Here is a 72,089-nt window from a genome sequence, read left to right as displayed (position 1 = left end):
AACGGGGGTCCCTAGACTTGCCTTCCTGCGGCACGCGGTGTGGCTAAGCCAGCAGGCCGTACGACCCATCTTCACCAACAAAGCGCCCAAGACCCTCGCGAGGCGGACGACGCAAGACCTCCTATGGAGTGGCCTAGCTAGGCAGGCTCATGAGGAGCGGAGATATCAACGTGAGGCGAACCTCACGAGGCTCTCGTGACGTGAGCTGTGACGATCGACACTAGGCGGGCGCCAGCGCGCACAACTTCCTTGTTTCCTCTTTGGTGCAAAGGGGGCAAGCGCAGCTGCGGAGTACCGAGGCCTCAGGCAAAGGTTGCCATTTCGGTGCAACAAGGCCAAGACCATGGACTGCAAGACGGAGGTCATTGTGGAGCCCAGAATAGTGTCACCACTAGAACTTTGTGCAGGCGAAGACTACTTTTCTCAGGATAGCTTGTACTAGCTGCCCCCCTTCAAATTAGCCCGCCATTGTTGGCTCCCTTCCCGCTCGATATTTGGGAAGAGGACCAGGGCCTCTATAAATAGGACTAGCCACCACCATAGAAGGGAGACATCATCTTGGCTAGAGAGACCACCCCCACACACAAGCTCACCGAGCTCAAGGACGCCTCGACCTCAGGAGGCCGTTCTTCCCTTGTATTGTTCATCATCAGCCCAAGAGGCAATCCACCACCACCACACTAGAGTAGGGTATTACACCACAATGGTGGCCCGAACTAGTATAAACCCCATGTCCTTCTGTGTTGTGAGTTCGTCGAGTACGTCCGCGGGATCTTAGCGAGCTAGAGAGTAGATCAGTTGGACGGAAAGACTTCGCACGCACCCCAGTGTTTGAACCTTAAGGGTTTGCCGGAACCCCATACGCCGACATTTGGCGCACCAGGTAGGGGTGCGCTGTAGCTTCCCTTCCATCAGTTCGTCGCTCCGTCGTCTCCTTGTCGGACGTTCGCCGCGCTCGAGCTGAGTGTCGGGCCGCCCTCACCGCCCGCGTCGCTCAGACGGCTACCATCGGCGGGCCGCCTCGTTGTTCTCCGTCCCCCGCCGCCAACTCCGCCACCGGCCCGATGGGAAACGAGCAGCATGCGTTCTTGCAACATCCTTCGGCGCGGCAGGACGGCCGCACCACTACTCCATCACTCACTCCTGCTGGCTCTTCGTCTCACGCGCACCGCGCTCCCATGGAAGCACGGGCCGCGCTCATCCTGGCAAACGAGCTCCTACATTGCCGCCCCGTCGATGACATCTATGAGGAGTGGCTCGATCGCGTCGCCGAGCTCGTCCGTGCCACGGGGGGCTCTCTGGCGCCGTCCCACTCTCTGCCTCCCCCCAGCAGGGCGCGGGCGACAGGGCTCGTGGTGTACCTCCACCACCTCGACCCCAAGACGGTGCATTGGCTCCAAGGCACGCGCCTCCGCGGTGTGATCCGCCGCGCTTGCGCGTGAAGAAAGGAGCTTCCAAGAAATCCCGCGGCCGCGAGAAGCTGCACCAGCGCTCCCCGCGCCACCTCGTCAAGACCGCGCGTTGCTTGCAGTGGCACAGCGCGGACCTCGCCAAGACCAAGCTCCGCCCCCGAAGCGGGCCTCGCCAACCACAGCAGGCTGCCGCGCCTTTACCCCTGAGCTACACAGCGTTGCCTGGCCAGGCAAGTTCAAGCCAGATCTGCCTCCTTGGTACGACGACACCGCCGACCCCGCGGAGTTCCTGCAGCTCTATGAGTTGAGCATCGAAGCAGCCAACGGCGACAAAAAAGTCATGGCGAACTAGTTTCCCATGGCTCTCAAGGATGGGGCCCGCTCCTGGCTCTTGAACCTGCAGCACGGCTCGATCTCCTCTTGGGACGAGATGCGCGACCGCTTCGTCGCCAACTTCCAGGGCACTCGTGACCGCCCACCAGTCGCGGGCGACCTACGCCGCATCAAGCAACAGCCAGGAGAGACCCTCTAGAAGTACATCCAGCGCTTCAACAGCACCCGCCTCAAGATCCCCAAGGTCACGGACGAGGCCATCATCACCGCGTTTTCCAACAGTGTCCGCGACGTCAAGATGAAGGAAGAGCTGGCAATCCATGAGGAGCTTTGCACATCTCAGGAGCTGATCAACCTGGCGACCAGGTGCGCGAGAGCTGAGGAGGGGCGCCTCTCTCTTCTTGAGCTGCCAGTTGCAGGAGTGGAGGAAAAGAAGGCCAAGGCCAAGGACATGAAGCACAAAGAGGCAGTAGTGCTCGTAGCAGAGCCCGACACCAAGCAAGGCAGAGATCAGCCCGAGTCATCCAAGAACGGTCGCCCATTCTGTGCCTTCCACAACCTGAACACCCACAACACCAGCGACTGTCAAGAGCTCAGAGCCATTCAGGAAGGACGCTTCGGCCGACGCCCCGAGCGCAACGACCGGGGCAACTACCGCAGAGGAGGACGCGGAGGCGGACGCTGGGACGACCGTGGCCTGCGCCAGGAGTGGTGTGACCGGCCTCGTGAGGACCGCTGGCAGGACCAACCTCGCGAGGGCGCTTGGAGGGACCCGCCTCGTGAGGATTGCCCCCAGGGCAACGCTGGTCTTCCCCCGTTGCCGCCGCCATGGAGAAACGACGACCAACACCAGGAGGAGGGGGCTGGGGGCTTCCAGGAGCCGCGCGCGGTCGCTTGCATCTTGGGTAGTGCTCAGGCCCCAGCCTCTCAGCGCATCTTCAAACAGTTCGCTCGAGAGGTGAACGCGGCGCTCCCCAAGCTCGAGGCCACACGCCCGCTCCGGTGGTCCCAATGCGCCATCACCTTCAGCTCGGCTGACCAGCTCAAATGCACAGCCACCGCTGGCACACTCCCTATGTTGTGCTCCCCAGTCACCAGCAATGTGCAAGTCACCAAGACTCTCATCGACGGCGGCGCAGGGCTCAACATCCTATCCGCCGACACGTTCGACAACCTCCAAGTGCCCTATGAGCAGCTCCAGCCAACCAAGCCTTTCTCAGGAGTGACTGACGGTTCCACCACACCAATAGGGTAAGTACGCCTGCCTATCACCTTCGGGGAGCGCAAGAATTACCGCACCGAGCTCATCGACTTTGACGTCAATGCCATCCTCAGGTATCCAGCCCTGGCCAAGTTCATGGCAGTCACTCACCACGGCTACAACATTCTCAAGATGCTAGGAAGCGGGGGGATCATCATGGTCCCATGTGAAGAAAGGGATGTGGTGTGCTCCCTTGAGCGTGCCTTCCAAGCCGCGGCAATTGACAACCCCAATAGAAGAAGTGAAGACCCTCCGGAGACCATCCCCAAGAAGAAGCTACCGCGCCGTGCAGAACCCAAGAAGATAGCGTCGCATTAGGAGCCTCGTCAGGATCGGCGCCCGCTCCAGGGGCGCCTCCCTCCACCGCATAGGAAAGTGCGCCCAGCGCCCTCCTCAGGCAAGGCTCGGGGGCTCTCTTCTGGAGGGCCTCAGACCTTGCCAATCTCATGAGGGAGGCGCTTGGGCACCACTTGGAAGTGTGCTTCATGGCACGTGTTCCTCAGGAGAGCATGGGGCAAGGAATGCCCACCACCCAGGAGTTCATCACCAAGACCGCCCAAGAGCTACAAGACGCAAGAGCCATGCGTGGCGACGGCCGCTCACAGAGTGTGGCTCACCACCCAGGCAAGGGGGCTGAGCTGCGTGCCTGCGTCGACATCCCAGGGCTCAATTGGGCCGCATCTCAGGAACGCTTCCGGCCATCACGCGCGGGCCGCTGTGAGGGTCCACCACACAGCTTCGTTCGCATGCCCTTCGGCTTGCCGAGCGTGGCGTCGGCCCATCGGCGCAATGTGTCGCAAGTCCAGGCGGCTCCAGAGGCCAGGTTCCACGCCGTTTTGGAGGATATGGCGACGGCCTTCAGGGAACCTCCTGAGCCCCCAGAGCCTCCCGAGGCTCAGGGCCCCAGTGGCTCATGAGGAGTCATCCCTTCAACGCGTGGCTTCAGCTGCACCAGCTCTACTTCGTCTACAGACCCAGGTGACATCTTCCAAGTTCATTTAAGCTGGGAGCGCCCCTCGGGCTGCAATATTCCCAGGCCACGTGGGTCCATCCCTGTGGCATGTATCCCTTTTTCTTATGTTTCTAAGCTTACCTTGCTGGGGGCACCCCTCGGGCTGCATCATCCCCACGCCGCTCGGGCCAGACCCAGCGGCATGTACCTTCCTGCATTTATCTCAGATAATCTTCTCTTCATGCTTAACCTGCCAACTGCTATCACCTTCCCGATCATCACCTCCCTTGGGGCCCCTACACAGGCACGACGCTGGTGCATGGGTCCGTCCCTGCCATGACCTACAAATCTGAGTGGTCGAGCTCTGGCACGCGGCATGCGCCGTGCACATCACCTCACCAGATCCTCAGTGCCTTCATTTCATCCGGACCAACCAGCGGCAGGCAAGCGGCAGTAAAGGCAAGCCATGTTTCTTCTTAGCCTGTTCACAAGAACCCGCGGGAAGGATAGTAGGCGGCACCGCGAGTTTCCTTTCCTCTCGCGCGACTCTCTTGCGCATTGGAAGGGGGGCTCCTGAGCATCGCCACTCATGAGCTCTTACTGGCTCTCCAGCCCTCACCCCCTGGCCTTGACCACGGCATCGCGACCTGGCATACCAGCGGCGGCTGAGCTCGCTCGAGGGCCGGGACCTGAGGACGTAGAGCATTAAGAGGAGCTCATGAGAAGGAAAACTCGCATGGGCCGGCCTAGCTATGCCACGTAAGTTGGCGCGCAGCCCTAGTGCAACATCAGGAATCACCGCGAAGTCATCAAGATAAGTCTCGCCCTCGGATCAGCATAATATTTGGGCATAATAGTCGCTCACGCCATGCCGCAACCCCATTGCGGCCAAGTCATCTTCCTTTCTTTCCTTGCCATGGCCGCTTGGGCGCTAAGGGGGACCTCCTGAGCATCGCGCCTCAGGGGCTCTTACTGGACCTCGGGCCGAGCACCTCCTGGCCTTGACCATGGCATCGCGACCTGGCATACCAGCGACGGCTGTAGCCGCCTTGGGACCGGGACCCATCAGCGTAGAGCAATAAGCTATCGCGAGGAAAGAAAGGGGAGGCCGAGCCTTAACGGGACGCGCGTTCGTCAAATCTTCATAACAAGGAAAATAGGTACAAAGGCATCACGGATCCTTACATGCCCCCACGGGGTGGTTCATGATTCTTCACAGGAAACAAAAGCTGATGCTAAGAGGGATCCTATCTACATCCTCCCGTGGCGGATGCCATCATCAACAGTGGGCCACGGGAGGCCGGCGCCAACACCATCCATATCAACGGCGGCAGCCGGACGCCGCAGCCTTGCCCCGGGTACGGCGAGAGCTCGGGGGGACGTAGCTGTCGTCGCTCGTCTCCGGGGTCTCATAGAGCTCATGAGAACTGCTAGACTCCCAAGGGCTGCTGCTGCTGGAGTAGTCGCGGGCGGAGCGCGCATCAGCCACACGCTCTTCTCCAGAGCAGCACTCCAGGCGGCGGCCCTCGGTGTCGAAGACCTTGAAGAGAAGCATGGAGGCGCCGTCGTACTCTAAGTGGATCGCGATGGCACCCCTCATGCGACAGATCCGTGCAATCTCGCCCCAGCCACGAGTCATGAAGATTTTGCCAATGGGGACCGCTTTGATCTTCGCTCTGATCGCCGAACCGCCACAATCGGCGTGCTGCAGCCAGAACTCGAGAGGCCTCCTCGGCGGCATCACGTCGGAGAAGAACCGTGGGAAGCGGATCCAGGAGTTCGGAGGCATCGGCGCCCACAGCACCAGCTCGCGCGAGGAGTCCGCGGCATGGACGGCTCGCTTCACCATGGCGCTGCGACCCCGGGTGCGGCGTGGGTGACGCTGCTCGCCACTTCGTCCTCCCGAGCCTACAGCGTGGGCGTACAGGGGTAGTGGGTACCCCGGTGGAGGCCGCTCGCACAAAGGCCTCGCCACCACCTGCAACGCCGCCTCATCACGGCGATGGATCGCCCTCTTCTTCGGCGGGAGTGGCTCCGGGGCATCCCGGGGGGCTTTCCCCTTCTCCTCGGTGGAGAACCTCCTGATGGGCGGCATTGGAGCAAGCAGTGGAGCAAGAAGGAGGAAGCAAGCAAGGAAGAGATGGGCAATGGGGGCTCCGCCCCCTCCCCATTTATAGCAAGAGAAGGCCAACCGGTGTCCCCCACGATGGCAGGTAATGATGGTTTCCCTTGCATGTCGCATGGACTTGTCAGGTTAAGCAGTTGCCGAAACAACATGGGGAAGCGGAGACGCCCATGTCCAATCAACTGCCATGCGTCAACCGAGACCGCAGGCTTTTGGGGCCCGCGGCGCTTCAAACTTGACCCTTGAATTCACCGCGAAGCCAAGCTCGAGCGCATCTTGGGCCCGGGGGCTACTGTCGGCATCCTGGGAACGGGGATCCCCAGACTTGCCTGCCTGCGGCCCGCGGCGTGGCTAAGCCAGCAGGCCGTACGGCCCATCCTCACCAACAAAGCGCCCAAGACCCTAGCGAGGGGCCAAGCCTCGCGAGGCGAACGACGCAAGACCTCCTCTGGAGTGGCCTAGCAAGGCAGGCTCGCAAGGAGCGGAGATATCAAGGTGAGGTGAACCTCACGAGGCTCTCGTGACGTGCGCCATGACGATCGACACCAAGCGGGCGCCAGCGCGCACAGTGTCCTTGTTTCCACTTTGGTGCAAAGGGGGCAAGCGCAGCCGCGGAGTACCGAGGCCTCAGGCAAAGGTTGCCATTTCGGTGCAACAAGACCAGGACCATGGACTACAAGACAGAGGTCATTGTGGAGTCCAAAACAGCGTCACCACCAGAACTTTGTGCAGGCGAAGACTACTTTTGTCAGGATAGCTTGTACTAGCTGTCCCCCTTCAAATTAGCCCGGCATTGTTGGCTCCCTTCCCGCTCGATATTTGGGAAGAGGACCAGGGCCTCTATAAATAGGACTGGCCACCATCATAGAAGGGAGACATCATCTTGGCTAGAGAGACCACCCCCACACACAAGCTCACCGAGCTCAAGGATGCCTCGACCTCAGGAGGCCGTCCTTCCCTTGTATTGTTCATCATCAGCCCAAGAGGCAATCCACCACCACCACACTAGAGTAGGGTATTACACCACAATGGTGGCCCGAACCAGTATAAACCCCGTGTCCTTCTGTGTTGTGAGTTCGTCGAGTTCGTCCGTGGGATCTTAGCGAGCTAGAGCGTAGATCAGTTGGAGGGAAAGACTTCGCGCGCACCCCAGTGTTCAAACCTTAAGGGTTTGCCGGAACCCCATACCCCGACATCGTCGCCACCCCCTCGCCCCTGTGCTCGTCTCCGCTTGCCCAGAGTACCCGCGTGAGCTGTGTCGCCTTCTCCCTTGCTCACTAACACCGTTCGTCGCCGGGCGCCATGTCCAAGTGTCCTCCGGCGAAGCCCGAACCCCCCTCGTCGCTCGACTATAAGTAGAGCCCCTCCCCAGCCTCCTCGAGCATCGTCCACTCCTCACACACACTCCACGATCTCGTAGAAAGCCGTAGCCCTGCCAGGCAGGCCGCGAGCCGCTGTCCCCGAGCTCGAGCTCGCCGACGATCCCCTCGGGTCGTCTCCGTGGCTCCAGCCCCTCCCAGGCTCGGGCCTCCCTTCCAGGGCCTCCGTCGTACCTCGGTGGTGCCGTCCCGCCCGGTTGGAGCCCCTGGTGTCGCCTCGAGTCGCCGTCGTCTTCAACTCCGGTGACCTCTGTGTTCTGTCGCTGCTAGAGAGGCCATTTCCGACGCCGTCCGACCACCCCTTGCTAATCTACGAGTACGGGCAGGTGCGCCTTCATCTTCTCTTTCGATCCCTCCCTCTGGTTCTGGCCAAGGAGCTCTCCTCGCCGGCGCGTGCTCCGGCGGATCTGCGCTGCTCCCTGTTTCCCTCCTCCTCTCCCTCTGACCTGACTAGCGGGGCCCGCTAGTCAATCACTATGTACGCGCCTGAAGCGGTACGAGTGGTGGCGCCCGCGAGGTTTTACGCCTTCGACGTCACCCCCCCCCAGTTCTGTTTATTTAAATTCAAAATCTGGAGAGCTTCAAACAGCCAAAACTTTTTAACCATAAGTCCAAATGAATTGATTCTTTTTGCATTGTGTTCTTTATGAAGAAATCTAGTAGCTCACCAAAAATGAGAATTTTCTCTGCTGCCTAGATTTTCTCGTGAATTTTAGAAGGGTCCTTGATGTTTTCTTTTGTGTTTATATTTGCTTTTGATACGTCATTTTGCATCATGTTTTTATATCGATATTTATTGCATTATGGGATGTTATTACACATTATGTCACAATACTTATGCCTATTCTCTCTTATTTTATAAGGTTTACATGAAGAGGGAGAATGCCAGCAGCTGGGATTCTGTGCTGGAAAAGGAGCAAATATTAGAGACCTATTCTGCACAGCTCCAAAAGTACTGAAACTTCATGGAAGACGTTTTTAGAATATATAAAAAATAGTCAGTGAAAGAGATTCACCAGGGGGCCACACCCTGCCCACGAGGGTGGGGGGCGCGCCCTACCCCCTGGGCATGCCCCCCTACCTCGTGGGCCCCGTGGTGGCCCAACAATGGCCATCTTCTGCTATATGAAGTCTTTCGATGGAAAATAATAATAAGCCATCTTCTCGGACGAAACTCCGCCGCCACAAGGCGGAACCTTGGCGGAACCAATATAGGGCTCTGGCGGAGCTGTTCTGCCGGGGAAACTTCCCTCCCGGAGGGGGAAGTCATCACCATCATCATCATCAACGCTCCTCTCATCGGGAGAGGGAAATCTCCATCAACATCTTCATCGGCACCATCTCCTCTCAAAACCCTACTTCATCTCTTGTATCCAATTCTAGTCTCCAAGTCTAGGATTGGTGCTAGTAGGTTGCTAGTAGTGTTAATTACTCCTTGTAGTTGATGCTAGTTGGTTTAATTGGTGGAAGATCATATGTTCAGATCCTATATGTATATTAATACCCCTCTGAATATGAACATGTCTATGCTTTGTGAGTAGTTACGTTTGTTCCTGAGGACATGGGAGAAGTCTTGCTATTAGTAGTTATGTGAATTTGGTATTCGTTCGATATTTTGATGAGATGTATGTTGTCTCTCCTCTAGTGGTGTTATGGGAACATCGACTACATGACACTTCACCATTATTTGGGCCTAGAGGAAGGCTTTGGGAAATAATAAGTAGATGATGGCTTGCTAGAGTGATAGAAACTTAAACCCTAGTTTATGCGTTGCTTTGTAAGGGGCTGATTTGGATCCATATGTTTCATTCTATGGTTAGGTTTACCTTAATACTTTTTTTGTAGTTGCGGATGCTTGCAATAGAGGTTAATAATAAGTGGGATGCTTGTCCAAGTAAGGGTAGTACCCAAGCACCGGTCCACCCACATACAAATTATCAAAGTACCAAACGCGAATCATATGTGCGTGATGAAAACTAGGTTGATGATATTCCCATGTGTCCTCGGGAGCGCTTTTCTCTATATAAGAGTTTGTCCAGGCTTGTCCTTTGCTACAAAAAGGATTGGGCCACCTTGCTGCACTTTATTTACTTTTGTTACTTGTTGCTCGTTACAAATTATCCTATCACAAAACTATTTGTTACCACTTATGTCAGTACTTGCAGAGAATACCTTGCTGGAAACCTCTTATCATTTCCTTCTGCTCCTCATTGGGTTAGACACTCTTACTTATCGAAAGGACTACGATAGATCCCCTATACTTGTGGGTCATGAAGACTCTTTTATGGCGCCGTTGCTGGGGAGTGAAGCGCCTTTGGTAGGTGGAATTTGGTAAGGAAAAATTTATATAGTGTGCTGAAATTTACTGTCACTTGTTACTATGGAAAGTAATCCTCTGAGGGGCTTGTTCGGGGTATCTTCACCCCGACCAGTAGAGCAAATAGTTGCTCCTCAACCTACTGAACCTACTGAAAATGAAAATGTCTCTTTGAAATTCCTTCGGGTATGATAGAAAAACTGCTAGCTAATCCTTTTTTAGGAGATGGAACAAAACATCCTGATGAGCATCTAATATATGTGGATGAAGTTTGTGGATTATTTAAGCTTGCAGGTGTACCCGGAGATGTTGTTAAGAAGAAGGTCTTCCCTTTATCTTTGAAGGGAGATGCATCGACATGGTATAGGCTATGTGATGATATGGGATCTTGGAATTACAAACGATTGAAATTGCAATTTCATCAGAAGTTTTATCCTATGCATCTTGTTCATCGTGATCGCAATTATATATATAATTTTTGGCCTCGCGAAGGAGAAAGCATCGCTCAAGCTTGGGGGAGGCTTAAATCAATGTTATATTCATGACCCAATCATGAGCTCTCAAGAAAAATGATTATTCAAAATTTTTATGCTCAGCTTTCTGATAACAATCGCACCATGCTTGATACTTCTTGTGCTGGCTCTTTTATGATGAAGACTATTGAATTCAAATGGGATTTATTGGAAAGAATTAAACGCAACTCTGATGATTGGGACCTCGACAAAGGTAAGGAGTCAGGTATGACACCTAGGTTTGATTGTGTGTGGATACCGATGTTTTCCGTAAATTTAGCACTAAATATGGACTTGACTCTGAGATAGTAGCTTCTTTTTGTGAATCTTTTGCTACTTATGTTGATCTCCCCAAGGAGACGTGGTTTAAATATCATCCTCTCATAGAAGTAAAAGTAGTTGCACTTATTAAAGTTGAAGAAAAGATTGTCACTTATAATGATCCTATTGTTCCTACTTCTTATGTTGAGAAACCACCTTTTCCTGTTAGGATAAAGGATCATGCTAAAGCTTCAACTGTGGTTCGTAGAAGCAATATTAAAACTTATACACCTCATGAGCAAATTAAAGTTGAACCTGATATTGCTATTGTTAAAGATCTCTTGTCTGATAATATTGATGGGCATGCTATTCATTTTCCTTCATGAGACTGCTAGAATTGCTAAACCTTGTGCTAAAGATAAAAACAGACCTGTGGTAGGCATGCCTGGTATTTCTGTTAAAATAGGAGATCATTGTTATCATGGCTTATGTGATATGGGTGCCAGTGCTAGAGCAATACCTTATTCCTTATACAAAGAAATTATGCATGATATTGCACCTACTGAGGTAGAAGATATTGATGTCACAATTAAACTTGCCAATAGAGATACTATTTCACCAATGGGAATTGTTAGAGATGTTGAATTGTGTGGGAAAACTAAATATCCTGCTGATTTTCTTGTTATTGGTTCGCCACAAGATAGCTTTTGTCCCATTATATTTGGTAGACCCTTCTTAAACACTGTTAATGCAACCATAGATTGCAAAAGGGATGTTTTTACTATCGGTTTAGATGATATGACTCATGAATTTAATTTCTCTAAATTTAGTAGACAACACCGTGAAGAAGAATTACCTAGTAAGGATGTTATTATTGGTCTTGCTTCTATTGCTGTACTTCCTAGTGATCCTTTAGAACAATATTTGCTAGACCATGAAAATGACATGTTTATGAATGAAAGAAGGGAAATAGATGAAGTATTCTTTAAACAGGAACCTATTCTGAAAAACAATTTGCCAATTGAAATACTAGGGGATCCTCCTCCACCCAAGGGTGATCCCGTGTTTGAGCTTAAACCGTTACCTGATACTCTTAAATATGCTTATCTTGATGAGAAAAAGATATATCTTGTTATTATTAGTGCTAACCTTTTAGAGCATGAGGAAGAGAGATTATTGAAAACTCTGAAGAAGCACCGTGCTGCTATAGGGTATACTCTTGATGATCTTAAGGGCTTTAGTCCCACTCTATGTCAACATAAAATTAATTTGGAAGAAGATGCCAAACCAGTTCGTGATCATCAACGACGGCTGAATCCTAAAATGAAAGAAGTGGTAAGAAAAGAAATACTAAAGCTCCTAGAGGTAGGTATAATTTATCCCGTTGCTGATAGTCAGTGGGTAAGTCCTGTCTATTGTGTCCCTAAGAAGGGAGGTATTACTGTCGTTCCTAATGATAAAGATGAATTGATTCCTCAAAGAATTATTACAGGTTATAGGATGGTAATTGATTTCCGCAAATTAAATAAGGCCACTAAAAAGGATCATTACCCCTTACCTTTTATCGATCAAATGCTAGAAAGATTATCCAAACATACACATTTTTGCTTTCTAGATGGTTATTCTGGTTTCCCTCAAATACCCGTGTCAGCCAAAGATCAATCAAAGACTACTTTTACTTGTCCTCTTGGTACTTTTTCTTATATACGTATGCCTTTTGGTTTATGTAATGCACTTGCTACCTTTCAAAGATGCATGATGGCTATATTCTCTGACTTCTGTGAAAAGATTTGCGAGGTTTTCATGGACGATTTCTCCGTCTATGGATCTTCTTTTGATGATTGCTTGAGCAACCTTGATCAAGTTTTGCAGAGATGTGAAGAAACTAATCTTGTCTTGAATTGGGAAAAGTACCACTTTATGGTAAATGAAGGTATTGCATTGGGGCACAAAGTTTCTGAAAGAGGTATTGAGGTTGATAAAGCCAAGGTTGATGCTATTGAAAAGATGCCATGTCCCAAGGACATCAAAGGTATAAGAAGTTTCCTTGGTCATGCCGGATTTTATAGGAGGTTCATTAAGGACTTCTCGAAAATTTCCCAGCCTCTGACTAATTTATTACAAAAAGATATACCATTTGTCTTCGATGATGATTGTGTAGAAGCATTTGAAATACTTAAGAAAGCATTGATCTCTGCACCTATTGTTCAGCCACCTGATTGGAATTTACCCTTTGAAATTATGTGTGATGCTAGTGATTATGCTGTATGTGCTGTTCTAGGGAAAAGAGTTGATAAGAAATGAAATGTTATTCAATATGCTAGTAAAACCCTAGACAATGCTCAAAGAAATTATGCTACTACTGAAACAGAATTCTTAGCAGTTGTATTTGCTTGTGATAAGTTCAGACCTTATATTGTTGATTCTAAAGTAACTATTCACACTGATCATGCTGCTATTAAATATCTTATGGAAAAGAAAGATGCTAAACCTAGACTTATTAGATGGGTTCTCTTGCTACAAGAATTTGACTTACATATTGTTGATAGAAAGGGAGCTGAGAACCCCGTTGCAGACAACTTGTCTAGGTTAGAAAATGTGCTTGATGACCCACTTCCTATTAATGATAGCTTTCCTGATGAGCAATTAAATGTCATAAATGCTTCTCATACTGCTCCATGGTATGCTGATTTTGCTAATTACATTGTTGCTAAGTTTATACCACCTAGTTTCACACACCAGCAAAAGAAAAAGTTCTTGTATGATTTGAGGCATTACTTTTGGGATGACCCACATCTTTATACAGAAGGAGTAGATGGTGTTATTAGACGTTGTGTACTTGAGCATGAACATGAACAAACCCTACGCAAGTGTCAGTCCGAAGCTTATGGAGGACACCATGCTGGAGATAGAACTGCACATAAGGTATTGCAATCCGGTTTTTATTGGCCTACTCTCTTCAAGGATGCCTGTAAGTTTGTCTTATCTTGTGATGAATGTCAAAGAATTTGTAATATTAGTAGACATCAAGAAATGCCTATGAATTATTCACTTGTTATTGAACCATCTGATGTTTGCGGCTTTGACTATATGGGACCCTTTCCTTCCTCTAATGCATATACACATATTTTAGTTGTTGTTGATTACGTTACTAAGTGGGTAGAAGCAATTCCAACTAGTAGTGCTGATCATAACACTTCTATTAAAATGCTTAAAGAAGTTATTTTTCCAAGATTTGGAGTCCCTAGATATTTAATGACTAATGGTGGTTCACATTTTATTCATGGTGCTTTCCGTAAAATGCTTGCTAAATCTGATGTTAATCATAGAATTGCATCTCCTTATCATCCTCAGTCTAGTGGTCAAGTAGAATTGAGTAATAGAGAGGTCAAATTAATTTTGCAAAATACTTTCAATAGGTCTAGAAAGAATTGGCCCAAGAAACTTGATGATGCATTATGAGCCTATAGAACTGCATATAAAAATCCTATGGGTATGTCTCCGTATAAAATGGTTTATGGAAAAGCATGTCACTTACCTCTCAAACTAGAACAAAAGGCATATTGGGCTATTAAAGAACTCAATTATGATTTCAAACTTGCCGGTGAGAAGAGGTTATTTGATATGAGCTCACTTGATGAATGGAGAACCCAAGCCTATGAAAATGCCAAGTTGTTTAAAGAAAAAGTTAAAAGATGGCGTGATAAAAGGATACAAAAGCGTGAGTTTAATGTAGATGACTATGTATTGCTATACAACTCTCATTTAAGATTTTTTGCAGGGAAATTTCTCTCTAAATGGGAAGGTCCTTATGTTATCAAGGAGGTCTATCGTTCCGGTGCCATAAAAATCAACAACTTCGAAGGCACGAATCCGAAGGTGGTGAACGGTCAAAGAATCAAACATTATATCTCAGGTAATCCCATAAATGTTGAAACCAATGTTATTGAAACCATAACCCCGGAGAAATACATAAGGGACACTTTCCAGAACGTTTCAGACTCCAAAAAGGAATAGGTATGTGGTACGGTAAGTAAACCGACTCCAAAACAGCTTTTAAGGCAATATTTCTCCATTTTGGAATATTTAAAAAAAATAGAAAAATAAGAAGCAGTCTGAGAAGGAAACGAGAGCTCCACGAGGGTGGAGGGCGCGCCCTACCCCCTGGGAGCGCCCCCCTACCTCATGGGCACCTCGTGTGCTCTCCGGACTCCGTTTTCGTACATGACACGTATTTTGGTCGGTAAAAATTCATTATATATTCTCCCAAAGGTTTTGACTCCTGTATCACGCAAAAATCTCCTGTCTTTGTTTCGAGTTGTTTTCTGTCAGGGTTGTCAAGGCCAGGCACTATGTCGTCTCCCTCCTCCTCCAACCATGAGGGCAACAATGCTTGGCTAATGAAGATGGAGCTGAAGAGAGAAGAACCCATGGGGATCAACAAGGATGAAGGGATCAAGAAGGCCATGGAGGACCATGTTCCGGCAACAGAAGACACCCTTCAACTTGATCACAATCTTCTTACCCCAACAAAGATCGAAGCTTTCAAGATGATTGAGTTAGCTCGTATACAAAATAAGTATCTCACACATGAAAATATTTTGTTGAAGGAGCATATCATCGCACTCAAGGGCATTATCCGCAAGTTAGAAGACCTCCTACGCTCGATGTGCGACTATCCATCATCAACAACTCCACCTTCTTCACCAACAAAAAAGAATTGAGTATCTGGTATGGGCACTCCCCTTGGCAACTGACAAGCTTTGGGGAGTGCCCCGGTATCGTATCACCATCACTTTTATCTTTACCGTTTTTCTTAGTTCGATCCTTTTGGTAATATCTTGATCTAGTAGAATAAAAAGTTCTTAGTATGATCTAGCTGTGAGTTTTGCTTTATGATCCTTGTATGTAATTGAGTCCATGAGTTATATAATAAAGATTAGTGTTGAGTCAAGGGCTTGATTATTTTTCCATGATTCTAAGGGAATAAAAGAAAAGAGAAAGAAATAAAAAGAAACAAGAGATCATGTGAGTCTTATGGAGAGTAATGAGCTCACACAGAAAAGGTATGATGAATAAAAGTTGTTGAGGGTTGACAAACATAGTTTTGGTCGTCGTTGCAATTAATAGGAAGTAATAAAGAAAGGGAGGTCTTCACATATAGATATACTATCTTGGCCATCTTTTATGATTGTGAGAACTCATTAAAATATGATATGCTAAAGAGTTGACGTTGGACAAGGAAGACAACGTAATGGGTTATGTTTTCTTACATCTGAGATAAATTATATTGTCATGGATCCTCCAACATGTTGAGCTTGCCTTTCTCCCTCATGCTAGCCAAATTCATCACACCAAGTAGAGATACTACTTGTGCTTCCAAATACCCTTAAACCAATTTTGCCATGAGAGTCCACCATACCTACCTACGGATTGAGTAAGATACTCCAAGTAAGTTGTCATCAGTGCAAGCAATAAAAATTGCTCCCTAAATATGTATGACTTATTAGTGTGGGAGAAATAAGATTTATATGATTGTGTGATACAGAAGAAATAAAAGCGACAGACTGCATAATAAAGGTCCATATCACAAGTGGCAATATAAAGTGACATTCTTTCGCATTAAGATTTGTGCATCCAACTTCAAAAGCGCATGACAACCTCTGCTTCCCTCTGCGAAGGGCCTATCTTTTACTTTTACCTCCTACCTTGCATAAGAGTCATGGTGATTTTCACCCTTCCTTTTTTACATTTTATCCTTTGGCAAGCACAATATGTTGGAAAGATCCTGGTATATATGGCTAATTGGATGTGAGTTTTCATGAACTATTATTGTTGACATTAGGTAAAACATTGGGAAGAAAAATTATAAGCCCCTATCTTTCTCCGTGTCCGATTAAAACTCCATACCCATAAGTATTGCATGAGTGTCAGCAATTGTGAAAGACTATATGATAGCTGAGTATGTGGACTTGCTGAAAAGCTCTTATACATTGACTCTTTCCTATGTTATGATAAATTGCAATTGCTCCAATGACTGAGATTATAGTTTGTTAGTTTTCAATGAAGTTTACGATTCATACTTGAAATTGTGATTGAATTATTACTCTAGCATAAGAAATCATATGACAGGAATTATATAAGTTGTTGTTCTAAGAATGATCATGATGCCCTCATGTCTGTATTTTATTTTTATCGACACCTCTATCTCTGAACATGTGGACATATTTTTCGATTTCATCTTTTCGCTTGAGGACAAGCGAGGTCTAAGCTTGGGGGAGTTGATACGTCCATTTTGCATCATGTTTTTATATCAATATTTATTGCATTATGGGCTGTTATTACACATTATGTCACAATACTTATGCCTATTCTCTCTTATTTTATAAGGTTTACATGAAGGGGGAGAATGCCGACAGCTGGGATTCTGGGTTCGAAAAGGACCAAATATTAGAGACCTATTCTGCACAGCTCCAAAAGTCTTGAAACTTCACAGAAGACGTTTCAGAATATATATAAAATACTCAACGAAAGAGATTCACCATGGGGGCCACACCCTGCCCACGAGGGTGGGGGGCGCACCCTACCCCCCTGGGCACGCCCCTACCTCGTGGGCCCCCTGGTGGCCCTTCGGTGGCCATCTTCTGCTATATGAAGTCTTTCGATGGAAAAAATAATAATCCATCTTCTCGGACGAAACTCCGCCGCCACGAGGCGGAACCTTGGCGGAACCAATCTAGGGCTCTGGCGGAGCTGTTCTGCCAGGGAAACTTCCCTCCCGGAGGGGGAAATCATCGCCAACATCATCACCAACGCTCCTCTCATCGGGAGAGGGCAATCTCCATCAACATCTTCATCAGCACCATCTCCTCTCAAAACCCTAGTTCATCTCTTGTATCCAATTCTTGTCTCCATGTCCGGGATTGGTGCTAGTAGGTTGCTAGTAGTGTTAATTACTCCTTGTAGTTGATGCTAGTTGGTATAATTGGTGGAAGATCATATGTTCAGATCCTATAAGCATATTAATACCCCTCTGATTATGAACATGTTTATGCTTTGTGAGTAGTTATGTTTGTTCCTGAGGACATGGGAGAAGTCTTGCTATTAGTAGTCATGTGAATTTGGTATTCGTTCGATATTTTGATGAGATGTATGTTGTGTCTCCTCTAGTGGTATTATGTGAACGTCGACTACATGACACTTCACCATTATTTGGGCCTAGAGGAAGGCATTGGGAAGTAATAAGTAGATGATGGGTTGCTAGAGTGACAGAAGCTTAAAGCCTAGTTTATGCGTTGCTTCGTAAGGGGCTGATTTGGATCCATATGTTTCATGCTATGGTTAGGTTTTCCTTAATACTTTTGTTGTAGTTGCGGATGCTTGCAATAGAGGTTAATCATAAGTGGGATGCTTGTCCAAGTAAGGGCAGTACCCAACGGTCCACCCACATACCAAATTATCAAAGTACCGAACGCGAATTATATGAGCGTGATGAAAACTAGCTTGATGATATTCCCATGTGTCCTCGGGAGCGCTTTTCTCTATATAAGAGTTTGTCCTGGCTTATCCTTTGCTACAAAAAGGATTGGGCCACCTTGCTGCACTTTATTTACTTTTGTTACTTGCTGCTCGTTACAAATTATCCTATCACAAAACTATCTGTTACCACTTATTTCAGTACTTGCAGAGAATACCTTGCTGGAAACCGCTTATCATTTCCTTCTGCTCCTCATTGGGTTCGACACTCTTACTTATCAAAAGGACTATGATAGATCCCCTATACTTGTGGGTCATCAGCTTTCAGAAAGTGAAGCTTGTCTTGAGGATCACCAGGAGGATTGTGAACCTCCTCTGCACTAAGGCAAGCCATAGCAACATTTTCATGGTGCCATTACAATATTTGTGATTTTTCAACTTGAATTAAAGGTTTAATCCATGCATTTAAATCACTAGAATATTATATATATTCTATTGGTTGTTTGTTTAAGTTGATATGCTTAATTTACAGAAGTTAGAAGCTAACTAAGATTGGTTAAGTAACTAGAAGTAATACTGGTTATGAAGAGGTAATATGGTTATGGATATAAGTAATTATTTTGAGTATTTTCTTGGATGATAAAAACGATAAATTTGTTAGTAAAGATTCTGTTTAAAGTGAGGATTAATCATAACTAGAGGAGTGTTATGAGTTGTTGATGATTATGCTTAGTGTGGATATAGTTGACCCAGTTATTTCTGTTGAGATATGATATGCATGTTAGTGCTGCATTTCATGGAATATTATGACACCGGTTACTTTCACTTTAAGTTGAACCTAATAATAACTCAACTTGAATATATCATTGACTGGGTCATGGTGCCACTAAATCGAGTTTTTCCTAGTGCAACCACATTTGCCTTTATGGGAAGGCCTTTATTCGGTCTGTTGTCATGCCTCTGGTCGGTGCCTCCAACGAGGGAAGGTTATGGGCGTGCGGTACCCTGGCCCGGTAAGCAAACATAACCTTGTGTGACCGTTGTTGTTATGGTACCTTGTCCCCCTTTGGGACCGTTTATGTTTTGCCACGACGGTGGCCGTTGGTGTCTTTGGTAGACATGGGGCCACCCAGGACTAGCCTAGTGGGGAGTGAGTCAGAGTGGCCGGGAGAGTGTCATGGAAATGGAGGGGTTTCGTCGGAACACCATTGGTCCACCTGAATGGGAGTGCGAGGCCATGGGTTCCATGGTGTGGGTACAATGCGCTACCTCTTCAGAGTGTATTCAATCTATCGATAGCCGAGTCCATAGTTACAAACACGCTCGAAAGTAGGTCACACCATGGGTCAACATTTAATTAATTTTGCACACTAAGTTATGAACTTGGCACTGTTGAGAGGATGATGGTGGGTAAATCATCTTGATGTTGGAGACCAAGTGTTGGTCATGGTTGTGATCGCCAGAAAGATCACCGTTTGGTTACGAGGTAACCCGATCAAAGACTACAAGGTTGGTCTGTTTGTGATCCGAGAACGATCACCATTGGTAAGCAAGTCCGAGGGATTTATTTCACAAGAGTATGATCATGGCATGTATGATATGATGTTGCATTAGTAAATCAATCGGTTAAATATCATGATATTGTCTGTCATTATGTTTATGTTTGTTGTGAGCTTGCAAGTACATTCAATGTACTGACCTGGCGTGTCATGCCAGCTTTCAGGAAAGTCTTGTCGGAAAGGAGGGGTGTCCGAGTCTAGATCGTGTCCACATCGGTGTCCCTGTGCTATGGAGTTCCGCTAAGACGTTGTTCCACTGCTTTGTAGTTGCTATGATCGAGGCCCCTTTATGTTCACTAAATAATGTACATATTGTTCGGCCGCACCGTGTGTGCCGCTTGGCCTCGTCACCTGTTGTAATATGAACTATGATCCGCTAACATTAATAAAGCGGTTGTTTTCTGTACCAAGATGTTATGTGTTGCCAGAAGACATGGTCTCTGGGCTGGCAATGCATGGTAAACCGGTGCTCTAAGCCGGGGTGCCACAGACGAGCTTCCTTGCCTTCCCCGATTGTAACGCCCCATATGTAACCTACCATATTTGTATTCCAACTCTTGCCTTTTCCGACACTAAGTTATGAGATTCCTCGTTCTTGGGTTTTGTCTCCGTGTGGCTTTTGTCTTTGTCATGCATATCATATCATGTCATCATGTGCATCGCATTTGCATACGTGTTCGTCTCATGCATCCGAGCATTTTCCCAGTTGTCCGTTTTGCATTCCGGCGCTCCTATGTCCTCCGGTGTCCCCTTTTGCCTCTTTTCGTGTGCGGATGTTAAACATTCTCAGACTGGACCGAGGCTTGCCAAGCGGACTTGGTTTACTACCGGTAGACCGCCTGTCAAGTTTCGTGCCATTTGGACTTCGTTTGATACTCCAACGGTTAACCGAGGAACCGAAAAGGCCTCGTGTGTGTTGCAACCCAACACCTCTCCAAAGTGGCCCAAAACCCACCAAAACCCCCTCCATCATCTTGGTCGTTCGATCACGATCGCGTGTCTGCAAACCGTGCTCAATTTGGAGCCTCCTAGCTCCCTCTACCTATAAATATGGACCCCCTCCGAAATTTCGGGCGAAACCCTAACCTCTCCCCCTTCTCGCGCCGCCGGACAAAAATCAGCCGGACAGACGTGTCCGACCCGCGCCGCCGCCGCCACGTGGCACCTCCCCATTCACCGACGCGCCGCCCCACATCGCTGGCTCGTCCGGGCCCAGGGCAGGCCCTCCCCAAGCCCCCGCGCGCGCCCCGCCGCCCGTGTCGGCCGCCGCCTCGCGCCGCCTCCTCACCGCCCCGCTCCGCCTTCGCTGCCGCGCTGCTCACCGCCGCCTCGCTGCCTCGCCTTCGTCGCCGGCCACCGCGCCACCGCATCGTCCCGCGCCCGCGCGCGCCTCCCCACCGTCCATCGCCGCCCCGGTGAGCTCCTGGGCCGGATCCCACTTCTCCGGCGTCCCCCAAGCTCCGGCCGGCCTCCTCCTCGACGCCGGCGTCTTCTCCGGCGACTCTCCGGCGAACTTCGATCCGCGTGCATGAACCCTAGATCCAGATCTAGGAGGTTGACCTAATTTCTACCCTAAGTCCTAGTAATTTTTTAGCATATTTCATCGCATCATAAATTTGCACCCATGGCTCCATTTTGGGCGTGCAGCATATCAGGTTGTTCGTCTTGATGTGTACTTCATTTCATTCCATTGCACCATGTTCATTTGAGTTCATCTTGATGCCCTAAATGCTGTTGCAAGAGTGCTAGGTAATGTTAGTTTCAGATTCTTAACAGAATTTGGACACTTGTCATTTTTGCCATGTTTAATGTGTGCCTCCTATGATCTTGAGCCCTACATGTGTTTTGAAGTATGCCATGCCATCTTTATAGGCGTGTATGCCATGTATTTTTATGATCTCTGTGGTGACTAGCACAAGCATGCAAAGTAGCTCTCGTGATGTTGCTGATTTCAGGGACTTAGAAATCTTCTGTCTTTTCCCTGATAATATTTTTATGCCATGTATTCTTGTTGCTACAGAGTGATCCATGCCTCTTTTGAGCATGTTTAGTAAGGATGTTTTCGAGATGTTGTTATGCTCTTTCCATTCATGTCTTTGTTTGCAATTATGGAGCAACCTAGCATGACTCAATCTTGCTCTACTTTTTCTATAAAATGTTCTTGGCAGATTGTTTACATGTTAAGCAATTTTGCAGAGGTTGTTGTAGTTGATCTGTGCATGCTATGAGGTTGTTATTGCCATGTTTAGCTTCTATGACATGTCTACTTGCTGGGTGTATGCTTAGTTTGTCATGCAATGCCTTGTGGTGAGTGCATCGAGCTCGTAAACATGCCTACGTGAATCTGTTTTTGCCATGTTCCAGTTTTCTGCAAAGTCTGAATATGTTAACGAAACTTGCTATTTTCACATGGTTGCCATTGTATTTTCTGATCCATTTTGGCTTATGGTCAGTAAGGGACTTTGGCTGTATGCTTTGAGTAGCTTCATGTCATGCCTTGCTTTGCCATGATATGTTCCTGTAGCATGTTGATATCTTGCTCTAAACATTGCTTCCTGATGTTAAATTCCTGACATGTTGTTAATTTCACTAAGTTTGTAACCTGAAATCTTTTGCACTTTTGCCATGCTTGTTTGAACCTGCTATTGTGTGATTTAGCCGTAGCTCAGTGTTCATCTTTTGTCAAGCATCTTGAGTGGACCACTGCCATGTGCTTTGTTGTTATGTTAGAGTGTAGTAGCTTGTTGTTCTTGATGCATTTAGATGGCCTCGTGCTGTTAATCGCAGATTTGTGCCATTATTGTTTTGCTTGCCATTTGCAAACCGTGCATCCGATTCCGATGGTCTTTATATCGATTTCGACCGAAATCAACTCATCTTTCCAGCGACACTCTTGGTTTTCCATGTTGAGGCCTGGTTCAATCTTTCCTTTCTGAAACATGCATATGCATTTCATATCACATCCCTCATATCATGCCATGTTTTGCATCATGTTGCTTGTGCATTGCACCGTGGTTGATTGTGTCTCCCTTTGCTTGCGTTCTTGCTTTGGGTAGAGCCAGGAGACGAGTACGTGATCGAGGAACCAGTTCAGTACGCTTACGAGGATCAAGCTAACGTCAACTCGGAGAACTTTGCAGGCAAGATGACCATACCCTCGAAATCACTTCTATCTTTGCTTGCTAGATGCTCGCTCTTTTCCTATGCCTATTCTACGATACCTACCACATGCCTTATCATGCCTCCCATATTGCAATGTCAAGCCCCTAACCCACCTTGTCCTAGCAAACTGTTGTTTAGCTATGTTACCGCTTTGCTCAACCCCTCTTATAGCATTGCTACCTGCAGGTGAAGATTGGAGTTTGTTCCTTGTTGGAACATGTTTATTGTTGGGATATCTGTATATATCTTGTTTACTTTAATGCATCTATATACTTGGTAAAGGGTGGAAGGCTCGGGCTTATGCATGGTATTTTGTTCCACTCTTGCCGCCCTAGTTTCCGTCATACCGGTGTTATGTTCCTTGATTTTGCATTCCTTACACGGTTGGGTTATAATGGGAACCCCTTGACAGTTTGCCTTGAATAAAACTCCTCCAGCAAGGCCCAACATTGGTTTTACCATTTGCCACCTAGCCTTTTGCCCTTGGGTTTCGTGGACTCAAGGGTCATCTTTATTTTAAACCCCCGGGCCAGTGCTCCTCTGAGTATTGGTCCAACTTGTCAGCCATCGGTGGCCACCAGGGGCAGCTCTGGACTGGCCTACCGGAAGTTTGGACAATCCGATGTGCCCTGAGAACAAGATATGTGCAGCTCCTATCGGTATTTGTTGGCACATTCGGGTGGCTTTGCTGGTTTAGTTTTACCATTGTCGAGATGTCTTGTAACCAGGATTCCGAGTCTGATCGGGTTGTCTTGGGAGAAGGAATGTCCTTCGTTGACCGTGAGAGCTTGTGATGGGCTAAGTTGGGACACCCCTGCAGGGATCTGAACTTTTGAAAGCCGTGCCCGCGGTTATGGGCAGATGGGAATTTGTTAATGTCCGGTTGTAGAAAACCTGAAACTTAACTAAATTAAAATGAATCAACAGAGTGTGTGGCCATGATGGTCTCTTTTCGGCGGAGTCCGGGAAGAGAACACAGTATCGTGTTATGCTTGACCGCAGGTTGTTCTAGGATCACTTCTTGATCATAGTTTCTCGACCGTGCCTTGCCTTCTCTTCTCTCTCTCATTTGTGTATGTTAGCCACCATATATGCTAGTGCTTGCTGCAGCTCCACCTCATACCTTTTACCTTACCTATAAGCTTAAATAGTCTTGATCGCGAGGGTGTGAGATTGCTGAGTCCCCGTGACTCACAGATTCCTTCCAAAACCACATGCAGGGACCGATGATACCGTTCCAGGAGATGTGACTGAGCTCAAGTGGGAGTTCGATGAGGACTCAGGATGATACTACGTTTCCTTTCTAGATGATCAGTAGTGGAGCCCAGTAGGGCGATCGGGGACAATATGCATTTGGGGTTGTCTTTATTTTGGTTCCGTAGTATGACCTTGATTGTATCTGGATGATTGTAATGATATATTTATGCATTGTGTGACGTGGCGATTGTAAGCCAACTATGTACCTCTTTCCTTATTCAGTACATGGGATGTGTAAAGATTACCCCTCTTGCGACATTGCCTACAATGCGGTTATGCCTCTAAGTCGTGTTCCGACACGTGGGAGATATAGGCGCATCGTGGGTGTTACAAGTTGGTATCAGAGCCTTCCCCGACTTAGGAGCCCCCTGCTTGATTGAATCGCTGGCGTTGTTGAGTCTAGAAAAATGTTTTGAGTCATTTAGGATTATATATATCGAAGAGTAGGATTCTTTTTACTCCTCTGTCCCTTTGCCGCTCTGGTGAGGCATCCTGATGTAGAGTTTTGACTCTTCTCTTCTCAAATTTCACTAATATTTTTAGGATCACGCGGGTATCTTGGAATCGTTCCGATGGTTTTGTGACGAGAACATTGTTCTTGGTGCCTCCTGACATTTAGGGGTTGTGGCAGTGTCCCGGGGAGTTGAGCTCCGAGGTGTTGTCGTCACACTTTTATCGTTGCAATTCTGGAATACCTAAGTTTCGCCGATATCGAAAATCTCTTTTATGCAGTTGTTGGTGAGATAACCTCGACGCCACCCAGTACTGGGGCGGGAGTTCGGGAGTATGGCCATAACTCGTATAACGGATGCTTTTCGAAGGTTGAGGTAAATGATTTTTGAAGGTTTCTTGGTTATGTGTTGAAGGATGGATACAGCTAGATGTAGGATTTGCTAGCTTTGGGTGAGATATTATGCTTCCCCTGTATCCCCAACACCTGGTTGCGTATTTGTTTAGGTCCGTACCTTGTTGTTTTATTCATCTACCTCTATCTAAGTGGCTACTCAATTATGGAAGTGTGACCATTTAATTTGGAATGCATTCGTTCATTCTTGTTCGGATGTTGAGACTATATGTTGCAATTTCGATCCTTTTGATTCAGCTTGAATATATGTCTGTCAAGATGCTAACGGATGTCACCCTTTTCAGGATGGCTCCTCCAACGCGTCAGAATCCTGAATCGCTGCCACCACCTCCACCTCCGAAGGCATGTCAAGCTGTGATGGCCTCTACCAATGCCAACACGCAGATGCTTATGCAACTCTTGCAAGAGCGCAACCAAGGAAATCAAGGCCATGGAAACAATCAGAATTAGTTTGCTACACTCAACCAGTTCCTCGCAAACTAGCCAAAGACCGTCAGTAACTGTGTCGAGGCAACAGACGCTGATGATTGGCTCGTGGATATCTGCAAGCATTTCGATTGCAGCAATGTCAGGCCTGAGGACTTTGTCAAGTTTGCCTCGTTCCAACTCAAAGGCCAAGCTGCTGAGTGGTATCAGCAATACAAAGATCCTAGTGGAGGTCGTGTGATTACCTGGGATGAATTCCGTCAAGACTTCAAAGCTCACCACATTCCTCAGAGTGTTGTTGAGAGCAAGCGTGACGAGTTCCCCAATCTGAAGCAAGGCAGCTTGTCTGTTTACTAGTATAACATCATGTTCCAGAAGCTCGCTCGTTTCGCTAAGCAAGACGTCCCTGACGAGAAGAGCATGATTTATCAGTTCAGAGGTGGCCTCAGAGAAGATCTCAAACTAGCTCTTGTGCTTTTTGAGCCGAAGAAGTATGATGAGTTCTACAATATGGCACTGAAACAAGAGGCTGCTCAACTCAAGTGCGATGCTTCCAAGAAATGAGTCAGGATTGCAACTCCTTCTTCCTCAACTCAAGTGGTAACTAAGCAGCAAAAGTATTGGTTGCCTCCTCCTCCGTTCCGTCAGCCTTATCAGCAGAAGAGCAAAGGTGGCAATGGATCTTCCCACCCACCCAACCCAGGCTTTTAGAACAAGACTTCATCTCATGCTCCAAGATCAAGTGCTCCGGATCACCGTCCGCTCTCAGAGGTCACGTGCAACAAGTGTCAGCAGAAGGGTCACTATGCCAACAAATGCTTCAAACAGAGGCGTCTTCCTCCTCCTCCTCCTGTGAGATCTGCTAGCACTGCAATGGTCAAGCATAATCCCAAGTTTGCAAAGGTCAAAATGATGAACGCAGCTCAGGCAGAGGACTCGTCAGATGTGATCATGGCTAACCTTCCTGTTAACGATATTCCTGCAAAAGTTCTTTTTGACACTAGTGCATCGCATTGTTTCATCTTGAGACCATTTGCATCTAAGCATGAGTTGGCTTTCCAAGATTTGCATAGTCCGTTAGCAGTTGTCTCACCGGGTAAATGCTTGCATGCATGCTACGTGGCTCCAGATGTTTCTATCACGTTGGGCGACTATAAGTTTTTGTCTTCTCCAATGGTCCTTGGTAACTCGGATATTGATCTTATTCCTGGAATGGACTGGCTTTCTAAGCACAAGGGTCAGCTTGATTGTGCTGCCAGGCAGATTCAATTGACACATTCGTCTGAGGATGTAGCCATCTTTGCCGCTTGGGATTATACCATTCGACTGTTTTCTCTCAATGAGAAGAGCGAGCTGGATGCCATCTCTCAGATTCCAGTCGTTTGTAAATATCAAGACGTCTTCCCAGAAGAGCTTCTAGGAATGCCTCCTCACCGGCCAGTTGAATTCGTCATCAATCTTGAGCCTGGCACGGAACCTATGTGCAAATGTCCTTACAAGCTTGGACCTGAAGAGTTGAAGGAGCTGAAGAAACAACTCGACATTCAAGAGCGTATGGGCTCATCCGACCAAGTTCTTCTCCATGGGGTTGTGGTGTTCTTTTCGTCAAGAAGAAGGATGGAACGGACCGACTTTGTGTCGACTACCGTCCATTGAACAAGAAGACCATAAAGAACAAGTACCCACTTCCCAACATCAATGAGCTTTTCGAACAACTCAAAGGTGCTCAAGTTTGCTCCAAGCTTGACCTCCGGATGGGCTATCATCGGATTCGCATTCGTGAAGAAGATATCCCCAAGACAGCATTCAGAACAAGCTATGGTTCATATGAATACACTGTCATGTCTTTCGGCCTTGTTAATGCTCCTCCAACATTCTCTCGCATGATGAACTTCATCTTCAACGCCTATAGAAATGACTTCATCTTGGTCTATCTCGATGACATTTTGGTCTTTTCCAAGAACAAGGAGGATCATGCCAAGAATTTGAGATTGGTGTTGGATAAACTCAGAGAACATCAGTTCTATGCGAAGTTTTCAAAGTGCGAGTTTTGGCTCGATGAAGTTCTCTACCTTGGGCATATCATCTCCGCCAAGGGCATATCTGTTAATCCTGAGAAGGTGTCTGCAATTGTGAATTGGGAACCGCCTCAGAACGTGAAGCAACTCCGCAGCTTCCTTGGTCTCGCAAGCTATTGTTGAAGGTTCGTTGAGAACTTCTCTAAGATCGCGAAGCCTCTTTCCAACCTTCTCCAGAAGCATGTGAAGTATGTCTGGTCGCCTGAATGTGACATCGCTTTCAACACCCTCAAAGAGAAGTTAGTCACTGCTCCAGTTTTGACTCCTCCTGATGAATCCAAACCGTTCGAGGTCTTCTGTGATGCTTCCCTTCAAGGTCTTGGTGCAGTTTTGATGCAAGAGAAGAAAGTTGTGGCCTATACCTCTCGCCAGTTGAATCCCAATGAAAAGAACTACCCCACTCATGACCTCGAGTTGGCGGCAGTTGTCCATGTTCTTTTAACTTGGAGACATCTCTTGTTGGGAAGAAAAGTGGACATCTTCACTGATCATAAGAGTCTCAAGTACATCTTCACTCAGCCCAACCTCAACCTCAGGCAGACTCGTTGGGTCGAGATGATTCAAGAGTATAATCCGAGTATTGAATACACTCCAGGGAAGGCCAATGTAATTACCGACGCATTGAGCAGGAAGGCCTACTGCAATAGTTTGATTATCAAGCCCTACCAACCAGAGCTTTGTGAAGCTTTCCGCAAACTTTATCTTCAAGTTGTTCCTCAAGGATTCCTTGCCAACCTCCAAGTCTCTCCTACTTTGGAAGATCAGATTCGTGAGGCTCAGCTTCTTGATGCTATGGTGAAGAAGGTGAAGATTGGGATTGCCAAGAGTCAACCCAAGTACAAGTTCTATCGTCTTGATGACAAGGATACTCTATTCTTCGAGGATCACATTGTTGTTCCTAAGGGTGATGAGGGAGTCCTGGATTAGGGGGTGTCCGGATAGCCAGACTATACCTTCGGCCGGACTCCTGGACTATGAAGATACAAGATTGAAGACTTCGTCCCGTGTCTGGAAGGGACTTTCCTTGGCGTGGAAGGAAAGCTTGGCGATACGGATATGTAGATCTCCTACCATTGTAACCGACTCTGTGTAACGCTAGCCCTCTCCGGTGTCTATATAAACTGGAGGGTTTTAGTCCATAGATGAACAACAATCATACCATAGGCTAGCTTCTAGGGTTTAGCCTCTCCGATCTCGTGGTAGATCTACTATTGTACTACCCATATCATCAATATTAATCAAGCAGGACGTAGGGTTTTACCTCCATCAAGAGGGCCCGAACCTGGGTAAAACATCGTGTCCCCTGCCTCCTGTTACCATCCGGCCTAGACACACAGTTCGGGACCCCCTACCCGATATCCACCGGTTTTGACACCGACATTGGTGCTTTCATTGAGAGTTCCTCTGTGCCGTCACCATCAGGAAGGATGCCTCATCCCGTCTTTAAAGACGGCACCGTTGCTAAGGGAGCTTTGGCTGTCGTCCAAACTCTCAGGCTAGGTGGTTTCCTTATGACCACCCGTTCGGTTGTTGCGCCGACGATGACCTCTCGGGTCATCAAAAGCCATCTTCACGTCAACTCGGAATTCGCCGGGCAGCTAGATCCAATGGAGCTCTCTTCCCTAAACGAGCTCTTGGATCGCTTCGCCGCCCTGGGAGTCGCTACGGATTATGACCAGATTGGGTCTAAACCCGATCTGAGAGAGATTAACTCCCCCAGGTCACCCATCACGTTGCCATGGTAGAGGTACAGTGCGGCGACCCTTCATCTATCTTAAGGACTAGATATGTCTGGATCCCCGATCCCTCCAAGTCGGATACCCGCGGAGGGGAGGACATCACTCAATACCTGAACTTAAAGTCAGGTGACGGGCTAGATTCATTGGACAACATCCAAGAATCCAAACTTCCGAGTTCGGAAACTCCTTGGCCCATGGGTCTCAGATTGGGTGAGGTTTCGGATTTGATTCCGCCCACCCACCCGTACATAAGCGATCTATCCCAAATTAGGCAAGATCCCGAAGAAACAATACATCATTACTGGGCCAGATTCCTCCTGGTTATGAACAGGATAAAGGACTGCCACGAGGAAGACGCAATTTCATTCTTCTGCAATAATTGCACGAACAAGGGAATCCTCAACGTCATAAGTCGCCATGATATTACACGCTTTGCTGACTTGGTGTCCATAGTACGAAAGTACCGTGCGATGGAAAGCGCCTGGAAAACCAAAACAAAATTTTGGGACAATCCGACCTTGAATACAAACCCGGTCCGAAATAAAAGGGTGCATCATCGTCAGACACCCGGGTTCAATACCAAAAAGCAAAAGCCCTCTACAGGGCACGGAACCGTACTGGAAGGATGGCTTGATGGACCCTGTAAAATTCACAGTGCAGAGGGCGCCACACCAACTCACAGCCTTAGAGCATGTTGGATACTCCGGCAGGTGGCAAAAATTGGCGAAGATCTTCTAATTCCAGAAGCCACAGAAAGCCACCCCAGAGGAACCAGTACGGTATTAACAGTCTTCGAGACTTTCGCATCAAATAATATGCAAAAAAGAACACTTCGTGGCCTTGCCGAAGTCTACCAAGTAGCAACAATAAACCCATGGAGTGACACAGCTCTTACTTTTAATGCCAGTGATGAACCTAAATTCCGAACAGCCCGAGCACCAGCCGCATTGGTCCTCAGTCCAATAGTGGACGGCTTTCGTCTTACCAAGGTACTCATGGATGGCGGCAGCGGATTGAACCTCATTTATGAGGAAACCCTTCAAAAAATGGAAATAGACTGGAACTGCATTGAGCGAAGTAGCACAACCTTTAGAGGAATAATCCCCAGTTGGGAAGCGCGCTGTACAGGAAAAATCACACTAGATGTGGTGTTCGGCACGCCAGATAATTACAGGTCCGAAGAGGTCACGTTCCAGGTGGCCCCGTTCAGTAGCGGATATCACGCTCTGCTAGGGCGGGAAGCGTTTACAGTCTTCCAAGCAATACCCCATTACGGGTACATGAAGCTCAAGATGCCCGGGCCTAACGGAATCATCACTCTCGGTAGTGATCCGGACATAGCACTCCGCGTCGAAAACAAGACAGCCGCACTGGCCCTTGAGGCGCTATTCGAAGCCCTAGCGGCTGAGGAACTGACTGCGCTACACTCCATGGTGAATAGGGATGATGTGATACTCGATAAAAGATCCAAGTCCACCTCCTTTAAACCGGCGGACGAAATAGTCAAATTCTAGGTCCATCCAACGGACCCCAATAAAATAGCTTCCATCGGGGTGCAGTTAAACCCTGATGTAGACGCCGCACTGCGAGAGTTCCTACGAGAGAACTGGGACATTTTCGCCTGGCACCCTTCAGACATGCCAGGAATCCCACACAGGCTGGCCGAACACATCTTAAATATCCTAAAAGGATTCAAGCCAGTCAAATAGGCTCTTCGGTGTTTTTCCAAACCTAAGAGACAGGCCATGGGAGAGGAACTAGCCAAGCTATTGGAGGCCGGATTCATCAAAGATATAAAACATCCGGACTGGCTAGCAAACCTGGTGATGGTACCAAAGAAGGACAAATCCTGGCGCCTGTGCGTTGATTTCAAAGACCTTAACAAGGCTTGCCCAAAGGATCCCTTCCCTCTCCCCCGCATCGATCAAATTATCGATGCTACCGCAGGACACGATTCGTTGTGTTTCCTCGACGCATACTCCGGCTACCATCAAATAAATATGGCAGAGTCAGACCAAGCCACAACGACATTCATCACACCATACGACCCATTCTGCTTCAACACAATGCCCTTCGGGCTCAAAAACGTCGGCGCAACATATCAGCGCATGATTCAGACATGTCTGGCAAACTAGATCGGCAAAACAATGGAGGCATACGTAGATGATGTGGTCGTTAAAACAAGACATGTTGAATCTCTAGTAGACGACTTGAGGCTAACATTCGATAACCTCCGAACATACAACATCAAGCTCAACCCGGAAAAATGCGTTTTCGGCATTCCAGCCGGAAAGCTCTTGGGCTTCATTGTATCTGGTAGAGGAATTGAAGCAAATCCAGCCAAGATCCGAGCTCTGTCACAATTGGATATCCCGAAGGACCTCAAACAAATACAAAAATTAACCGGATGCGTGGCAGCTCTAAGCCGCTTTATCTCCCGCTTAGGAGAAAAGGCCCTACCCCTTTACCGCCTCCTTCAGCGCACCGAACACTTCGAGTGGACGGATGCAGCCACGGCCGGACTCGACAAAATAAAATCCATCTTGGCAACAAACCCAGTCCTGGCTGCGCCAAACATTGGCGAACCAATGCTATTATACATTGCACCAACCCATCAGGTCATAAGCGCAGTGCCCGTCGTCGAACGAGAAACGGACGGACACAAATTCCCCCTTCAAAAGCCGGTCTATTATGTGTCCACTGTCCTTACTCCGTGCAAGTCACGGTACCCGCATTATCAAAAGATTGCGTACGCGGTATTTATGGCATCCCGGAAGCTGCGACACTACTTTCAAGAGTGTTCAATAACAGTATGTAACGCCCCGAGACCGATGTGCCAGGTGTCGTCCAGTTATTCGCTGTTGTTGCCTTGTCATTGCTTGCGTGTCATGCATTGCATATCATGTCATCATGTGCATTTCATTTGCATACATGTTCGTCTCATGCATCCGAGCATTTTTTTCCCGTTGTCCGTTTTGCAATCCGGCGCTCCGTTCTCCTCCGGTGGTCATTTCTACCTTCTTCTCGTGTGTGGGGATTAAACATTTCCGGGTTGGACCGAGACTTGTCAAGCGGCCTTGGTTTACTACCGGTAGACCGTCTGTCAAGTTTCGTACCATTTGGACTTCGTTTGATGCTCCAACGATTAACCGAGGGACCGAAAAGGCCTCGTGTGTGTTGCAGCCCAACACCCTTCCATTTTGGCCCAAAACCCACCTAAACCCTCCCCATCATCTAGAGCGTTCGATCACGATCGCGTGGCCGAAAACCGCACCTCATTTGGACTCTCCTAGCTCCCTCTACCTATAAATATGTGCCCCTCCCCGAAATTTTGGATCATTTCGCGGATGAACCCTAGCCATCTCCCTCCTCACGCCGCCGGACACGTCCATCCCGCACCGGACATGTCCGCCGGATGCGTCACCCTGGCGAATCAGAGCGCGCCACGTCGCCGCGCCGCTCCTCTCCTCCAACCAGGCCACGCCACCTCAGCCTCCCTCTACAGCGCGCCCGCCACGGCTCGTGGAGCCCAGGTGGGGCCCGCCCGGCCCGGACCGCCAGCGCCGCCGCCCCGACGCGCCCGCGCCTCCGTACGCCGCCGCCTCCATCGCCGGCGCAGCCGCCCACCGCCGCCACCGCAAGCTCCGGCCGCCGCCTCTGCCTTGCTCCGCCACCGCGCCGCCTTCTCCACCGTCGCCGGCCGCCGTTGCGCCTCACCGCGCCGCCGACCTCGGCCTCCGTGCGCGCGCCACCGCGGAGCATCTCGCCGGCGTCGGCGCCGAGCCCTTCGCTGGCGTCCCGCTCTTCCGGTCCGGCCCGACCCTCCTCCGGCTTCCTCCCCGTCCTCGAACTCCGGCGAACTTCCTCCTCCGGCCAACCTCGATCTGCGTGCCGCCAGATCTGGATCTGAAAATATCTCAGGGTTGACTTTCTACTCCCGAAACCCTAATATTTTGCTCCTGTTCATCGCATCGTAACTTTGCATCCGTAGCTCCGATTCATGCATATAGCATATCAAAATGTTCGCCTCAGAGAGTACATCATTTCATCTCATTGCATCATTTTCATTTGAGTTCATCTTGATGCCCGAAATGCTGTTAGAAGAGGCTATTTGAGTTAATTGTCAGATCTGCTGCTCCATTTAGATATTTGTCATTTTTTGCCATGTTTATTGTGTGCATGTTATGCCCAGGTGCTCTACATGTGTTTTGTTATATGCTTTGCCATCTATCCAGGGGTGCAACCCATGTATTTTTGTGATGTGTGTGGTGACTAGCACGAGCTTGCAAAGTGGTGCATTCATTAATGCTGATTTCAGGGACTTAGCATTTCCACCAAGTCCTTGATCTGTTCATCTCATATTGTCATATGTTCATGTTGTTTTCCTAGTGATCCGTGCCTCTTTTAAGGAGGATCAATAAGGATGATTTGTTAATCTTGTAGTGCTCTATCCATCCATGCCTTTGTTTGCAATTATGGAGCACCCTAGCTTGAGTCAATCGAGCTCTACTTTTGTCATTTCGTGAATCTGGGCAGATTGTCTACTTGTTAGCGATTTTGCCGATGATGTTGTAGTTGATCCGTGCATGCTATGCTATTGTTCTTGCCATGTCCAGCTTGTATTTTGTGTATTCTTGATGGGTGTATGATTAGATTATCATGACTTGCTCTGTAGTGAGTGCATCGAGCTCGTAAACATGCCTACTTGATATCTGTTTCAGCATGCTCCAGTTTTCACTAAGTCTGTGATCTGATTATGTTTTTGCCATGTTCACATGCTTGCAATTGTATTTTCTGATCCCTTTTGGCTCAAGGTCGCTAAGGGACTTTTGTTAAGCTCTTTGAGTAGCTCCATGACATGCTTTACTTTGCCATGTTTAGGTCCTGTAGCATATAGTTTTCATGCTCCAAAGAGTGCTATCTGATCTGAAATTCTAGACAAGTGTTAATTTCACTAAGTCTGAAATCTGTTTACCAAATGCAGTTTTGCCATGCTTGTTTGAACCTGTTAATGGATGAATTGGCCATAGCTCAGTGTTAGTCTTTTGTTAAGATTCATGAATGCATTCCTGTCATGTATTTTGATGCCATGTTTGAGTGCTGTAGCATGTTCATCTCGTTGCATTTAGATGGCTACTTGCTGTATATCGCAGACCGGTGCCATATTTGTTTTGCTTGCCATTCCCAAACCGTAACTCCGATTCCGGTGATCTTTATATCGTTTTCAAGCGATTTCATCTCACCTTTCCAGTGGCACACTTGGATTTCCAAGTTGAGGCCAGGTTCATGCATTCCCTTGCAAATCATGCATATGCATCGCATACCGCATCTCGCATATCATACCATGTTCATGTGTTGGTTGTTTACTATGTTGTGTGCTTCTTTCCGGTGTTTGCTTCTTCGGGTTGGTTCCGGTAATGTCACGTTTGTGAGGACCCGTTCGTCTACGTCCATTTATCTTCTTCATGGACTCGTTCGTCTTCCTTGCGGGATTTCAGGCAAGATGACCATACCCTCGAAATCACTTCTATCTTTGCTTGCTAGTTGCTCGCTCTTTTGCTATGCCTATGCTGCGATACCGACCACTTGCTTATCATGCCTCCCATATTGTTGAACCAAGCCTCTAACCCACCTTGTCCTAGCAAACCGTTGTTTGGCTATGTTACCGCTTTGCTCAACCCCTCTTATAGCATTGCTACCTGCAGGTGAAGATTGGAGTTTGTTCCTTGTTGGAACATGGAGATGTTGTTCCTTGTTGGAACATGTTTACTTGTTGGGATATCACAATATCTCTTATTTAATTAATGCATTTATATACTTGGTAAAGGGTGGAAAGCTCGGCCTTATGCCTGGTGTTTTGTTCCACTCTTGTCGCCCTAGTTTCCGTCATATCGGTGTTATGTTCCCAGATTTTGCGTTCCTTACGCGGTTGGGTTATAATGGGAACCCCTTGACGGTTCGCCTTGAATAAAACTCCTCCAGCAAGGCCCAACATTGGTTTTACCATTCGCCACCTAGCCTTTTCTTTCCCTTGGGTTCTGCAGACTCAAGGGTCATCTTTATTTTAACCCTCCCAGGCCAGTGCTCCTCTGAGTGTTCGTCCAACCGAGCGATGTCCGAGGCTACCAGGGGCAACTCTGGGCTGGCATACCCGACGTCTTGCTCATCCGGTGTGCCCTGAGAACGAGATATGTGGAGCTCCTATCGGGATTTGTCGGCACATCTGGGTGGTTTTGCTGGTCTTGTTTTACCATTGTCGAGATGTCTTGTAACCGGGATTCCGAGTCTGATCGGGTCTTCCCGCCAGAAGGAATATCCTTCGTTGACCGTGAGAGCTTGTGATGGGCTAAGTTGGGACACCCCTGTAGGGATTTGAACTTTCGAAAGCCGTGCCCGCGGTTATGGGCAGATGGGAATTTGTTAATGTCCGGTTGTAGAAAACCTAAAGTTGACCTTAATTAAAATACATCAACCGCGTGTGTAACCGTGATGGTCTCTTCTCGGCGGAGTCCGGGAAGTGAACACGGTGTTGGAGTAATGTTTGACGTAGGTTGTTCTAGGATCACTTCTTGATCATAGTTGTTCGACTGTGCTTTGCCTTCTCTTCTCGCTCTCATTTTCGTATGTTAGCCACCATATATGCTAGTCGCTTGCTGCAGCTCCACCTCATACCTTTACCTTACCCATAAGCTTAAATAGTCTTGATCGCGAGGGTGCTAGATCGCTGAGTCCCCGTGACTCACAGATACTTCCAAAACCAGTTTGCAGGTGCCGATGTTACCGAGCAGGTGACGCAACCCAGCTCAAGGAGGAGCTCGATGAAGATCTTGTCCTTTGTGTTGTTTCGTTTCAGTCGATCAGTAGTGGAGCCCAGTTGGGGTCGATCGGGGATCTGTGTAGCATTTGGGTTAGTCTTCTTTTATTTAGCTTCCGTAGTCGGACCCTGATTGTATCTGGTTGATGTAATGCTTTATTCATGTAATTGTGTGAAGTGGCGATTGTAAGCCAACTATGTATCTCTTTCCCTTATGTATTACATGGGTTGTGTGAAGATTACCTCACTTGTGACATTGCTTTCAATGCGGTTATGCCTCTAAGTCGTGCTTCGACACGTGGGAGATATAGCCGCATCGAGGGCGTTACACAGTAGCCTCAGAAGTGCCACTTAACAATATTATAAACAACCGCGATGCGACGGGCCGGATTGCAAAATGGGCCATTGAGCTGCGCCCATTTGACATAACTTACAAGCAACGGCGAGCTATCAAGTCGCAAGTTTTGGCCGACTTCGTCGCAGAATGGACGGAGGCCGAACTCCCTAAAGAGTACGGCACATATTCAAACTGGGTCATGCACTTCGACGGCTCCAAAATGTTGGCCGGTCTAGCGGCGGGCGTCGTTTTGACGTCCCCCACAGGAGACACAGTTCAATATGTACTCCAGATAATGTACAAAGACTCCAACAATGCAGCCGAATATGAGGCCCTTTTACATGGTCTCCGGATGGCAGTATCCATGGGCATTCAACGCCTAGAGGTGCGCGGGGACTCGAACCTCGCAATATCCCAAACAAATGGAGACTTTGATGCCAAGGATCCAAAAATGGCAGCTTATCGCAACGCCGTCCTAAAAATGTCAGCTCGGTTCGAAGGCCTCAAATTTCACCATATAGCCCGGGAAAATAATCAGGCGGCAGATGTCCTGGCACGCATTGGCGCAAAACGCGATGTAGTCCCCCCCAACATCTTCCTGGAAAGGCTGTTCAAGCCATCCGTAGTATGGGAAGGGGAACCTGGCAATAACAGCCCGGACCCAACCGCACTGCCCGACACCGAACACTCTGACATAATTGGAGGCTCTGCCAATGAAATGACACCTCCAGCCCACGTAATAATGGCCGTCATCGCCCCGTGGACAGAAGCATTCCTCACCTACCTTACCAGGCAGGAACTCCCTGAGGACCAAAATGAGGCACGCTGCATAGTGTGGCGATCTAAAGCCTATAAAGTCCATGAGGGAGAGCTTTATAAGAAAAGCACTACCGGAGTCCTTCAAAGGTGCATCTCTGAAGAGGAAGGGCGGAACCTCCTGGCTGAAATTCATGCCGGACTCGGTGGGCATCACGCTGCAGCTCGGTCCCTTGTAAGCAAGGCCTTCCGTACATGCTTTTATTGGCCGACGGCCCGGGCAGACGCCCAAGACTTAGTCCAACGATGCGTCGGTTGCCAGCTTTTTGCAAACCAAAGCCATATGCCACCCACCGCCCTCCAAACTATCCCCATCACCTGGCCCTTCGTAGTCTGGGGGCTTGACATGGTTGGACCCCTTAAAGGCGGAACCCAAAAGAAAAATACTTACTGGTCATGGTGGATAAGTTCACCAAATGGATAGAAGCCAAGCCTGTTAAGACGGCCGAATCCGGACCGGTGATAGACTTTATATCCGGGGTTGTACACCGTTATGGCGTCCCCCACAGCATCATCACTGATAACGGCACGAACTTTATGGCCGATGAGGTAAAACTCTGGTGCAAAAACATGGGCATCAAGCTCGATTATGCTTCCGTCTATCACCCACAAACCAACGGCCAGGTCGAACATGCAAATGGTCTTATCATGAGCGGCATCAAACCCAGATTAGTGTGATCCCTCAAGGAATCTAATACGCACTGGGTAGAGGAGCTCGACTCCGTACTCTGGGGGCTGCGGACCACGCCGAATCGCACCACCGGATACACACCATTCTTCATGGTGTACGGCGCAGAGGCAGTTTTGCCCTGCGACATAATTCATGACTCACCTCGAGTGCGCATGTACGAAGAAAGAGAAGCCGAGCACGACCGGCAGGACAGTTTGGACGCCTTGGAGGAAGAGCGAGATGTGGCAAAAGCCCGTTCCGCATTCTATCAACAGCAGGCTCGAAGATACCAAAGCAGAGAAGTACGGGCCAAAAATTACAACGTTGGCGAATTAGTTCCACGCCTGCCGGACAAGAAAAAGGACAAATTCAAGCCCAAGTGGGAAGGTCCCTTCATAATTGACCAAGTCCTGACTGGTGGAGCGTACCGCCTACGAGATGCATCGGATAACCAACTCAAGCCGAACCCATGGAACGCAGCCCGTCTCCGAAGATTCTATGCCTAGCGCCAGACTCTGTGTTCGTCTCTTTCCTCTATCCATTTTGTATATACTTTCTATCTTACATTTCTCTCCTTCTCTCTCTCTCTTATAGCCTTTAAAGGCTCATAAAATGATGAGCTATCCGCGCTCATTAAACCTGGGAGCTTCTTTAAACAGAAGCTTATTTATACGGGCTTCATGCCCAACACATGTGTCACACTTCCGCATGTACCTTTTATTTGCCATGATATGCATCGATATGACTTAAGTTTTGGCCAAGCTAGGTTGCCTGGCTCCTGTGCTTACCCCTATGTTCCCGATTGTTCGTCTAGGTGGTAAAGGGAGCATCTCTGCGATTGTTACTGCCGGGTCAGCCGGATGTGTACCTCAGACTGGGTGAAGCCGAAAGCTAGCGTTCTTAAGGGAATATTCGGTCGGTGAACTAAAGATGATCTTTTTTTTATCTGTACGCCCCCAGATGTTTTTCCTGCGCCTCTTTTCGTAGAATGGACATGCACTTTAGGGCATGCCTCCTAGGGAAAGGAACCCCTAACCGAACTATTCTCCCTAGAAGATGTTTCTTACTAACCATGTAATATAACATAACTAGTTGGGCACTTGTCTGTTCAAGCACTAATGACCCCTACGCCTGGTCTCCATGCATACCCCGGTTCTTATATAACCGCGAGGGTATTCGGACACACTCCGGACCGTTAGGTCCCGAGGTTGAAGCGAAAAGGTCGGCCATGAGAAACGATCTACAATCCAGCTAGAAGGCATTACACATGTCAATTAAAATTACATAGTCAATCTGACTAATTGTATTCCTCTTCAATACCATCTAACAGGCTGTCTAGTTTACAGTCATGTTGGGAATACTTTGCGGCCAACTCTACTTGGCCGTATACTAAGCTCACAGGGATCTCCTTCCCATTAGGCCCTACGGGTCCGACCTCGGCCATGTGGTTTGGGTCAGCCTTCCTGTACCGCGTCTTCACCATGGCCCAGGCCTCCCTGGCGCCTTGACGGCAGGCCGACATCTTCCACAATCAGAAGCGCCGCCGCGCTCCCTTCAGCTTCTCTACAAGCTCTCCAAGGCCTTCGGGCATGGAGACAGATGACCACAAAGCCTGGGTGACGCCTTGCATCACCTGCCGAACTCGCTCGTGCAGTTGTGAGAGCTCGGGAAGAAGGTCACCCGTAGAACCGGGCATTTCCTCTGCAGGACGACCTGTTAGCATACCTACAGACATTACTCTGTTAGTCGACTTCCTCGCCGAACTGTTTTTTTTCCGGAGTCCAATAGCTGGGCACAAACGTCCTTCAGTTCAATGCCCAGCTTGGTGTTGGCATCTTGGAGATCGTTCTTCTCCCGCCTCACCTTTGTCAGCACGCTGTCACCAGCCTTCAGCTGGCGTCGGAGTTGTTGCACTTCCGGATTTAATCCGGTGCCATCTGCAATTTCATTTGTCAGATTTGCACCCACGCCGCACTTCGCAAAATACTTATCTTTCGAAGCGTATATTACCAGAGGGGGTCTACTTGGGCTCCCCTGCCGTGGCTAGTGCGGCCTCAAGTTGGGCTTTGCACTCTCCCAGTTCCTGGGATAGCAGGGTATTCTTTTCTGTAAGAACCTACATAACAGATGATCCTTAAATCAGTTATTCTAACTGTTTCAAGTCTCAGGGGCTACTGGTACATATATATAATTACCAAAATTTTCTTACCCGTATGTCTTTCACATACTGCTCCGTGGCTCTGGCTAGACCATTTTGAGCGGCACGGAGGTACGCGTCTCCCGAATTGAAGGCATCCAATGCCTCTTGGGAGAAACAAGCGTCGCGAAGAACTGTCCGGCGACGCCTGTGGTTCATGGCACTCTCCACCTCGGAATTGGTGGCAGACAGCCTGTCTGCATCCTCCGTCGGAGGAGCGTCCGGTGCGCGCCTCGTGTTCATCTCCGCTTCCGGACCAGGGTTTGGAGCCTGGCTGGTGGAGGCGCAATTGGCAGCCTCTCCGGATATAGTCCGGCGAGGTCTCTTCGTCCTGAAGAGAGCACGAGCGTTAATATGCCTCGAAGGAATAACACCTGGGAATAAGGTGGCGCACTATACCTTTGCGCCAGTGCCTCAGTCCGGACCGCACTTCTTTTCAGCTCGCGGGGCCTTGCCGCCCCTCATTGGCTAGTCGCCGCAGGCTCGGCCTCCCATCTCAAGGACCTCCCCTGCAAAACACGGTTGTCATACGGCAATCGAAAACACGCGAGGACAGATCCCTTTTCAAAGTGCTGGGACTCCGGTCTCAGTTACCTGCGAGGCTGGGAGTAGCCCTGGATAATCGGCCGTAATGGCCACCAAGGCGTTGTCCTTGCTCAATTGATGAAACACTCCATCAATCAGCTCCACAGATAAGTCCGGATCTTCTTGAGAGGCCGGGTCGAGGGACCGTCCCAGATCCTCGGGTTGTGGAGGAGGGTTGTTTATTTCTTTAACAGCCTGGCGCAGTTCCTGCGTTGAAGTCGTTAGACTGAAAATTTAACAATGGGAATATAAAACGGATGGGCAAGTAAAAGTGTCCACTTACCCAACTTGGGGGATTGTACATAGAAAATCCACCCGGTGGGTTGACGCAGAGAAATTCCTCCTCTTCTCCCTTGTACAAAGCGGACAAGGTCTTTATTAGAGCGGTAGCCGAATCCGGCCCCTTACGACTATAGCGGGTGGCGTCGTCCTCCCCGTTGAAGTCCCACATGGGGCGGCCTCTATACTGAAGCGGCTGCACCCCTCACATGATGCATGCAGCCATGACCCCGATCATGGTTAGTCCGGAATGAGCTAACAACCATATCCGGCCCATCAGGTAAATAACGTCCCTGTCACTTTCCCTCTAAGGGCTCCATGGACGCCAGCTTAGGCGCTTCTTTAGGGGAGCACTGTCAAACTCAGGGAGGCCGATCCGGACAGGATCCGGCAGTGGGACGTCCTCTATATAAAACCATTCCGAAGGCTAGTCCTCGGACGCCTTCTTTGGGGTTCCGGATAGATATCCGGTCCCGACGATGCGCCACACTTCGGCTCCGCCCACCTGATATATTGGCCCCTCCTTAGAGCGGGGCACAAGGCAGAATAGCCTTTTCCACAGCGCGAAATGAGCCTTGCAGCCCAAGAACAGCTCGCAAAGGGCTACGAAGCCCGCGATATGTAATATGGAGGCAGGCGTGAGGTTGTGCAGCTGGAGGCCATAGAACTCCAGAAGCCCCCGGAGAAACGGATGAATTGGAAATCCGAGCCCTCTTATTAAGTAAGGGGCAAGGCATACCCACTCTCCTTTGGAGGGATTGGGGCGCTCTCCGCTTGCTCTCCGCCATTATAGGTGGCAAGTCCGGCTCGAACCGGGACCATATAGGCCGGGGGAGAAATCCCTTGGTCTGGAGCATCACTAGCTCGCTGTGCGGGATGGAGCACCTCTTCCAATCTCCAGGCTGAGGGCTGGAAGGGCAAGAGGAGGAGCTGCAGTGGCCGACCATGATGGAATGGACCTCTGTCGGATACGCTCTGATGAATACTCGCGGAAGGGAGAAGGTGTGGTTTGGATCTAAATCCTCGTCCCCTTAAATAGGCGGCTCATTCACGCGGCTAGGGGTGTAAATATAAAAAACACCCTGACTTTTCGTATTCATTTGACACGTGGAAAACGGCCATTATTGGGCGTAGAAGCCAAGGAGCACTACATTTACAAGAAACCGGACACTGTTCAACAGGTACACAGAATTTGGAGAAGAACCCGCCTTGCAATGCCGAAGACAATTTGCGCGCCGGACTCGTCGTCATTGAAGCCTGGTTCGGGGGCTACTGAGGGAGTCCTGGATTAGGGGGTGTCCGGATAGCCGGACTATACCTTCGGCCGGACTCTTGGACTATGAAGATACAAGATTGAAGACTTCGTCCCGTGTCCGGAAGGGACTTACCTTGGCGTGGAAGGCAAGCTTGGCGATACGGATATGTAGATCTCCTACCATTGTAACCGACTCTGTGTAACCCTAGCCCTCTCCGGTGTCTATATAAACCGGAGGGTTTTAGTCCATAGGATGAACAACAATCATACCATAGGCTACCTTCTAGGGTTTAGCCTCTCTGATCTCGTGGTAGATCTACTCTTGTACTACCCATATCATTAATATTAATCAAGCAGGACGTAGGGTTTTACCTCCATCAAGAGGGCCCGAACCTGGGTAAAACATCGTGTCCCCTGCCTCCTGTTACCATCCAGCCTAGACGCACAGTTCGGGACCCCCTACCCGAGATCCGCCGGTTTTGACACCGACAGGTGACCTTCATAAAGTCATTATGAACAAGGCTCACAATTCACTTCTCTCTATGCACCCTGGAAGTACAAGGATGTACCATGACCTCAAGCAGTCGTATTGGTGGACTCAAATGAAGCGCGAGATTGCTCAGTTCGTAAATGAATGTGATGTCTGCAGAAGAGTGAAAGCAGAACACCAACGACCAGCTGGTCTCCTCCAACCTCTTGCCATTCTAGAATGGAAGTTTGACCATATTGAGATGGACTTCGTGACTGGATTCCCCAAGTCCAAGCGTGGCAATGATGCTATCTTCATTGTCATCGACAAGCTCACCAAAGTGGATCATTTTCTTCCTATCAAAGAATCTATCACAGCAACTTAGTTGGCAGAGCTATATACCTCCAGGATTGTCTCTCTGCACGGCATTTCACAGTTGATTTCTTCATATAGTGGAAGCATCTTCACCTCCAAGTTTTGGGATTCTTTTCAGAAGGCCATGGGCACCAACATTCGCTTCAGCATAACTTTTCAACCTCAAACCAGTGGCCAAGTCGAGCGAGTCAATCAAATTCTTGAAGATATGCTTAGGGCATGTGTCATTTCTTTCGGTATGAAGTGGGAAGATTGTCTTCCATATGCCGAGTTCTCCTACAACAACAGCTTCCAAGCGAGTTCGGGCAAGGCCCCATTCGAGATTCTCTATGGCAGGAAGTGTCGTACTCCTCTTAACTAGTCAGAGACTGGTGAACGCCAACTTCTTGGCAATGACTTGATCACAGAGGCTGAAGAAATCTGCAAAGTCATTCGTGAAAATCTCAAAGCTGCGCAATCGCGCCAGAAGAGTTACTATGATAACAAGCATCGTAACTTGGCTTTCGAGATCGGAGACCATGTCTACCTCCGCGTCTCTCCAATGAAAGATACTCGTCACTTCGGTATCAAAGGGAAGCTTTCCCCTAGATACGTGGGTCCTTTCAAGATCATTGGCAAAAGAGGCAATCTCGCCTATCAATTTGAGCTTCCATCCAACTTTGCAAACGTGCACGACGTGTTTCATGTGTCTTAGCTCCGCAAGTGTTTCAAGACTCCTGACCGCACCATCAACTTCGAAGAGATTGATCTCCAAGAAGACCTGTCTTATAATGAGCACCCTGTTGCTATTCTTGAAGAAACTGAGCGCAAGACTCGCAACAAGTCTATCAAATTCCTGAAAGTGAAGTGGTCACATCATTCCGACCGTGAAGCCACCTGAGAGCACGAGGACCACCTCCGTTCTGAATATGCGGAGTTTTTCCAGTCCTAGATCTCGGGACGAGATCCTTTTGTAGTGGTGGAGTGTTGTAACACCCCATATGTAACCTGCCATATTTGTATTCCAACTCTTGCCTTTTCCGGCACTAAGTTATGATATTCCTCGTTGTTGGGTTTTTGTCTCCATGTGGCTTTTGTCTTTGTCATGCATATCATATCCTGTCATCCTGTGCATCGCATTTGCATACGTGTTCGTCTCATGCATCCGAGCATTTTCCCCGTTGTCCGTTTTGCATTCCGGCGCTCCTATGTCCTCCGGTGTCCCCTTTTGCCTCTTTTCGTGTGCAGATGTTAAACATTCTCGGACTGGACCGAGACTTGCCAAGCGGCCTTGGTTTACTACCGGTAGACCGCCTGTCAAGTTTCGTGCCATTTGGACTTCGTTTGATACTCCAACGGTTAACCGAGGAACCGAAAAGGCCTCATGTGTGTTGCAGCCCAACACCTCTCCAAAGTGGCCCAAAACCCACCTAAACCCCCTACATCATCTCAGTCGTTCGATCACGATCGCGTGGCCGCAAACCGTGCTCAATTTGGATCCTCCTAGCTCCCTCTACCTATAAATATAGACCCCCCTCCAAAATTTCGGGCGAAACCCTAACCTCTCCCCCTCCTCGCGCCACCGGACAAAAATCAGCCGGTCAGACGTGTCCGACCCGCGCCGCCGCCGCCACGTGGCACCTCCCCATTCTCCGCCGTGCCTCCCCACATCGCCGGTCCGTCCGGGCCCAGGGCAGGCCCTCCCCGAGCCCGCGCGCGCCACGCAGCCCATGTCGGCCGCCGCCTCGCGCCGCCTCCTCACCGCCCACGCCACCCCGCTCCGCCTTCGCCGCCGCGCCGCTCACCGCCGCCTCGCCTTCGTCGCCAGCCGCCGCGCCACCGCACCGTCCCGCGCCCGCGCGTGCCTCCCCCCATCCATCGCCGCCCCGGCGAGCTCCCGGGCTGGATCCCGCTTCTCCGGCGCCCCCAAGCTCCGGCCGGCCTCCTCCTCGACGCTGGAGTCTTCTCCGGCGACTCCCCGACGAACTTCGATCCGCGTGCACGAACCCTAGATCCAGATCTGGGAGGTTGACCTAATTTTTGCCCTAAGTCCCAGTAATTTTTTAGCATATTTCATCACATCATAACTTTGAACCCGTGGTTCCGTTTTGGGCATGTAGCATATCAGATTGTTCGTCTCGATGTGTACTTCATTTCATTCCATTGCACCATGTTCATTTGAGTTCATCTTGATGCCCTAAATGCTGTTGCAAGAGTGCTAGGTAATGTTAGTTTCATATTCTTAACAGAATTTGGACATTTGTCATTTTTGCCATGTTTATTGTGTGCCTCCTATGATCTTGAGCCCTACATGTGTTTTGAAGTATGCCATGCCATCTTTATAGGGGTGTATGCCATGTATTTTTGTGATCTCTATGGTGACTAGCACAAGCATGCAAAGTAGCTCTCGTGATGTTGCTGATTTCAAGGACTTAGAAATCTTCTAAGTATTTTCCCTGATAATATTTTATGCCATGTATTATTGTTGCTACAGAGTGATCCATGCCTCTTTTGAGCATGTTCATTAAGGATGTTTTGGAGATACTGTTATGCTCTTTCCATCCATATCTTTGTTTGCAATTATGGAGCACCCTTGCATGACTCAATCTTGCTCTACTTTTGCTATAAAATGTTCCTGGCAGATTGTTTACATGTTAAGCAATTTTGTCGAGGTTGTTGTAGTTGATCTGTGCATGCTATGAGGTTGTTCTTGCCATGTTTAGCTTCTATGCCATGTCTACTGGCTGGTCTATTCTTAGTTTTTCATGCAATGCCTTGTGGTGAGTGTATAGAGATTGTAAACATGCCTACGTGAATCTATTTTTTGCCATGTTCCAGTTTTCTGCTAAGTCTAAATCTGTTAACGAAACTTGCTATGTTCACATGGTTGCCATTGTATTTTCTGATCCCCTTTGGCTTATGTCCAGTAAGGGACTTTTGTTGTATGCTTTGAGTAGCTTCATGCCATGCCTTGCTTTTCCATGATATGTTCCTGTAGCATGTTGATATCTTTCTCTGAACATTGCTTCCTGATTTTAAATTCCTGACATGTTAATTTCACTAAGTCTGTAACCTGAAATCTTTTGCACTTTTGCCATGCTTGTTTGAACTTGCTATTGTGTGATTTAGCCGTAGCTCAGTTTTCATCTTTTGTCAAGCATCTTGAGTGGATCACTTCCATGTGCTTTGTTTTTATGTTAGAGTGTAGTAGCTTGTTGTTCTTGATGCATTTAGATGGCCTCGTGCTATTAATCGCAGATTTGTGCCATTATTGTTTTGCTTGCCATTTGCAAACCGTGCATCCGATTCCGGTGATCTTTATATCGATTTCGACCGAAATCAACTCATCTTTCCAGCGGCACTCTTCGTTTTCCAAGTTGAGGCCTGGTTCAATCTTTCCTTTCCAAAACATGCATATACATTTCATATCACATCCCTCATATCATGCCATGTTTTGCATTATGTTGCTTGTGCATCACGCCGTGGTTGATTGTGTCTCCCTTTGCTTCTGTTCTTGCTTTGGGTAGAGCTGGGAGACGAGTACGTGATCGAGGAACCAGTTGAGTATGCTTACGAGGATCAAGCTAACGTCAACTCGGAGAATTTTGCAGGCAAGATGACCATACCCTCAAAATCACTTCTATCTTTGATTTCTAGATGCTCGCTCTTTTGCTATGCCTATGCTACGATACCAACCACATGCCTTATCATGCCTCCCATATTGCCATGTCAAGCCCCTAACCCACCTTGTCCTAGCAAACCATTGTTTGGCTATGTTACCGCTTTGCTCAGCCCCTCTTATAGCGTTGCTAGCTGCAGGTGAAGATTGGAGTTTGTTCCGTGTTGGAACATGTTTATTGTTGGGATATCTTTATATATCTTGTTTACATTAGTGCATCTATATACTTGGTAAAGGGTGGAAGGCTCGGCCTTATGTGTGGTGTTTTGTTCCACTCTTGCCGCCCTAGTTTCCGTCATACCGGTGTTATGTTCCTTGATTTTGCGTTCCTTACACGGTTGGGTTATAATGGGAACCCCTTGACAGTTCGCCTTGAATAAAACTCCTCCAGCAAGGCCCAACATTGGTTTTACCCTTTGCCACCTAGCCTTTTTTCCTTGGGTTTCGCGGACTCAAGGGTCATCTTTATATTAAACCCCCGAGCCAGTGCTCCTCTAAGTGTTGGTCCAACTTGTCAGCCGCCGGTGGCCACCAGGGGCAACTCTGGGCTGGCCTACCGGAAGTTTGGACAATCCGGTGTGCCCTGAGAACGAGATATGTGCAGCTCCTATCGGGATTTGTCGGCACATTCGGGTGGCTTTGCTGGTTTAGTTTTACCATTGTCGAGATGTCTTGTAACCGGGATTCCGAGTCTGATCGGGTTGTCTTGGGAGAAGGAATATCCTTCGTTGACCATGAGAGCTTGTGATGGGCTAAGTTGGGACACCCCTGCAGGATTTGAACTTTCAAAAGTCGTGCCCGCGGTTATGGGCAGACGGGAATTTGTTAATGTCCGGTTGTAGAAAACCTGAAACTTAACTTAATTAAAATGAATCAACAGAGTGTGTGGCCGTGGTGGTCTCTTTTCGGCGGAGTCCAGGAAGAGAACACGGTCTCGTGTTATGCTTGACCGTAGGTTGTTCTAGGATCACTTCTTGATCATAGTTTCTCGACTGTGCCTTGCCTTCTCTTCTCGCTCTCATTTGCGTATGTTAGCCACCATATATGCTAGTGCTTGCTGCAGCTCCACCTCATACCTTTTACCTTACCTATAAGCTTAAATAGTCTTGATCGCGAGGGTGTGAGATTGCTGAGTCCCCGTGACTCACAGATTCCTTCCAAAACCATATGCAGGGACCGATGATACCGTTCTAGGAGATGCGACTGAGCTCAAGTGGGAGTTCGATGAGGACTCAGGACGATACTACGTTTCCTTTCCAGACAATCAGTAGTGGAGCCCAGTTGGGGCGATCGGGGACATTATGCATTTGGGGTTCTCTTTATTTTGGTTCCGTAGTCGGACCTTGATTGTATCTGGATGATTGTAATGATATATTTATGCATTGTGTGATGTGGCGATTGTAAGCCAACTATGTACCTCTTTCCTTATTCAGTACATGGGATGTGTAAAGATTACCCCTCTTGCAACATTGCCTACAATGCGGTTATGCCTCTAAGTCGTGCTCTGACACGTGGGAGATATACCCACATCGTGGGTGTTACACCGATAAAGCAAGAAGGGCACGTCGGCAGCGCATTAAATGTGTTTGTCCTACGGTGCCAGGAGATAGACTCGACTACTGTATAGCTTTCCACCTCCTGTGTGCCACTTTGGCAGCCCCTTTGACTATAAAAGGAGGCCCGCGGCGTACTGAGAGGGGATTCGGATTTTTGGACCCTGCATGCTTCATAGCTAGTCCAAGAACACCAGATAAACATAACCCAGCAGGAGTAAGGTATTATGCATCGCTTGCGGCCAGAACCTGGATAATCCCCCTGCGTTGATCTCTCAAGCCCGCTCTTTCTACAGCCCCGCGCTCGCCAACCGTAGCAAAATGGATTCCTCATGATCCTGTAGGTGTCATTTCCTCCGACATCTTTGGCGCCCTAGGTAGGGGGCGCAAGCTGTGAAAATCCGGTTTGAAGGTTAGCACACCGACTTCATCATCACCATGGCCCCCAAGAGAAAGGGGATCATATCGATCGGCTCGTCCGAGGCCGGCCCGTCTGCGCCAGCGCCAGCAGCCGGCCGGGTGCCCATGGATGGGGCCGAAGACGTGGCCCGCGAGCATCCACGACATTCTGGCGATCGGAGCAAGGCGAGCGGCATCGTCCGAATCTGAGACGACGAGCCACGCGCCGCTGGGTCCGGGGGCGGGGCCGTGCTACCCACGGGCGGCGCCGCAGCCTCCACGGCACCCCAGCTGGCGCCTGCACCATGCCCTTCCCAGGCCGCGTGCCATGAGCAACACCGCGATGCCGGAGCCCCAGCGCACCGCCGCAGAAAGAGCCCTGTGCGCCACTCGCAGGAGGAACCAGGCTGGCGTGCACGCTCAGACGCCGGTGCAGGCGGTGTGCGACCACGAGACCATGACAGAGCCCCTTCTAACCTGGTTAGAAGTCGGAGCGCATCATGGTCTATGCAGATCTTGCCGCCTCCTACGCCAGCAAAAGCACTGGCGCGCGTGCAGCTGCTCCTCGACTTCCCCCTATTGCGGAGAAGCTCGACGAGTGGAGAGCCACCATCCGAAGCCTTGTCAGCTTCATCAGCAAGACAGAACCCCCGGCGAGACCAGATCCCGGTAAGGCGGAGTCTGAGCAGATGAGCAAAGTATGACAGAACAAGAAGATGGTGCAGCACCCAGTCTATTTTGTCAGTTCCCTCTTGCAGGGGGGCTAGGTAAAGATATTCTGGTACGCAGAAGCTACTTTTCAGCCTCCTCATGGCCTCGAGAAAGTTGTGCCACTATTTCCAAGCACATGAGATCACCGTCATCACGCGCCTCCCGTTGTACTGAATCTTGCATAACCCAGATGCAACTGGGAGGATTTTGGAGTGGGCGTTGGAGTTGTCGAGCTTTGGTCTCACGTTTGAAAGTACTTCAACAATCAAGAGCAGAGCCCTGGCGGATTTCACAATAGAATGGACCGCAAAGCCTGACGAGGAGATTCAAGAGACCACCTTTCCCCGGCAAGGAGACGAGCAGTGAGTGGATTATGTACTTTGATGGAGCTTTCTCACTCCAAGGTGCTGGTGCTGGCGTATTACTCATCGCGCCCATCGGAGAGCGCCTCAAGTACGTAATCCAGATGCACTTTCCCCGGGAAAAATCAACGAACAAGATGGCGGAGTACGAGGGGTTGTTGGCCGGTCTCGGGATCGCAGCAGACCTTGGAATCAGAAAGCTCATCGTCAGAGGTGATTCGCAACTCGTCATCAAGCAAGTAAACAAAGACTACCAGAGCCCGTTGATGGAGGCCTATGTGGATGAAGTGAGGAAGTTAGAAGAGAGCTTTGACGGATTGCAAGCAGAGCATGTTCCCCGAGCGGAGAACATCATTGCTGACGACCTATCAAAGCATGTTGCCCTCAAGTTTCCTGTGGAACTAGGTACCTTTGTGCTTCAGTTAACTCACCCATTCGTTGAACCATCATCAGGACAGAACAAATGAAGGAAGGCGGGCCCCGGCAAGTACTTTCCCGCTGAGCTCCCAGCAGCCACCGACAAGGACGCTGCCAGGAGTCCCAAGCTTGCCGGAGAGCAGCAACCCTCGGCAGGGCCTCATGCCCTAGCCATGGAAGCAGCTGCCCTTACGGCCGAAGATGAGCCTTTAGTCCTTGCCGTCGAGCCCCAGGCTCCGGCATGGGCGCAGCCCACCGGCCGTTTTCTCCAAACAGGAGAGCTCCCCGAGGAGCAGGAAGAAGAAGAGAAAGTAGCCTGTTGGTCTAGCATGTACCAGTTTATGGATGATGCCCTCTATAGAAGAAGATCGAACCGTGTGAAATTTAAGTGCATTCCTCGGGAGGACGGACTAAGGCTATTGGTAGAGATACATGGATGCATGTGTGGCTCCCACATAGGGTCAAGAGATCTTGCCGGCAAATCATTCTGGTAAGCTTTCTTCTGGCCCACCACCCTCCAGGATGCAACTGCACTAGTAACCAAGTGTGAAGCGTGCCAGTTCCATTCAAAGAAGCTTCACCAACCCGCCCAAGCTCTTTAGACAATCCCTCTTTCCTGGCCATTTTTGGTCTGGGGGCTTGACATACTGGGCCCTTTTTTCCCGTGCTGTCGGGGGCTTTGAGTACTTATACGTTGCGATCGACAAGTTCACAAAGTGGCCGGAAGTGGAGCCAGTGAGAAAGGTAACAACACAGTCGGCCGTCAAGTTCTTCAAGGGACTAGTCTGCCATTTCAGTGTGCCGAACAGAGTCATCACTGACAATGGCACGCAGTTCACGAGCCACACCTTCATGCAGTACATTCAAGACCTTGGAAGCAAGGTCTGTTTTGCTTCTGTTGCCCATCCCAGAAGTAACGGATAGGATGACAGGGTGAATGCAGAAGTGCTGCAAAGCCTCAAGACCAGAGCTTTTGACAAGCTGCACAAGTGCGGAAGGCACTGGTTGATGAGTTGCCAACGGTTCTTTGGTCGATCAGGACGACACCAAATCGAGCCACTGGCCAGACACCATTTGCCCTGCTATACGGGGCAGAAGCAGTTCTCCCCACTGAACTCATATACAGGTCACCTTGAGTGCTCGCTTATGATGAGCTTGAGCAAGAGCAGTTGCACCAAGATGATGCAACGCTCCTTGAGGAAGATCATCTTCGGGCTGTTGTGCGAGCCGCTCGCTACCAGCAAGCCTTGCGCCGCTATCATAGCCGCAAGGTTCACGCCCGAAGCCTTGAGGAAGGTGAACTTGTTCTTCGGCGGATCCAATCCACCAAGAATCCAAACAAGTTGACGCCGAAGTGGGAAGGCCCTTATCGGATAATACGAGTCACCAGGCCTGGCGTAGTCCGCCTGGAGACCGAAGATGACATTCCGATGAGCAACTCCTGGAATATTGAACATCTTCGCAAGTTTTACCCCTAAGGCGCGGTTGCCGGGAGCCCCGGCAACCCCAGTTTTGTACTAGACTTGCCGCCAAGGCATGTAACCCTATGTACAGAGCCAGACGCAGACCCTATGCGCAGTCAGGGAAAAGGAATCCCTTACTATGTATAGTTTCCTGTCGATTTCCATGTTTATGTATATACGTATATGCATGCTTGTCTAGGGTACTGTACTGATTTTTGATTCCAGTAAATGTTAGTGAACCACCGAGGTTCTGTGCTTTTGCCTTCTCTTCATTCCAGCCACGGCAAGGACGCGCGATCCCGCCAAGGACCCGGCTCTAGCAAGAAGTTGAGAAGACCGCCCAGCACAGCGATCCTTGGCAAACCAAACAGATAAAGTTTACCTCTTGCCCATTCGTATTCGTAACCTGTGACTTGTGCATCAGAAAACCTTGCCACTCGTCTTTATGGACTCGGGGGCTCCCATTTCCGACTCAAACGCTGCTTCGGTCAGAGTGGTCATGGTGACCCTTGTCAAAAAGAGGTGGACGGGGGGCTAGGCCCTTTGTCTGTAACCCGGCAGATGTGATTCTCCGGCGGGTGCAAGGGGCACCGACAAGGTGGCTTGCCGGAAGGACTCGTTTATTTACACTAAGGAGGCATTTCGTCTCCGCACGAACATACACGTGCACGAGTTACCAGCAGGGCTAGACTTTTTCATTAATATGCTGATGCGAGTACAAAGGTTACATGATACAAGCATGGGCTCAAGAAATTACATTATATAGACATTAAGATTTGGAAAGTGCCTACAATTCAAAAATAAAGATAGGTTCCCCGTGATCTCCATTCTTGCCCCTTTCCTCGCAGGTGCGGCAGGTGAAGGCAAAAAGGAAGCGGCGGGGAACGAGCTGATGGAGAGCTTGACAAGGAAGACCCTCGACAGGGCACGGAGCCAAGGGAGGGGGGCGGCACGGTCAGTCGGACACTACTAGGGAAAAGCCTAGCAGCAGCGCCAGTTTTGGGCCTATTAGTAGTGCGGGGACCGGCGCTACTAATAAGGCGCCACAGCTAACGTATAGCAGTAGCGCCTGTTGTCCCACGCTACTGCTATACATGAATAGCTGTAGCGCTCTTTAGAAAAGGGCGCTGCTGATATTATCTGCAACGCTGTTTACTGGGAAGCGCTACTGGTAAGGCGGCGCTACTGCTAAATTCCCCCCCTCACTACTACTAGTTTTATTAGTTTTTCCCCTGCATATTTGTTTTGTATTTGTTTTGTATTTGAATAGGCTTTATCGAATAATCTTTAGCATATCATACACATACAAATGTAATCATAGCATATACATACAATTCGTCTCATCAAATCATGTCATCATCATAATCATCATCCAACACAAAGTGGTCTCTCGTCATCATCTCGAAAATAGCGATACAAGTCTCGATTACCTGCAAATACAACGTCATCCATCTAAACAATGATATACGCGAGAAGAGCTATCACTTTGAGTACATGGGTTCGTATCCCTCTCTCACATTAGCGTGAACCTAAACTAACTACTGCCTGTCGCTCGGAAACCGGAAACCAGTACACCTGGGCCTGACACTCCGGCCACTTGTCGTATATATACTCCTGGTGTAGCACTTCTTCGCCATCGTCACATGAGTCGATGATATGCAACATATATAGTTGAGCAATAGAAAGAGACAGACTTGGCAAAAATAGAAACAACATATCATAAGCATAAATAACAAAGTTCATCGTACCCCAAAATGCCCTAACTAGAGTGATTTTCGCTAGTCGAGGAGGAGGACGGTTTAATTACATCACAAATAGAGTTTCACCATGCATAACTCAAAGTTTTTTCATACAGAAAGTATGGACTAAACGGACACATTTTCATATATCGACAATCACTCCAACATGTCGTTCCATCCATCCAAGTCAGGGAGATAGTCCTTGAGCTTAGTGAAAGGCTTCATGTCGAGACGCTGAGAGGCTATCCATGTTCGGACGTCTTCCCACGACATTTTTCCTTCTCCGTAGAACATCCCTGTTTTTCCGACGACCTCCTTCATGATGATTTGGGCAAGTTTGCGCTGGATGTTATAGAACTCAGCTCGAAGTCGATGATCCTCGATATCTCCTATGTCCTTTGCCCATTGCAGAATATGGGCATCGCCAGATCTAGGTGACATGCGAAGGTTCTGGTGATCCCGTCTGTACTCCAGCATGTGGTGTAGGACATAGAATCCATCATTAAGAGAATCGTTCGATTGCTGGATGCAGCAGAAGTCGGTCTTATGGCCGAAGGCGGCCCTGCCGCCCCTTGTCTTCTTGTCCCTGACCTCTCCACCCCTTGCTTGGTAGTAAAACATAGCACTGTTGAGAACATCCTTGATGTGGATGTAATCCTTTTTGTGAATGTTCTTCGACGAGTCCAAGTAAAGAGCGAGGGAGAATCGGGGGTAGAGGATGATGAGGACGGCGTGCCCGCCGCTGCGCAAAATAAGCACATCTCAAATTAATTAGCCTCCACCGTGCAAATGAATGATTGAAATCGAAGGAAGGATAGTGTAGGATCGAAAGTATATCTAGAGGGGGGGTGATTAGACTACTTGACCAAATAAAAACTTAACCTTTTCCCAATTTTAGTTCTTGGCAGATTTTAGCTATTGTAGGACAAGTCAAGTAATCATCACACAATTCAAGCAAGCATGCAAAGAGTATATTGGCAGCGGAAAGTAAAGCATGCAACTTGCAAGAATGTAAAGGGAAGGGTTTGGAGAATTCAAACGCAATTGGAGACACGGATGTTTTTCCCGTGGTTCGGATAGGTGGTGCTATCCTACATCCACGTTGATGGAGACTTCAACCCACGAAGGGTAACGGTTGCACGAGTCCATGGAGGGCTCCACCCACGAAGGGTAATGGTTGTGCGAGTCCACGGAGGGCTCCACCCACGAAGGGTCCACGAAGAAGCAACCACCCACGAAGGGTCCATGAGGAAGCAACCTTGTCTATCCCACCATGGCCATCGCCCATGAAGGACTTGCCTCACTAGCGGTAGATCTTCACGAAGTAGGCAATCTCCTTGCCCTTACAAACTCCTTGGTTCAACTCCACAATCTTGTCGGAGGCTCCCAAGTGACACCTAGCCAATCTAGGAGACACCACTCTCCAAGAAGTAACAAATGGTGTGTAGGTAATGAACTCCTTGCTCTTGTGCTTCAAATGATAGTCTCCCCAACACTCAACTCTCTCTCATAGGATTTGGATTTTGTGGAAAGAAGATTTGAGTGGAAAGCAACTTGGGGAAGGCTAGAGATCAAGATTCATATGGTAGGAATGGAATATCTTGGTCTCAACACATGAGTAGGTGGTTCTCTCTTAGAACATATGAGTTGGAATTGTGTATGTGTTCTGATGGCTCTCTCCACGAATGAAGAGGAGGTGGAGGGGTATATATAGCCTCCACAAAAAATCCAACCATTACACACAGTTTTCCAATCTCGGTGGGACCGAATCAACAAACTCGGTCGGACCGAAAAGGTAAACCTAGTGACCGTTAGAGATTTTCGGTGGGACTGACATGCAACTCGGTAGGACCGATATGGTTAGGGTTTGGGCATAACGTAATCTCGGTGAGACCGATTACACAAACTCGGTGAGACCGATTTTGGTAATTAGCTAACCAGAGAGTTGGTCAGGCAAACTCGGTGGGACCGATTTGCTCTTTCGGTGAGACCGAAAAGTTACAAAAAGGAAACACTGAATTTACATTGCAATCTCGGTGGGACCGATTCGCTCTTTCGGTGAGACCGAAAAGTTACGAAAGGGAAACAGAGAGTTTGCAATCCCATCTTGGTGAGACCGAGATCCCTATCGGTAGAACCGAATTGCTAGGGTTTGGCAGTGGCTTATGACAAGTGAACCTCGGTGGCGCCGGATAGAAAGAATTGGTAGGACCGAGTTTGGCTTAGGGTTTAGGTCATATGTGGATATGGGAAAGTAGTTGAGTATTGTGGAGCATATCACTAAGCACATGAAGCAAGAGGCTCATTAAGCAACACCTCATCCCTCCTTGATAGTATTGGCTTTTCCTAAAGACTCAATGTGATCTTGGATCACTAAAATATAAAATGAAGAGTCTTGAGCTTTTGAGCTTGAGCCAATCCTTTGTCGTTAGCATTTTGAGGGTTCCACTTTCACATCCATGCCATGCCAATCATTGAGCTTTCCTGAAATAGTCATCTTGGAATAGCATTATTTCAATGAGCTATATGTTGTTATGAATTACCAAAACCACCTAGGGATAGTTTCACTTTCAATCTCCCCCTTTTTGGTAATTGATGACAACATATAGATCAAAGCTTCGACAAATGATAATAAGCATGAAATGTATCGTCGCTTTGAGAAGTATGTGACAGGTAAGAGCTCCCCCTAAATTTGTGCATATTTAAAATTTGCTTTGGAATGCAAATGCACAAAGAGTTAGAGTCATGGGTTACTCTTCCATGTCACATACATCTTGGTGGAGCGCTTAAAATGATAAGAATGAAATACATGCACTCATCACCAAGAATAGTGAATGATCACATAAGATAGATAAGATAATAGCATTCACCAAGCATTAAGTGTAGCTTATGATCAAACACATGATCATCAATGTCTCACGAGCAATGACATAGTATCTCACACAAAAGCAAACAAAGTTCTAAAAACCACCAAATAAAACAAGAGAGAATAAAGGCAACACTCTCTCTCAAAGCCTATGATCTATACATTTTCTCCCCCTTTGGCAACAAGTTACCAAAAAGTTCCTAGAAAATGCATAGTGCTAGATCGACTCTCAGGCTTGATCTTCTGGTGGTGGTGGAGTCCGGAGCACTCCAAGGACGAAGCCTTCTGTAGACGTGGTTGGAGTTGAGGCTGAAGTAGATGCTGGAGCTGGTGGAACTGAAGCTGTAGCTGGTGCAGACGTGGTGGCTCTGGGGTCAGCAACTGGTACTGCAGACGACCTCGGACCTCGTGGCACTCTGGCAAAGGCATCAGTTGTAGTCTTGCCTCTCCTCTCCTGCATGTCATCCTGGAGCTGCTCCACTGCAGTCTGAATCTCTATTACTTTGACATCCAAGTCATAGAACTTTTGTTACATGATCCTCTCTAAGCTTGCCTGGTTCTGAGTTAGGGTGGCTAGTCCTCGCTCAATTCGCGGGGTGGTCAAGTAACCAAGGTGCTCTTGTTTGGTTTTCAGGAAATACTCAGATGCCTCCTCTTGAGTTGGCATCTTGGCAGCTTTCTCCTTTCTTGCCTTCTCCTTCTTTGCTTGTGCTTGTGCAGATGATGGTTCATTCTCAGTCATAACAACTTGATTATCTTCAAAATCTGGACGGATGGGCAAGTGTTCCTTGTCCAACAAGTATATGCCTGTGCCCATCTTTGAGTTGATCAACTCCTGAATCTGAGGGGCATAACCACAGCCCCTCTTCTGATCTGCTGCAGTCCTCTTGATAGTCTCCACTATGAGGCTCATGACCTTGAACTTCTGTAGTACATCAAATACATGAAGCAAATTGATTGCATGGCCTCTGATAATCTTGTGATCACCTGACTTGGGCAACAAGGTGTTCCTCAGTATCCAATTGATGGTTGGCAGCCCTGACAGAAGATAGTGTACTGAGCCAAACTTGAAAGTGTCAAGTGCTTCATTTGGAATTTCCTTGTACATGTTTGACATTGAGTTATGATCCATCTTCTTCTTGGCATAAATGTCCAAGTAATCCTCATGCTCTTCTGGGGCATTGATCAGCTGAGCCCATTCAGCAACTGTAGACTGGTACCTCGTACCTTCTGACATCCAAATTATCCTACCATCTGGATAAAAATGTGTTGTGGAGTAGAACTGCATGATAAGCTCCTCGTTCCACTTTGTGAGCTGTCTTGACCTTTGATGCAGCCTTGGGTGCTTCCTTGGGCTTAGATGCAGTAGCCCCTGATTTGATAGCATCACCCATTAGCTTGGGTGCCTTAGGTGCTGGTGCAGCAACCTCTTCTTCTTCCTCTTCTTCCATGATGGAAGCCTTTCCAAGCATTCTGGCTACGGTCTTCTTGACCCTTTCCTTCCTTTTCTTTCCTTTAGTAGCAACTGGCTCTATGGTTGCAGGCTTTTCAGGAATCTGAGTTGAGGCTCTGGCCTTTGGCATAGGCTGCCTGCCTGCTGGCATTTTGATTTTCATCCCTGGCTTTATGCCTTGAGCTGAGCCATGTTCCTTGTCAAGCACTACTCTCTTTGAAGTTGCTTCCTCTTCTGCCACATAATCCTCATCCTCTGATTCTGAGGTTCTCTTCTTCCTTTGTCTTGTGGCAGCTTTTGGCAGATTGCTAGGGGTGCTCCTGCTGCCTTCATCTGAAGAACTTGAGGGACTAGTGCCCTCACTCATCTGCACTTGCTGTTCTGACATGTTCTGGCTGTCACTCTGATCAGACATGTTGCAAACTCTGACTGCTGACCCTGTGAATAGGTTATAGATGAGATAGAGTGGATGAGCATCACAAAATGCAGTGATTTTTGCAAAAGAATGATCCAAAAACTTAGTTTTAGTTTCCCACTGAAATCATGTCAGATCTACCGATTTTTAAACTCGGTGATATCAGTTTTGGAACCTAAACTAGTGAACTCGGTCAGACCGAGTCACAGTTCGGTGGCACCGAGACTGCTAGGGTTTCACAGAGTTCCAAAATCGGTCACACCGGTAAGTAATTCTCGGTCAGACCGAGTCTCCCTTGTGCAATGGCATAAGCCAAATCGGTGGGACCGAGTTTTTCAACTCGGTGGGTCCGAGATGGTTTCGGCGGAAACCTAACCCTAAAATTTTCGAATCAAATCTAATCTACGAGCGCATTGACTGGATAGGATTGTTTCAATCGTGGCAAGAATCATGATGATCACAATGTGCTAAGAATCGGATTGGGGAATAACACAAAGATCGAGTCCATACCCTAGTTCGGCGGAGACTCGCTACGGCGGCAACAGCGGGGTTGAATTCCATTGACGGCGATGGAGACCAGCGACTGGAGGCGGCTGGCGGCGAGGAGACGATCCGGAGACCACGATGGCAGAGCGAGCTATCACGCGGGCGAAGGGGTTCGGAGAAATTTCCAAATTTTTGCCCGTGACTATATATAGCCCGACCCTGTCGGTGTGACCGAGTGGAACGACTCGGTGGCACCGAGATGCAAAACTGTATACAGTTATTGCAACTCGGTGTGACCGAATGGTTCAAATCGGTTGCACCGAGATCGAAAACATAGATCAACTTAATGATCTCGGTAGGACCGAAAGTAGGGTATCGGTCAGACCGAGAATCACAAAGAGGTTTTGGAAGTTTAAGTCTATGACGAATCGGGTACTCCGAGCGCTCCTCACACAGAGTGGTTCGAATCTGACTTGATCAAATTTTGTGATGTAGCATGAATAGAGTTTGAGACGAGAAAAGCATAGATAGCTAGAGGAGGTTCTTAGGCATTCTTGTCCATCCACTTGGCAAAAGGAAATAAAACCAAACAATCAAAACAACAAGTGGATGTCCTTGAATGAGTAAAATATGCAACCAACATGCTCACACAATGAGATGGAAAATGAAATATGTGACAAGGCATGCACAACCAATTCTAGCATCTATCTAGCAATTTGCGATGACAAGGTCATCTATATATGAGTATATTGACTTAGGAGTCAAGTGAGAACACTTGATCATAGGTCATACTCATCGTTTAAGCTCAAGTGGGGTTACCACTTTTACATAAAGCATTGTTGTGTTCACACCTTTAGAGTTGCTTTAGCTCAAGTCTTAGAGTAAAGCTCCCCCTAGATGTGATATCCCCCCTTAGAGGGATGAACTAACCTCGGGTTTTGTCGATGATGACTTCATGTAGATGTTGAAGATGTGGATGCTCAATGTTGATGTAGATCACTTGGAGCTATCCATTTGAGTGAATTGCACTTTCAATACCTACATGGGTTAGTCCCACAAGGAACAAACAAGGATATCCATAGACATAGAGTGATGCACACACAAGATGATGTCCATGAAAACTTTTAGGTTACCTTGTCCCTTGTCTTACCAACAAAAGGGTCTGTGACTCCTTGAACTAGTGCAAGATGTGGAAGTTGATTGCACTTGTTCTTGCCAAAATGATAAGAGTGAAGTATGTTGGCGGAGTCACCCTCAAGAACTCTCTAGTTCTTCATCTTTTGTATCCACACCATCTTGATGGGAATCCTTGGAGTTGTAGTCGTACTTGATGAAGTGGAACTTGAAGTAGTCTTGGGAATCCACTTGACTAAGGTCTTAGGAGCTTCTTCAAATGCATCAATTTCCTCTTGAAGCTTGTCCTTGCCTTTTTGCTTGTAGTCTTGTGGTGGAAGATCATCTTAAGCTTGTGTCCCCTTGAAAGAAGTATCATACTTCTCTTGTTGAGGAACAAACTTTGTCTTGGGGTATTGATCTTCTTCCCACTCAACTCCATTGGCATTGAACTTTCGTTCAAAACCAACACCTTGATTCTTCCGGTGCATTCCTTGCTTGCGCACAATTTCCTCGAATTGCTTCCTCCCGGCAAGGCTTTTGTACACTCCTTTCTCTATAATTCCCTTCAATAAGCTATTTTCTTGCTCAAGTGTAACTTGGCTAAGAGAATCATTAGTGGAATCAAGAGAACTACTAGAAGCAACAATATTGGAGTTAGCATGATCATTGTTACTGCTAGAGGAAGAATCTTTCTTGTTCTTGTTACTAGACTTGACTTGAGGCATGTAAGTGGATAAGAGTAAACGCTTGGCAATGTAAGAAGAACTTTTCTTGCGGAGACCATCATTGATTGCTTTTAAGAACTCATGCTCTTGCTCAAGATTGAGCTTTTCAAAGCGTAATTTCTCATGAGCTCTCAAAAGTTCTCGATGATCTTCGAAGATAGTTTCATGAGCTAACTTAAGAGTGTTTAGTTCTTTAGTTAGAGCCTCAATCTTCTCCTTATCATTGTCATTCATTTTATCTTGATTAGCATGATTAATTGACGTTTCATCATAGTATTCATCACTAGAGTTGTCAACAAGCAAATCATCACCTAACAAGTCATCTTCATCACTATTGAAATCAACATACTCGGGGTGTGTTACCTTAGGACCTTTGGCCATGAAGCATCTTCCAATTCCTTCATTTGGTGAGTCAAATATGTCGTAGGAGTTGGTTGACACAAGTGCTAGACCGGCAACACCTTCATCTTGAGTATCTTCGGAGTCAGAGTGATAGCTTCTCTCGGAGTGGCTGTCGGAGTCGGAGCCGGATACCCATTCACCAACATGAGCTTGATGTCTTCGTTTTGTGTAGCTCCTTGATGATTTTTCCTTCCTTTCCGAATCCTTGCTTCTCCGTGAGTATCTTCGTTCATAACGATCATCTCTACACCTTCTCTCTCTTGGTGGTGATTCTTTGCTTCTTCTTTTTGGAGAATCTTCTCTTCCCTTGTAGGGAGCCGTACACTCATTGGAATAGTGTCCGGGTCTTCCACAACTGTAGCAGTTTCGCTCTCGACTAGAAGATCTTTTGTCATTGTAGGACCTTGACTTGAAGCTTCTATCTTTGCTTCTACTCTTGTAGAACTTGTTGAAGTTCTTCACCATTAAGCTCAATTCTTCATTGAAGTTTTGTTTCTCACTTGATGATGTAGGGGCTTCACATGAGGCTTTGTAGGCACCACTTGATTTGTTGTGAAGTTCCTCTTTATCCTTAAGTGACATCTCATGAGCAACAATTCTTCCAATCACCTCCGTTGGCTTGAGATCTTTGTAATTGGGCATCATTTGGATCAATGTGCACACGGTATCATATTTTCCATCCAAGGCTCTTAGAATCTTCTTGATGATGAATCTATCGGTCATCTCTTCACTTCCTAAGCCGACAGTCTCATTTGTGATGAGAGCAAGCCTAGAGTACATTTCAGCGACACCTTCACCATCCTTCATTTTGAACTTGTCAAGTTGACTTTGAAGCACATCCAACTTGGATTCCTTGACGGAGTCGGTACCTTCGTGCATATCAATCAAAGTGTCCCAAATTTCATTTACATTCTCAAGACGGCTGATTTTGTTGAATTCTTCGGGGCACAATCCGTTGAAGAGAATATCACAAGCTTGAGCATTGTATTGCAACATCTTCAACTCATCTGCGGTAGCTTCACGGTTTGGTTCTTTCCCATCAAAGAAGTCACCTCGCAAACCAACACACACAATAGCCCAAACGGCGGGGTTATGTCCAAGAATATGCATTTTCATTTTATGCTTCCAACTAGCAAAATTAGTACCATCAAAGTAAGGACCTCTACGGTGATAATTTCCCTCGCTAGACGCCATACTCTCCTAGGTTGTGAAACCAAGGCTATGACCACCAAAAGCTATGGAGATCAAAGCAAATGGAAACCGAAGCTCTGATACCACTTGTAGGATCGAAAGTATGTCTAGAGGGGGGGTGATTAGACTACTTGACCAAATAAAAACTTAACCTTTTCCCAATTTTAGTTCTTGGCAGATTTTAGCTATTGTAGGACAAGTCAAGTAATCATCACACAATTCAAGCAAGCATGCAAAGAGTATATTGGCAGCGGAAAGTAAAGCATGCAACTTGCCAGAATGTAAAGGCAAGGGTTTGGAGAATTCAAACGCAATTGGAGACACGGATGTTTTTCCCGTGGTTCGGATAGGTGGTGCTATCCTACATCCACGTTGATGGAGACTTCAACCCACGAAGGGTAACGGTTGCGCGAGTCCACGGAGGGCTCCACCCATGAAGGGTAATGGTTGCGCGAGTCCACGGAGGGCTCCACCCACGAAGGGTCCACGAAGAAGCAACCTTGTCTATCCCACCATGGCCATCACCCACGAAGGACTTGCCTCACTAGCGGTAGATCTTCACGAAGTAGGCGATCTCCTTGCCCTTACAAACTCCTTGGTTCAACTCCACAATCTTGTCGGAGGCTCCCAAGTGACACCTAGCCAATCTAGGAGACACCACTCTCCAAGAAGTAACAAATGGTGTGTAGGTAATGAACTCCTTGCTCTTGTGCTTCAAATGATAGTCTCCCCAACACTCAACTCTCTCTCATAGGATTTGGATTTTGTGGAAAGAAGATTTGAGTGGAAAGCAACTTGGGGAAGGCTAGAGATCAAGATTCATATGGTAGGAATGGAATATCTTGGTCTCAACACATGAGTAGGTGGTTCTCTCTCAGAACATATGAGTTGAATTGTGTATGTGTTCTGATGGCTCTCTCCATGAATGAAGAGGAGGTGGAGGGGTATATATAGCCTCCACACAAAATCCAACCGTTACACATAGTTTTCCAATCTCGGTGGGACCGAATCAACAAACTCGGTCGGACCAAAAAGGTAAACCTAGTGACCGTTAGAGATTTTCGGTGGGACTGACATGCAACTCGGTAGGACCGATATGGTTAGGGTTTGGGCATAACGTAATCTCGGTGAGACCAATTACACAAACTCGGTGAGACCGATTTTGGTAATTAGCTAACCAGAGAGTTGGTCAGGCAAACTCGGTGGGACCGATTTTCTCTTTCGGTGAGACCGAAAAGTTACAAAAAGGAAACACTGAATTTACATTGCAATCTCGGTGGGACCGATTCGCTCTTTCGGTGAGACCGAAAAGTTACAAAAGGGAAACAGAGAGTTTGCAATCCCATCTTGGTGAGACCGAGATCCCTATCGGTAGAACCAAATTGCTAGGGTTTGGCAGTGGCTTATGACAAGTGAAACTCGATGGCGCCGGATAGAAAGAATCGGTAGGACCGAGTTTGGCTTAGGGTTTAGGTCATATGTGGATATGGGAAAGTAGTTGAGGATTTTGGAGCACATCACTAAGCACATGAAGCAAGAGGCTCATTAAGCAACACCTCATCCCTCCTTGATAGTATTGGCTTTTTCTAAAGACTCAATGTGATCTTGGATCACTAAAATATAAAATGAAGAGTCTTGAGCTTTTGAGCTTGTGCCAGTCCTTTGTCCTTAGCATTTTGAGGGTTCCACTTTCACATCCATGCCATGCCAATCATTGAGCTTTCCTGAAATAGTCATCTTGGAATAGCATTAGCTCAATGAGCTATATGTTGTTATGAATTACCAAAACCACCTAGGGATAGTTGCACTTTCAGATAGCAGCGCGGATGACTTACACGGGATGATAAGGCACGAGAATAGCCTCCTTGTCCTTATTGGCGAGCATGAAATTGATGATGTAATCCCTCACGTATTCACGGTGCTTTGCGCAGACTCCCAAGAAGCCCTCGTGCGTGTAGTACGGGTCAGCGACACAGATATGAGATATCTGCTCAACCCCGATGATGTAGTTCATGTGCAAGGCATAAAGGCGGACAAACGTAAAATCCAGCTTCTTCACGTGAAACATGTCGAATATGTAATCGAATCGGAGGAAGAACTTATCCGCGGGGAAGCTGTCGACGTACGACATTTGCCGCGGAATGTTAACCACGTAGAGTGGGTATCCTGGATCTTTCGAGGTGATGAGGCCTTTCTCTACCCGCAGTACATCGTCATGAAGTCTCCTTAGATCGCCGAATCTGGCCCGTAGCGCTGTTGCAGGTAGGATTGGTTGACCGAGGATATGCCAGTTATTCGCATCGGGGATATCAATACGGTCCTACAGCCGAGGCTGCTGAGGCGGCTGGATCATAGAATCAGCTTTTTTTGCCTTTCCTCGCTCTCTTCTAGACTTCTTTACTACCGGAAGGTCATCCATAATACGTTGAGATGACAATTCAGGCACCGACTCATGACGCTCAAACCCTGAGGAGGCGCCAGTATAGACATACTGTTCAGCGCCATCGTCGTCCTCATCCTCATCCATGGAGACGTCATCAGCGACTAATGGAGCCTCCTCCTTACCCCGTCCGCTATCACCCAATCAAACACCTGATGCTAATTGGGTAGGTGGGGTGTTGATGTTCATACCTTGCTGAGGCTGCATGCTCGTGGGTGTGCTCCCGACCGCCTCCAGACGAAGTAGACTCTTTGGCCACAACAGGACCCACCCATTGCAACAATCACCAAGCCGCCACGGTGTCTCGTCGTCATCCCCCGCTAGTATTGGAGGAGGAAAATTCTCATGGCCCGGTTTGACACTGGCCGCGGATACCTTGAAGACGTTCGGGGGGATCGGCCGGCTGTGGAACAATGGTTCCTTCGGCTTCATTATCATCGCCTTCCCCACATCCACCTTCTGGTCGCCGATGGTGTACAATATGGTGCACGGGGCCTGCAAATAAAAGTCTGCGGCATGAGACATCCCAAAGGCAACGAAAACGGGAGATTATACATTTATATTGAAGGGGGCCGCTGTGATAGATACCGTGAGGGCGTCGAGCTTAGCCAAAGACGAAGCACCACCGAGCACGTCTGGTGCGGGAGCAGGTGCTGGTGCAATGCTAGTCGAGCTGCTCCCCAAGAAGTAAGCAAGGGGAAAGTCCTCTGCATTATTTTCTGGATGTTGCCTTGTCCAAGTGAAAACGCCCGTCACCAAGGAAGTAGACAAGTATGCAACCACCTGTTTTGCGGCAGCTACAGCTGTTGCGACTATCTGAGATGATTTCTTCTCAATCGCAATCTCAACCTTCTTGTGGATGTTTTCTTCAGTTAAACTCCGTCTTTATTTTCTCTCCTCCGTGGTCTCACGGTAGTACTTCTTCCATGTGGCGCCGTCTCCGACACCGTGCACGCGTCCATACGACGGTCGAGTATCCACCGGTTGTCGTTACAATATGTTCAACGCCCGGTTGAATGGTGTGTCCCACTTGGGCCTCGCCAATGCCTCAGACGGTGAGTCGCTTTCGGCCGCAATCCGGTGCTGCTCTCTTTGTAAAAGGCACAAGGATCGTTTACAAATATGACTAACGTGTGCAGTCGAATTGATCAGAAACTAAAATTACCAGCAGTCTCATGAACTCCGTAATGACTGGTTTTGTCTTGTAAACCTTCTTCACTGGGTCCCAACGGTGCCGGGCCCTGAGGACGTCACGCTCCCGCGGGACAGTGAAATCCGCCAAGGGGTATGGGATGCCCAGACTTGTGGCTTCCGCGTCCTCCTTGGCCCATTTGGACCTCTTTCCGCCATAACCACGGCTTCCGAGGTGGTGGCTCTCAATGTTCCTCTCTTGAAGCCCCTTCATGTACTTAGAATTTTTTTGGCAGCTTCGGCCGCGCAAGCCTCCTTGAATATTTGAAACTGCTCTTCCGTGATTGTCGGATTATCCTTTACAATCACAGAGTAGGGTTCCTTCTTGTCGATGAGCTTTGCTTTCACTCAATTTTTCCAGGTGGCCAACGCGTCGCTAAACTTGGTCATGGCGTGTTTGTTTATATTCTTCATTGTCGGGTCCTCATCTGGATCTTTATAATCCTTGTCATTCCGGCCCGGGAACAAGAATATCTGGTGAAACTTCTTTAGGAGGGAGCTCCTCATATTTTCTATCTTCTGTAGTTTCTCATCGTTGATGGTGGCGGTTGTCCGTACGATGCAGCCTATCTGATTGCCGTAGCATCGACGCGCTTCCTCGGGCGCCTTTGGCTCAAAATTGTCATCGTCCACCTCCGTGACCACCAGTTTAGTAGTCCTGAGTTTGTTAGGAGGCCGATGCCTCTTTGCTTTCGGTTCTACACTGGCTCCGCTCCCCGAGGCAGCGCCAGTCTCTGTCTCAGCGCCAGTCTCGATTCCGGTCTGAGTCTCAGCGCCGGTCTCTGTAATGCCCTCGATGCGGCTATATCTCCCATGTGTCGAAGCATGACTTAGAGGCATAACCGCATTGAAAGCAATGTCGCAAGTGAGGTAATCTTCACAACAACCCATGTAATTCAATAAGGGAAAGAGATACATAGTTAGCTTATAATCGCCACTTCACACAATACATGAATAAAGCATTACATCATCCAGATACAATCAAGGTCCGACTACGGAACCAAAATAAAAGAAGACAACCCCAAAAGCTACACAGATCCCCGATCGACCCCAACTAGGCTCCACTACTAATCAACTAGAACGAAACAACACAAAGAACAAGATCTTCATCGGGCTCCTCCATGAGCTTGGTTGCGTCATCTGCACGGTATCATCGGCACCTGCAAGCTGGTTTCGGAAGTATCTGTGAGTCACGGGGACTCAGCAATCTCACACCCTTGCGATCAAGACTATTTAAGCTTATAGGTAAGGTAAAGGTATGAGGAGGAGCTGCAGCAAGCGACTAGTATATATGGTGGCTAACATACGCAAATGAGAGCGAGAAGATAAGGAAAAAGAACGGTTGAACAACTATGATCAAGAAGTGATCCTAGAACAACCTACATCAAGCATAACTCCAACACCGTGTTCACTTCCCGGATTCCGCCGAGAAGAGACCATCACGGTTACACACGCGGTTGGTGCATTTTAATTAAGATAAACTTTAGGTTTTCTACAACCGGACATTAACAAATTCCCATCTGCCCATAATCGCGTGCACGGCTTTGGAAAGATCAAATCCCTGCAGCGGTGTCCCAACTTAGCCCATCACAAGCTCTCACGGTCAACGAAGGATATTCCTTCTCCCAAGACAATCCGATCAGACTCGGCATCCCGGTTACAAGACATCCTCGACAATGGTAAAACAAGTCTAGCAACACTGCCCGAATGTGCTGAAAATCCCGATAGGAGCTGCACATATCTCGTTCTCAGGGCACACTCAGATTGTCCAAACTTCTGGTAGGCCAGCCCAGAGTTGCCCCTGGTGGCCACCGGTGGCTGACGAGGTGGACCTACACTCAGAGGAGCACTGGCCCGGGGGTTTAAATAAAGATGACCCTTGAGTCTGCAGAACCCAAGGGAAAGAAAAGGCTAGGTGGCGAATGGTAAAACCAATGTTGGGCATTGCTGGAAGAGTTTTATTCAAGGCGAACTGTCAAGGGGTTCCCATTATGACCCAACCGTGTAAGGAACGCAAAATACGGGAACATAAGACCGATATGACGGAAACTAGGGCGGCAAGAGTGGAACAAAGCACAAGGCATAAGGCCGAGCCTTCCACCCTTTACCAAGTATATAGATGCATTAATTAAATAAGAGATATTGTGATATCCCAACAAAAATATCCATGTTCCAACATGGAACAAACTCCAATCTTCACCTGCAACTAACAACGCTATAAGAGGGGCTGAGCAAAGCAGTAACACAGCCAAACAACGGTTTGCTAGGACAAGGTGGGTTAGAGGCGTGGTTTAACAATATGAGAGGCATGATAAGCAAATGGTAGGTATCGCAGCATAGGCATAGCAAAAAAGTGAGCAACTAGCTAGCAAAGATAGAAGTGATTTCGAGGGTATGGTCATGTTGCCTGTAATCCCGCAAGGAAGAAGAACAAGTCCATGAAGAAGAAAAACGGACGCAGTCGAACGGGTCCTCACAAATGCGACGTTATCGGAACCAACCCGAAGAAGCAATGCCGGAAAGAAACACACAACATAGTAAAACCAACACATGAACATGGCATGATATGCGGGATGCGGGATGCGGTATGTGATGCATATGCATGATTTGGAAAGGAATGATTGAATCTGGCCTCAACATGGAAAACCAAGAGTGCCACTGGAAAGGTGATTTGATTTCGGTTGAAATCGATATAAAGATCACCGAAATCGGATGCACGGTTTGGAAATGACAAGCAAAACAAATATGGCACCGGTCTGCGATAAACGGCAAGTAGCCAACTAAATGCAACAACATAAATATGCTACAACACTCAAACATAGCAAGAAAACACATGGAAGGGATCCACTCATGATGCTTGACAAAAGATGAACATTGAGCTATCGCTAATTCACCCATTAACAGGTTCAAACAAGCATGGCAAAAGAGCAAAAGATAACAGGTTTCAGACTTAGTGAAATTAACACAAGTCTGGAATTTATCAACAGGAAGCAATCTTCAGAGCAATGAAACAACATGCTACAGATACATGTCATGGCAAAGAAAGGCATGGCATGAATCTACTCAAAGCATATAACAAAAGTCCCTTAGTGACCATGACCCAAAAGGGATCAGAGAATACAATTGCAAGCATGTGAACATAGCAAAAACATAAACAGATTCAGACTTTGTGAAAAACTGGAGCATGGCAAAACAGTCAACGAGTAGGCATGTTTACGAGCTCGATGCACTCACTACATAGCATGGCATGATAATCTAAGCATACACCCAGCAAATAGACATGGCATAGAAGCTATACATGGCAAGAACAACAACATATCATGCACGGATCAACAACAACATCCTCGGCAAAATCGCTAAACATGTCAACAATCTGCCAGGAACATTTATAGCAAAAGTAGAGCTCGATTGACTCAAGCTAGGGTGCTCCATAAATGCAAACAAAGACATGGATGGATAGAGCACCACAATATTAATAAAACATCCTTACTGATCATACTCAAAAGAGGCACGGATCACTAGGAAACAACATGAACATATGGCATAAAAACAATATCAGGACAAGGACTTAGTGAAATTCTAAGTCCCTGAAATCAGCATCATTGAGTAAGCTACTTTGCATGCTTGTGCTAGTCACCACAAAGATCACAAAAATACATGGCATACACCCCTGTGAAGATAACATGGCATTCTACAAAACACATGTAGAGCTCAGGATCATAGCATGCACACATTAATCATGGCAAAAAATGACAAAAGGCCATTTGCTGAAACAGATCTGGAATAATTGTCACATAGCCCTTTTCCAACAGCATTGCGGGCACCAAGATGAGCTCAAATGAAAATGATGAAATGAGATGAAATGATGTACTCGTTGAGACGAACATTTTGATATGCTACACGCACGAATCAGAGCTACGATGAGGAAGTTATGGCATGTATGGATCTAGAGTTTTCCTCGGTTGACTTTTTCCTCCCGAAACCCTAACTTTTTGCATAGTTTGACATGCCATAACTTCCTCGTCGTAGCTCCGATTCGTGCGTGTAGCATATCAAAATGTTCGTCTTGACGAGTACATCATTTCATCTCATTGCATCGTTATGGCATGTCAAAGTATGCAAAAACTTAGGGTTTCGGGAGGAAAAAGTCAACCGAGGAAAACTCTAGATCCAGATCCGGTTTGCACACGGATCGAGGTTGGCCGGAATCTTCGAGCTCGCCTGACTTGGACTCGAGGTCGGCAAGAGAAGGATCGGCCGGAGCTTGGGAGGAGGAGGTCGGTCGGTGGAGGACGACGCCGGAGATCCGGGCGGCGAGGTCGAGGTGCGGCGGGGTCGGCGGAGGTCGACGGTGGCGGGGTCGGCGGTCACCGGCGTCGAGGTGCCCGCGGCGGTGGCTCGCCGGTGCGGGAGGAGATGGGCCGACGTGGCTAAGGGCCGGGCGGCGGGGTGCGCTGTAGAAGACGGCGGCGCGCGCGGGCCTCGGGGGATCTCCCCGGGCCGGGCGGCCCGGCGCGGCGGGGAATGCCGGGCGGGATAGGTGATGGGAGACAATTGGTGCGGACGGCGGCGGCGGGTTTGTCCGGCCGGGTTCGGACATGTCCGGCGCGGCGCGAGGGAAATTTTTAGGGTTAGGGGGAAGAAGACCCGGGAATGGAATGGAGGGGTCTTTATATAGGCGTAGAGGGAGCTAGGAAGCTCCAAATGAGGTGCGGTTTTCGGCCACGCGATCGTGATCGAACGACCGAGATGACAGAGGGTGTTTAGTTGGGTTTTGGGCCACTTTGGAGGGGTGTTGGGCTGCAACACACACGAGGCCTTTTCGGTCCCTCGGTTAACCGTTGGAGTATCAAACGAAGTCCAAATGGCACGAAGCTTGACAGGCGGTCTACTGGTAGTAAACCAAGGCCGCATGACAAGTCTCGGTCCAATCCGAAAATGTTTAACACCCGCACATGAAAAGAGGTAGAAAGGGACACCGAAGGACAAAGGAGCGCCGGAATGCAAAACGGACAACGGGGAAAATGCTCGGATGCATGAGACGAACATGTATGCAAATGAAATGCACATGATGACATGATATGCAATGCATGACACGCAAGCAATGGCAAGGCAACAACAGCAAAAAACTGGAGGACACCTAGCACATCGGTCTCGGGGCGTTACAACACTCCACCACTACGAGAGGATCTCGTCCCGAGATCTAGAATGGCACCGGAGGGAAAATGGAAGAGAAAGAGAAGAGGTAAGGCTAAGTTGCTTCCTTGACAAACGAGTGAAACCACGAGCCTTGAGAGGTTGAACAAATGAAAGAAAGAATGCAACGAGAATTAACGAAGTTGAAAGCACCCTGTTAGGAAAAGGAACAAGGAAGAACAAATTTGAGCAGCACTCCGGTTGAGAAGTTATGCCAGACTTGATAAGATGAAAAGAACTTGAGCAAAAGGGCACAACACTCCGGTTAAATGGATAAGCATGAAAAGGACATGATCTTAGACAACACAATATGATGGTTGAAAAGAACAACATTGCAATGCCTCCGGAATGAAAGAATAGAAGATAGATAATTGAAATAGAAGAATCGAGAAGAAAAGGCCAACTTCTGTCACCAAAGAGCTTGAAAAGGCATACTTAGGAGAAGTGTCGAACGGAGTAGTTGGAAAAACCAACAACGAAAAAAATAAGCTTGATATGGTCTTATGGAATACATCTCAAATTACGAGGTGACAACCTGCCACTCACGGGAAAAAGACTTGGATTTATATAACAAGGAGACGAGAAACTATTTTACCAGGAGGAAAGATGAAGAACTTGGGTCATTTATGAGCACCATAAATAGCAACAATCCTTAGGGAAGACTTTAGGTGAACTATAACCCAAGAAAACTCCAATGACAAGATTGATGGGTTTAAAATATCTCATTCTTAACAACATGTGAATCATGAGACATGAACTCAAATGATCAATAATGACATAACACCACCTCCAATGATACGGTAGAAAGAATTGCACTCAGGATTGCAAGATGAAAAAAAGCTTGAGCTCCTTAAAAAGAATCTCGATGACAACTTGGAGAAGGAATTAAATCCTTTATGAAACATCATGTAGAGCCTCCATGAAGAACTCCGGTAACGAAACGATGATCAAACGAAAGGAAAGATAAGTTGAAAACACAAGGTGAAACCTTGTAATGATTAGATGGATCTTCACGACGATATAATTGACAGAACTTGGAACTCCGGGAAAGAAAGATGAATAATTGAGATCTGGAATTTGATGAGCCTCTGGAATAAGGAATTAATCCCTTGGATGAAACAAGAATAAGAATTATGTTATGCGTATCCTTCACCAATTTAAATTGATGACAAGCAAACGGATTTTGCATACTACTCATTCTCGTAGAAAGAATTAAGATAGATATAGCGCAAACTTGAGAAGGTCTTCGATGATCCACCGGTAGGATGACATAACGGATGAATTGATAGACAAATAAAGGAAGCGAAATCTTGAACGAACCACCGTAAGAATTGAAAACGATCAAAGGAAGATATCGAATCACCGGGAAGAATTAATAAATGAACGAACATACAT

The sequence above is a fragment of the Triticum urartu genome, chromosome 4A (genome assembly GCF_056163025.1).
Source record: "Triticum urartu cultivar PI428250 chromosome 4A, HENAU_Tu73, whole genome shotgun sequence".
Classification (NCBI taxonomy): Eukaryota; Viridiplantae; Streptophyta; class Magnoliopsida; order Poales; family Poaceae; genus Triticum; species Triticum urartu.
Note: the sequence above shows the minus strand (reverse complement) of the source record.